Source organism: Alligator sinensis, unplaced genomic scaffold, assembly GCF_000455745.1.
Source record: "Alligator sinensis unplaced genomic scaffold, ASM45574v1 scaffold85_1, whole genome shotgun sequence".
NCBI lineage: Eukaryota > Metazoa > Chordata > Crocodylia > Alligatoridae > Alligator > Alligator sinensis.
The window spans coordinates 3,981,939-4,054,027 of record NW_005841891.1 but is presented as its reverse complement, the minus strand read 5'-3'; the positions used below and the strand labels follow the sequence as shown (position 1 = coordinate 4,054,027).

Here is a 72,089-nt window from a genome sequence, read left to right as displayed (position 1 = left end):
GGAGAAGAAAGCAGAGCAGCAGATCTGGCAGGAAGCACAGGGCAAGTAGGAGAAAGCAGAGCAACAGATTGGTCAGGGGAAGGGGATTAGAATGGCATGCCTAGTTCATGACCTGCCCTGTCCCACTGTCCTATAAGATCAAAGTGTAAGAGGAAAATTTTAATATACTTTAGCAGGGAAAAGTTTGTTTTTTAAAAAAGAAATAAACTTTAAGTAGTTACAGAAATATGGTTGAGTTTTTCAGTTCATTTTTAAAAATCACTTAAAGTCTCTGGATGCTGGATTTTGGACAAGATATGCATGATGTCTGGCCTGTTTTCAAATACGGGTATTTATTCTGGTTAGCTGGGCAGGTCTCTCTATAGAAAATTGTTCTTTTTATGTGTAGCTTAAGGCTCTCTTGCATTCCCTCTGAACATTTAGTCTTTGACTAGTGCTCTTCATAGTTTATAAAATGTCCTATCAGGTAAAAAAGGAGCTAGAAGACTGCTTTATGTGTGAAAACTGAGCTAAAGCATGTTGCCCTAATTAAATATGCTAGCTTGAAATCTTATGAGATTAAAACAGGACAGTATTTAGCCTGTCTAATAAAACACGGGGAGAGAAAAGTTCCACCTTGCACTCAGATCTAACACTGCAAATCTAAAATGCAAGAGTAGCATCCCAAGTGAAATACTGCTGGTGTAACCTTGAGCAAATGCCCCTTCATATTTCAAATATGCATAAATGACTGATCTTGAAAATGGTCCTTTGTTTTTGGAGAGGTTGGGGATCTTAGACTTTTTGGGCATCATAAATGATGACCATGTTTCCTCATTGGAGGTAGTTCAGGAAGGAGTAATTCCCTTGCATCCTCTGAGGTTGATAGATCCTTTGCCATTGACTTCATTGGAACAGGATCATGACTCATTGAAAATGTACGAGGATATTCAGCTTGCTGAATAATTTAGGAGGTGTCCATTGGCAGTCAGGGGCCTGGAGCTACAAAAATGACTATAAACAGAGAATTGGGTGAAGACAGAAAGGAGACTATTACCTAGGTCAGTGAAAAGATTGTCTGGATATGGGGGGCTGCGCACACGCCTATCTTTTGTCAAGGGTACATGATTTGTTTGAGGCTGAGTTGGGAAGACCTGAAGCAAGTAGGCTTTGTAGTTGGTCAGAGTTGCTTGGTTATCTGCACAGCACAGCATTGTGCCATGTAGCCATTCCCAGGGATGCACACATGGTAAGAATTACAGCCTTTGCTAGCTAGCTGTCTAACTGTATAGTGATTGGCCTTACAAAACCATTTCTGTTCTGGTGATATTATCATCTCCAGTGGTACTTCACATTTTTTACTACTTTTAAAACCAGAATTCAGTAGTAAAACATGCCCACTCTATCCAGTTTTAGAGGCTATAACAAACACCATGAAAATAGATAGGAGTCAGGGCAGGACATTACACAAAGCTGTCATGCTCATTCTGGCTCTCTCCACTAAGTGGATGAGTCTTTGCTTTCTACACTAGACCTAAATCAAAGTCCACTGAAGTCAACGGAAAGACTCCTGGTGATGCACCAATATCCTGTGGATTAGCTAGCCTCTTGCTGGGTCTTCTGCTGTGCATTTGAAAAGTCAATCATTTATCTCTCTCTTTTTTATAACTGGCATATTATTTTGGATTTTGGAATTTCCTATATAGAAGCAATAGCACTGTACAACTTGTATGAGTTTAATTTTGATTGTGGGTAAGGTGAAATATGCACAGAATTAAAGGCCTGGGATACCTCACTCCCAAATCTAGGTCTGCCACAGGATCCTTGTGTAGGCTTCGGGCCAGTCACTGCGATTATTTTGCTTTTCCCTGAGTCCTTAGTCTAATATGGAAATAGATCTGTTATTTTTTCTGCTTAACAGGATGTTCTCATGATTAATTGGCTTGCATTTTAAAGATGAAAAGCACCCTGTTCATCTCAAGCATTCATCATTTGTATTTAATTTTCTCATTACCAAACAATAATGCATTTAAGTCGACATGTTAGAGCCTGCTTCTATGGAATGAACGGCAAAACTCTCCTGATTTTTGGTAGAAGCAGGATCTGGGCCTAGGCATAAATGCCCCAAGCTACACAGCTCATTCCTCAACAACATGCCATGCTGAAATACTGCTCCTTGAAGACCCTAAACTGCTAGACAGCATGATGATCTCAGGTTAGACACTGTCCTTGATCCTCGCATGGAAAGCAGGAAGAATATCCTTTGAGTTTTTTTATGAGAAACTGACTTCAGTGGGTGCCACATGGACTCCCACATGGGAGCAAGGGATGCATTTTCTGGGCCAGGCTCTGTGCAGATGCAATATAGATAAGGCCCAGGGCTCCCTATCTTCGCCACCACCCAGAGGAGCCCCAAAAACATTGGTTCCAGGCTTGTTCCTGCTTTTTGCCCATCCTGTTCAAGCATTTTACATTAGCACCCTAGGCAGTCAGATGCAAAGCATATGCTTGATGCCTGCCCTGGGTTCTAAATGACAGAGCAGAGCAGTGTCACAGGGGGTCAAATCCTCAGATGACATGAACTGAGTTATCTCAGTATTCATCTGATCCAGCTTTCCATGCATACTACACATATGGGCAGAGCCCTGTCCTATGATGCCAGCAATGTTAAGTTTAGTTGATTAAAATAATTATAGTTATCAGTAGTATTTTGCTTTATTTTTAGTTTTCTTATCATAGGCAATTTTTGTCCCAATTTTCATTTTAGTTATGAAATAATTTTAGTTCCACTTACTATAATTTGAGCTAATGACATTTATTTTAACAAAGGTGATTTTCATCATTAGAGCTAATGAAAGCTATGCTGTATGAGAGCAATCACACAGCTCCGTATTTACGATTTAGAGTCCTATCTTCCTGTGTTAAAAAAATAAGCAGAAGAGCCTAAGAGGTAAGGATAATGAGAAACAACCTCATAACCCTTAGTTTGTCAATTGTATGAGGTGCTCTTAATTAAATCAGATGTATTTCTAATGGACACTGGTATCTTACATATGTGCCCAGTGCATGCTACTTCAAGAGACTGCTGATGCTGTATTTCAGCTGTTTATGAGTTACATTTTTCTTCCCTTTTATTGCAGCTCTTTCTTTTATGCTTTTCTGAATCTGCTGATCAGCGCCTTTGTGGTTTTTGTCATCTTTATTGCCAGCACTATAGTGAGTGTTGGATTTAACATGTGGTGTGATGCTATTACCGAAAAAGGAAGCATGCCAAATAGGTTAGTATTGAAGATTACAGTTCCTTTTTCATATGTACCCAGATAAACAGAAGTATTACAAAATGTAGTTATTAAATGCGTGGAGAGCAAGCAAGAAAAGGTATTCATGACATGAAGGTCATTTATGGTCTGGTTTCTAGACTGGGATCCAAACAGCAAAAAACTTTCCTTTAATCTCCATGGGGAAACAAAATGATCAGTTATTTCTGTGATTGGACTACTAGGGAGTAGTCACGTGCGAAAATTCAAGAATGCCAAATAGAAGTTAGTATGATTTCAAAAGGAACCATTCATGACTGCTATTTAATGAGGGAGGGGGTGTGGTCCAGTGATCAGAGCTGGGGACTGGGAGTCAGGGCTCCTGAGTTCGTGTCCTATGTCTGCAGCTGACCCACTGTATGCCTGCAGACAAGTTAATTATCCTTTCTGTACCTCCATGGACCCATCTGTAAAATGGGCATAAACATATTCTTTTCATAGTGGTGGTATTAAAATTTCCACCACCTGGAGACCTGTTTGAAGGTACTACATAAAGTGCAAAATACTGCTGATCAGCATTGTCATAAAATGTACAAGCTATTCAGTTAATAAAACAATCTAATGTGTACCATCAGTGGTTGGGTTCAGTATAGGAGGCAGAGGATAGTTCGAGATGAATTATAGTAGCAAACAAATAACAATGAGCTGGTAGGAAAAGGTGACATTTTATGTCATATGATATTGAATAACAGTACTACTGAAGCATACATTTATGTTTTGCATTGTCATATGTTGTAAAATGCCATAGTAAATGTTCTGTTTAGGGCGGCAACGATTAATCGAATTATTCGAATATTCGGTTAAAAATTCTATCTCGATTACAAAAAAAACGCCTAATCGAATATTCGGATAAGAATCCAAGATGGCCGACACCACTGACCAGGACAGAGAAGAGGCTTCAGAAATCAACCAAGAGATAGAAAGACCACCTCAAAATCCTGGGATTTTTTTCACAGCACCAGTAAAAGTCCGAGTTTATTTGTAAAATCAGTAGGCAGCCTCTCTCTTACCATCACAGTATCTTCTCCTTGCTGGAACATCCGAAACAAACACCCACACAATCCCTTCTTCTGACGTTTTCCCTGATGATGTCAAAAGGTAATGGAGGCTCCTGTGCTTTGTTTTGGCTAGGGGTGAAAGGAACAGCTGGGGTAATGCCAAACGTGTGTTGGGGCGGGGATAGGGGGAGAGAAAGGGGTGGGTGTTAGAAGAGGAGGGTTTCAAACTTATTAATGACATTATATTATAACAATTACATTTTTCAGAAGACCACTGCTCACTTAGGGTTAAATGTAGATTTTCTCTACTTTCCAAAAAAAAAAAAAAAAAAGAAAAGAAAACAAACCCCAAACTATTCAATGCTTATTTTACCTTCATTTTAGAGTAAATTGGCAACCAACCCAAGTATTGCAATCATTGATTACTGTATATTGCACTATGAGTTTGAAAGTTGCAGCCTTTATTCTGGTGTTTCTGTTCAGGATAAAGGAAGGTGATTAGAACGGACTTCACAGTTTGCTCTAGGAGTAGTCTTAAGATAAAAAAAAATATATCCTGTATTTATTTCAGTGATAGCAAAGTAATTTCTTTAATGATGATGTCATATTCATGTGTTTTTATAGTGATGAGGTTTTGCTCTTAGAAATCCATTGTGGCTAGGATAATGCTTAAATGTTTGGGTTTTTTTTCATCCTATGCTTAGTCTGATCGTTTGGAATCTCTGAAATAATTTTCTTTTCTTCCCCTAATGCCTGCCTCTGGTAGCTGTGAAGAATTACAGGATATTGATCTTGAACTGAATTTAGAAAACTCTGCCTTCTATGACCAGTTTGCTATTGCACAGGTAGGTCAGAATAGGGTCCCACAATATGCTAGTTAACTTGCTATTTGTGCATCTGTCTAGGGCCATAGGAGCTGATTGAATCGATCCATTGAAACTGATGAGAATTATCCATAGATGTCAGTGAGTGATGAACCAGGAGCAGTGTGTCACATTATTTTTACATTAAAAATAGTTATGGATGTTGAATTTACATCTACTGCTGTTATTATTTGTTACTTCATGTTTCAGTGCCACCAGATGTTGTGGAAGCTGCCAGTTTAGCCAGATTGAAAAAGGGATTGGACAAATTCTTGGAGGAAAGTGGCATCGGTAGTGATTGAACATGGGAGCGAGGGGCACAGCCTCTGAATCAGAACTTCCTAGACCTTAGGGCTAGGAACAGAAATTACACTTAAACTGGTATAAGTGATTGGAAACCGGTTCAAATTTGTAACACAACAGAAGTTCAGGGCACATAAACTGCTTTCAAAATGGCTGAAACCAGTGTAAGATCAACCTGGATGGACGTAGTATCAGACTTACTGTTTTAGGTTAAATTGGTTTATTGAACTTCTGTCCCAGACCCTCTCCAGTTTCAAGTTAAGTCAGTTCCCCCAGTATGCCAAGATGCTTTGCACCTCCCCTTAAACCCTCTGTTACAGTGTGGGTGGACTAGCCTTGGCCCAAGCTGTCTGCTCCAGCCCAGCAGGGAGGCTGCTCTAGCATCCCTGGGCTTCTAGCCCAAGTCACTGCAGGCATGTGGCTGTGTTTCCAGAATCAAAAGTGAATGTCTGTTTACTTGCTTAGCATTTCTATCTACACAGCTTAGAGTAGACTCTAACCTGTGAAGACTGAATCAATTCAGCTTCAGGTTTTTTGACTGTCTTTATTTAGCCTAGATGCGAGGCGTTGCACGTGAGAGAGGAACAGTGGGAGGGAGAAAACAACCCTGTTCATACCCAGTTCACTCTCCCTTGCAGCGTCCACTCTCTGCCACTGTGTGACATAGGAGACAGGGCCAGATGGACCAATGGCCTGACCCAGAAAATGGCAATTCTTATGTTCTTATAGGATCTATCCTGCATAAAATCAAGTACCCGCCTTATCCAGCAAAACTGGTCTATGAACAGTTTCTGATCACTTAAACCAGGTTATGTGTAATGTCGGTCCCTAACCCTGGAGTGAGTTGCTCTTACTTTCTAGAATGGAAAGGTTCTTAATTCACAAAAACTTTAGTGAGACTGGAAGACAGTTTCCTTTCCAGCTCTACACAGGTTGTTTTACAAATTCCTCCCATCCCCTTAAGCAGATAGTCACTGGAACAAACTTCAAATCACATACTATTGCCACCTCTACAGTAAGATAGAGTTCAACATGCTTTTAATAGCACACGTCACAGTTTTGCTTAGACACACACCTGTCATGTTCATTTAGTTCCTTCATTTATGATTTTTTCCCTGAGAGACAAGGATTCATAGATTCACAGATTCATAGACTGTAAGAGGCTGGAAGGGACCTCACAAGATCATTGGGTCCAGCCCCCTTGCATTAGGGATAGAAAGTTAATGCTGTGATTTCTAGTGTATTCTGTTCTTTTTGATTTTGAATAAGAGGTCACAAGCCTAAAGAGGTCAAGAAACACTGGGCTCATTCTCTTTATTTGGTATGAATTGGCCTAGCTCCATTGGAAGTTGTCCATCTGAGGACCTGGCCCTTTACTGTGTGTTGACTTTATCCTTATAAAACATATTAATCTCTCCCCCATCTCTTCTGTCTAGTTTGGTTTCTGGGCTGCTTGGCTGACTTGGCTGGGAATTACCATCCTGGCCTTCCTGAAGGTTTATCATAACTACAGACAGGAGGACCTTCTAGATAGCCTGATCCACGAGAAGGAGCTGTTGCTAGGAAGATCCTCTTCACGAACCTCTTTGCAGGATGAGAAAAGCGGCATGATCTAACATGCTAAGTGCAGGTTGTAAATTTTAAAACTCAGCATTGCAAGTTAAAGTCAAGTAAGAGAATTGAGTGTGTGAGATCATTGCCTTTCTGAACAGAAATTTAATCTGGAATTGCATAGTCCTTTACTAAGAAATCGTTAACAGACCTATTTCTGTTAAGATATAGACAATGAACTGTATGCTGTGCCATTGATTGACTTAGTTTGTTGCGTGTATTGGAATCTGTTGCTATTGGAGATCTTACATGCTTTCCTTGCCCATTGTGAGAAGGGAATTGTACTAGCAAAATTATGTGGGGCCAACCTTTTTGGCAGGTGTGCCACAAGTTAGCCCTGTGCCCTCCCCGAGTGCCATTATAGTTCCCTTCCCTTCCCCATTTTAGCTGCTCTGCTTTCTGTTCCCTGGCCCGAGCTTCTTGCCCTGTCTGCTGCTCTGCGTTCTGCTTCCTGCCCTGTATTTCCTGCCCACCCTGCTACTCTGCTTTCTGCCCTACCTGCCATTGTGCTACCTGCCCCATCCCTGATCTGTGTACCACATGCAGAGGTTGCCTGTGCCACACGTGGCCTGCATGGTGCAAGTTGGCCACTCCTGTTCTAGACTGCCTCTTTAGTGTTTTCTGTACCATGGTTTTAACAGAATTTTAGCTAGCGTTGCTCTGATCCAAGACCAGACAGGGCCTTTGTTACCTCATTTGCTGAATTTGGACACAAGGCTGATGGTTTTGTATTCCTGCTCATTGGATTTGGTTTAGAGCATGTGGAGTGGGGTTCTTAGGTAGATTCTTCATATTTGCTAGTTATGGTGAACTGCATAAAACAGTTGCTACAGTGTCTTGAAAATACTATCTTATGGAAAGATTGTAGAAAATAGTTATGCTCATGTTTTATCCTAGACTTTGGCATGGCTAACATTTATCAGTGCTTTGTAAAATGTATTATTGGCAGTAGCTAAAGCTTGCATAGTAAGAAGATTATCTTAATATACATTATTAATGCTTGCTCATTCACATGCTCCCTGAGACTATATTTTATTCAACTTGAGTATTAGAGTTTCTTCTGCTATTTATCTCCTGTAAGGTATGCACAATTGTTATAAGCAGCTGCATATTAGAGGTATGTATATATCTATCAGCACAGTGAACAGTAAACACAGCTTGGTAATTATATAGCTGGCCCATCTGTCAGCTGGGCTCTTCTGTCTAGCTTGAGCTGAGAATTGTAGGGCTCCTTATTTCTACCTTGAAAAGGGAAAAAACCCATTAAAAATAAAACCTACTTAGCGAATGTCATGAAGTTAATTTTACTTGGAAGGTACCCAGATGACAGGGTGATATCATTGGGAGGTGAGATGATAGGGTGATAGGCAAGAAAACCCAAAACTAGATCAAGCAGTTAAGAATACTGATAAATTGGATGAGTCCAGAATTTTCATGCCAGAGAATTGAGTGCCTTGCTAACATCCACGTAATAATTATCAGGCACAATATGAATCTGTAGCCCAGTTCACTAGAGTGCTTCGGCAAACGCTTACCTTTACGCATGGGAATAGTCCCACTGATTTTTAGCTGGACTGCTCAGTGCTTAAGTGAAGCACTGGTTTAAATGCTCTGCTGGATCAGAGCCTGAAGGCATTGTAGCCATCCAGAGTATATAGTTTTGTTGAATACATCTTGCTGAGTTTCCAAGAATCCAAGAGCCAAATTGTTCCCAGGCAATGGAGAAACCTATTTTGGGTAATGTGGAACTACATTAATTTTGCATTTGGAGGAATGGTCCTTGGGAAATTGCAAATTTCAGAGTTCTAAGTGGTTCCCGGAGTCCAGACCTATCTACACAGAGAAACTGTTCCTTTGCTTTGATTCTTTCCAGAATTGAGCACAGTTCCCTTAGAGCTTTAGTATCATGGTGTTCTGTAGCTGCAACTTCACATCAGGGGAAGGTTTCAAGAAGATGGAGTTGGAGACCAAATATATTAATGCCAGATCGAGGCTTAAAGTGAAAGGGTCATCCATCAAGTCCCTTCAGCACATATCTCATTTTATGAATGTGATAATACTGCTGATTTCCTCAGTACTACTTGTATGCCCAAAGTAAGAGTCATTTTTTAGCAACTTGCTGGATGGAGCTAGAGTTAATATTTTTCCTATGGAGCTTGGGGAACAGTGATGCCATAAGCAGCAAGAGTCTCCCCAACATCTCCCCCTCAAGGCACCAGACTGTCATGCTGGAAGTGTTTCTAAGGGGTCTGAGAGGAGAAAATGCTGCTGTGTTGTTGAGGTTCTCCTCTGTGGCTCCACCCTGTCCCCTGTCCTGCAGTTGCAGGGCCCATTCACTCCAGTCTGTTCTCAAAAGAAGAGTGCAATATTTGACTCATAATTTATAGGAAGCTTAATGTTTGACGATAGAGTAAGCATAGGATTTTCAAAAGAGCACGAGAGAGGCAGGATCCCAAATCTGACTGAAATTCAGTAAGGCCCCCACTTCGGGTTCTCTGAAAATCTCAGCCTTAATCTCTGTAATACAAACAGGTGAGTCAACTCCCCTGTTTATCTAAGCCAAGTTGCTTTCAAAACTTTGTGATGGCTACTTAGGTTATGTATGCTGCTGTGGCGAACTGGCTGTGCCCAGCAGAAACATGCTTACACGCACTGTGCTGCTCTCTGTGGGCTGCCTCCTAAACTGTGAGCCTCAGTGCTGCATCCAGGCTAATGAGCAATGCTGAATGAGCCAGTTAGCGCACCTGCCAGCTAATTAGTCGGCCTGCTGTGCTAGGTATTCTGGGTTACACTGCTTCTGATATTGGAGGCATCCCACCCACAGTGTTGTGTGTCATGGTATCCCTGCAGCTCACAGACATTTTACTGTGCAGAGAAAGCCTTTATGAGCCTTGTCAGACCCTATGCTGTAAGCAGAACAAACATTAATCAGTTTAGTGCTGTTCAGCTTAGTGGAGCAGTCATGTGGTAAGGCAAAAAACCTGCTTTAAACTACCCCTCACGTGCACAGCTGTGACTTGCCACTAGAGGCTGGGTGAGCAGAGGCAGGACCTAGGAGCTGCGGGAGGACAGTCTTGCTGCTCCTGCTCGGCAGAGCAAGTGCTGCAGCTCCAGAGTGCCTGGCAGTTGCGGTGCCTCACTGTCCCTCAGATTGGCTCTGCTCCCAGCTCTAGTGAGCCAGTCTGCGGGGGAGAGAGGGGAGAAGAGCACTGGCTCCCCACTGCTGCTCATACCAGCTCTCCTTCTGGTGTGGGTAGACCAAATCAGTTCAAGAAGGGGGTGGGGGGGAGGCACTGCCTCCCCACTGCTACTCACACTGGTGGAGAGCAGAGCCAGTGTTAATAACAGTGGGGAGGTGGTGCACCGCCCCATGCTTGGACTGGCTCGGAGCTGGGTGCTTGGAGCTGGTCCAAGTGGTGGTGGGAGCCACCATGACCACCAGGTGCTCTGGGACTGTGGTGCTCGCTCCACCAGAGGTGCCTGCGGGTGAGGTGCTATGCCCTGGCCTCCCCATATGCCCACTGCCTCCTGGGATGCTGGAGGACTTTAACTTGTGGCCACTATCCACAGCTTTTCTGCCCAAGTTGATGAAACAAGAGTAAAATTAGATGGATTAAAGAGAATCTTGCCATGGAGAGACGTAACATCAAGCCAAATAATGAGTGCTTTAAGCCATTTAAAAGGTGTTAATGTGCAGCCAGTCCAGCCAGAAGCTGCCTCAAGTTACCATGTAACAAGGCCCTATTGCTTGAGGGTATTATCCTCCCTTTCCATTGCCCTTGAGTTTCAACATGTGGCTCATTGAGCCAAATATTGAATTTTAAGCTAACTTGTCAGGAAAAAAAGATGCTGAAGCTCTGCTCTGGACCCAGCAACAAATTCACTTCTACATCGTTCATTTCCCTTCCTTTGACCACCTTTACATAATGCTTCATACCAAGAAGACAGAGTTTAGAAGCCATCAAATTAACCAAGCTAGTCTAAAGGAAGGGGAAGTTTTCATCCAGATTGTCACAAAGAGTTTAGTTGTAACCTCTCTAGGACCCAGGGGGAGGGGGGCAAATAGTTTTTTTCTTTGCACTTGTGACTAATTGCAGCCGGTGAAAAAACTCCATGCCAGCTCATAATCTAAATCTGAAGTATCCAAACCAAAATAGGTCTGCTGAGGTAAGGGCCAGGACTGTAAACATGTCCCTGTGTCAGAATGGCAACTTGATTTTATGGTATTGGTATCACAACGTTCTACACTCTGTTTTTATTATATAAACTGCCAATCGGTGTTGAGTGGACTTTGATAATAATGCCATATTATACATCAGATGTCTTTGATATTTCAGAGGCATATCTAATTTGCATTCTCCAAAATTATGCTGGAGACGCCAGCTGTTAGACAGGTTATACAGTAAATGTAACAAGAAATGAAGATCTTCTCTTTTCCCTTTTGGAGTGTGGTAAGGGGTTTTTGCCATTGCTTCTTCCCTAGATTTCTACTGTTACTGCCCATAACAGATACCAGAAGTGTGTATATACTAGAATAGACTAGTTAAGAATGCGGATTGCTTTTATATTGCTGATATAGTCATTATAGTTAAAATCAGACTCAAGGGCCATAAGTAGGCCTATGTAAAATGGTTGATAGTAGCATGATAGAGTTTATATGAAACTTTATTTATGAAAATGCAAATAGTCACTATTCTGTTGCATCCCTCCACAATAGCAACAGTGTATTGATGCACAAGAAACCTACCAAATCAGATACATTCCAGATGCTGTAGCTTTCACCCTTGCCCTTTTCCAGTTCACTCTTTGGCACTATTGATTTTCTGTGTTGAGAAATCCTGTCTAGAAAAATCTGACCTAGCTCAAAAATAGCAAAAATATTGTAGTTTCCTTAAAAGAGAACAAAGGGAAAATAATTTGGAACAGTGCACTTTTAAAAGAGCTTCAAGGCTTGTGGATTCTTATCCCTTAAATCTCCAAAGAACCAGCAGTGTTTTGCTTGTGAAGTTCCTGTGGCATCACAGGCATGCTTTGGACATTGAGGGTGCATCATGATTTTGAGGATGCTACATATTAATTCCTTAGAGAAATATGTAAGTAACAAATGGGGAAGGCTTATCTAAGCATGTCTTTATGAAACTCTTTAGTATCAGAGATGTTGTTTATATATGTATATAACCTATACAGACACTGTGTATAAATGTGTGCCGTGCAAAATGGGTTGTTAGGTTAATGCCTGTGGTTATACTATGAGATGGGTGTAAAATATCATTAGATTGCATGTCATATTAGTTGTTGGGTAGCCTTAATTTTCTGTGCTGTCTTTTTTTTCACTTGATATCTCTATGAGTTATCACACAGCTTCAGTGATAGGAACAGTTGTCTGTCTTCACTTGTACAGGGATTTTATGATTTATAAAAGACAGTAATATATAGTGAAAGGGAATTACAAGAAGAACACACTTCACTTTGGTTGTGTTACATCTGTTTTAGGTCAAAACGCAAGAATCCTACATTCCTTTGGAACAAAGTTCCTAATGTAATGTAAAGTTGGTTGGTCTAGGGACATAGGCAGACAAGGTTCTTTGGGTAAATCTGATATCTTTTATTAGATGAACTAAAATAGTTGGTCTAATAAAAGATATCAGATTTACCCAAAGACCCTTATCTATCTAATGTAATGTATTTTGACTCCTAGCTGTCTATTGACTTTTTGATGTAGCTAAGTAACTAATGCTAATACAAAATGGAGACACATTGGAGTCAGCTAATTCAAATATTTTCTTAAAAGCCTAACCCTTCAGTTGCCAAAAATCACTAAAACTGTCTAGCGCAAATCGTAAGATTTCAGCTCAAAACAAGTTGCAGGTTTTTGTAAATAATAGTAAATCAGTTATAGAGAAAAAATAATGTAATTTATTGAAGAAAGATTTATTTTTAATAAGATTGCAGATTGGTAGCAATTGAGAGGAGAGAACCCATTGTAACGCTTATTCGTGTTAGCTGATCTGATGACAGAATCTCAAACCAGATTTTTTCTGATGTAAACTGTTGTAGATTCATTCAGGTCTGCAGACTTATGCTGATTTACATCACCTGAGAATCTGGCCCTTTCTGTTTAAAGTTATACTGAATCCATTTGAATACATGGTCATTTTGCTTGTCACATGCCCTTCACAGTTATATGTTCAGATGTTTGGTTACAAGGTCAGGGGCTCTTGTGCTAATTAACTGCAATTGATGACTAATCTGGACAGTCTCTAAAGACTAATTATGTGGAGCTTTGGCCATCAAGACCTTTTTGAACGTACTTGTTTTCTTCCTGTGGAGACGGCTCATTTATAGCATACTCCAAAACCTGCTGAAGTCAAGCAAAGGTTTTCCACCACCTTCAGTGGGTTTTGGGTCAGGGCCTGATCCTGTATTTTTGTGCACTTGAAGTCCCGTTGATGTAAGTAGGGAAAATAGGGCGCGCAAAGAATCCAGGTCTAGACTTTCAGTTTTATGGAGCCTGTACTGTATTTCAACTCTCAGAAATTCTGGCAGCTTCACACTCCCTTAGTGTGGCTGCTAGCAGTTAGCCTCTGCTGATTTTTGGGATGCAAGACATTAATGACCAACTGCCACCATGCTAAAAATTGATTTTCTGCATCATCTTTAAACCCATATGTCCACATAGCTGTTTTCTAAAAAGTACAATAGAAAAGGAGAGACCTCAAAACCAGAGTGATCTGCCATCTATGCAGTGCAGGAATGAAGATCCTGTACTCTGTGGTGATCTGGTGTGTAAGCAAATGCCTTGTTTATAATTTACCTCCTCCCATGCCAACATCCCAAACTTCCTATATAAATGTTACTGCTGCCTGACTGGGGTCTCCCGTGTCTTAATAGCAGCAAGAGTTTGGCTGATCATACAGAGTGGTCAAAACTATGGTCTTTTATGAAGGTTTGTCTTGGGATTGTGGTGAACTTTTGTTTCTTCTTGCCCTGCGTGCAAATACTGTTGCATTCCTGGGAAAGTTCATAGCTGGATCTTGAGAGTAAATCTGCATCTAGGACCAATCCATAACGTTTGCTGATGCAAATGCTCTGTTTGCTCTAATTAGCATGATTGCTTTTCAAGGAAAGGCTCTGGAGACTGCTGTGCCCTTTTCATACATGTGCTCTGGCCAAGAAGACCAGCTTATAGACATCCAGTTTTTACTCTTGCAGGCAGTGAGAAAATGCTCCTGTAACTAACCAGGTTGGGAATCTGGTATTAAAATTATTTCTGTCCATGATTTTCTACATTTCTTTCCTATTCTTTCTTTGCTAGAAAGAAAGAGCCTTTCTTACATTGTCTTTTAGTCTTGACAGACATGGGTTTGGGTATATCTCAAACATTTGCATTTTTCTTAAAGTGACCAGACCATAATCAATTGTTGTTCTTCCTAACACTGTGTTTCTAGCTGAGAAGGATCAGGCAGCTTTTTAACTCTTTCAAAAACCTTTGTCATGGTGTCTGAGATGTTAAACAACATATCCACATAATTTATTACACAAAGTATTTCATCCAGCTCAACCATGGAGCTGTTTGGCAGACAATACCTAAGGATTTTATTTACTTGGAGAAGTATTTATACAGCAGTGCTTCTTCGCAGAATTCTGTTAAGTGAAGCTTTTAGTTGTATTTGTTAAGGACAAGAATGTAAGTGTATAGAAGGATTCATGTGAATGTATGTACACTGATTTCTGTACTTTTCTACCTCTCATAGTTGTCTAAAGCAACTTGGGTTTTCCATGATTGAAAGCACCTAAGTGACTTAGAAGCCTAGGTCCCATTTTCAAAGGTAACTTGAGTTTCAAAGATGGCAAATTGAGTTTGTTGGTTTAGTATTTGAACAGGAAGGGTACAAACGCACCTTTGTTTTGGCCCAAGCCAAATTTAAAAGTTTTCAGTGTTTCTTTGAAAATGAAAGAACATAATGTTTTATTCACCTGAACCATGGGTAGAACAATGACGTTGAAGACTTAGTTCCAGTGCCTTCCCCGGTATGGGGGGATTCAGACCATATCCATGACCGACCAGAAAATTGCCCTAACCACCTGGCTATAGAGGATCCTGAAGCTGGATCCTCTTCTGTCCCTTTTGTTGAAGCTGTTAGACAGTGTAAAGCACTATTTTTTCTCACCTACCACATGCCCCCAAATAAAGCATGCACTTTGGTTTTGAAAGGCAGAATGTAGAAAAAAAGACTTTTCTAGTCATGGCTTAGAACGATCTTTTTCATGAAAGTGCTACAGGATGGCTACCAGGTTCATCCTGGGACAGCAAGCAAGAGGGATGGAGTGAAGTCTTAACCCTTTCATAGCTGTTTTCAAATTGGCAGTCATTTTTGACTGCTTATTTGGCTGCTCAGCCAACAAACTGTTGCTGATTTTGAGAGTGGCTGTGAAGGAGTTAACACTGGACTCCACCCCTCCTGCTTTGTGCCCAGTAGAGAAGCTGGAAGCCATCTTTCAGCACAGTGTCACCATACTTCTCTTCCTCCATGTTTCTACTTCAGTGAAGAAAAATTAACCTTCCCGCTTAAGACATGTGCCCCAATTTTGGAGGGCTGTTTTTTGGGGAGAGGCATGCCCAGAATGCCCTCTATTAGGAAGATAAGGGCAGTCTTCTGTGCGGTGCTAAATATGGGTTCACAAGCAGCGGAGGTAATTGAACTTAGGTCTCCTATGTCCTACACAAGTGCTCTAATCACTGGGATGTTGGGGTGCCCCCACAACTGGCAGTTTTGTGATTCTAGCTCCCATTTTCCCCCTTTTTTTGGTCAGTTGAGGAAAGGATGTGGCAATTTGACTCGCATTTATGAATAGCTTTTGGATGGCCAGAACTGTATTTTCTGAGCAAGGATTATTATTCATTAAATATTTTTGCCTACCTCTGCTTCTCTGACCCTTAGGCTCTTTTGAAAATGTTATCTCTGTCCTTGTTTCACTTTCGTATAAGTCCACTGAAGTCATGGGTAGAAAAATCTCATGCACAGAAGCTACCACTGGCATTTCTTCAGTAATACCAATTAAGTTAGGTTAGTGGACTATTAGACCCACAGATTTTTAAGGCAAAAGGAATCTCTCTGAATTGTCTGTCATGATCTTTTCTGTAATACCATCCCTAGAACTTCACCCAGTAATTCCTGCCATGGAAGAAATTATTTTTCCCAATCATGTATGTGAACATGAACAAGTCCAATAATTTGTGGTTGAAATGGGGTATATCTTTTACTAGACATCAGGTCTTGATTTAAAGAGTCCAAGTGATGGCATATTAACCATTTCCCTTGTTAAGCTTTTACAGCGGTTTTAACCCTCACTGTTAAAACGTGTTAAATGTTGACTTCAGTGATACATGATCATATCCCCAAAGCCAAGAATCACTCTTCTTGTTATATCAAGATCATAATTTATCAAAATCCTTTTGCAAATGACTTCAAACAGCTCCTGCTGTGCAGTAACTGTGTAAAAATGACTTCAGTAGAGTTCACAACCACTGCAGAAGCATGGCATTGCACAATCAACCCATTGAAGGAGGATAGGAAATCCAGAAGGTTTGGGGTATTGATTCTGAAGGTACCTTGAGGATGTTAAGAAGCAGTGAAGATTTGCCCCCAGCATGCTTTTACTGGTCTTATTCAAATAATATATGAACCAAGCGAATGCTTTGTTTCCCAGCCCAAACTGTGCGCTATAGAAATCAATCTATTGTGATCTACCGCACTGTGATAAAAGGTTTCTGCAGGCTTATTTAAAAAAAACGATAGCACTGACATCTCCTTCCCCTGGCTCATTTCATCTTTAAAAACATTCCCGCAAACCTTACAGCGGGTTTTATTGACATTGAGCCGATTAAGCCTTATTTCTTATATCTCTTTCTATTTGAGACAGGACCTGGTAAGGGGCACTAGAGAGTGCAGCATCCACTAAGTCAGAAGAAAAACTAATAGCAAAGAAAACTGTTAGCCTGTTTCACATGAGGAATCTGAACATTCAGATGAAGTTTCCAATTCTCTGTAGATAAACTGGCATTCACTTCAGACTTAGCTTTGTCCTTGTGGTCACTGCAGATCCAAATCCAATAGCTTTACATATCGAAGGGTGAATGAGCCTTTTGGAAGAGTGCACTCATCTGCACATAGCTTTGATAATTCATTAGCAGGTACGCTGAGCGTGGACATAGTAAAACTCATGGAAATAGCACTTTTTTGAGTGAGCAAACTGAAATCTCTCTCACTGATAGTCTCTGAAAGCTCTGCCTTTAACTTTGGCAATTCAAAGTATACTAAGAAATAATGCCTGGCTGGCCCCTCAACATCATATAGCTGTTGATTTATGGAGTAAAACAGCGAGTTGTGCCAAATCACTGTAAATTTGCCATTATGAACAGGAAAACATTAACAAACTGATTGTAGACTTAAAGGATCAGTCTTTAGTGTGATACTGCCTGCAAAGATTTAAACTATTTTTATTGCTTATGTCTAATGCAGAGCCTGAATGAATTTGAGCCTCTTTTAAATATATTGTCTTGTGATTTATACAGTTGTGAGCTATGGCCTTTCTCTTGTATCAATTTAGAAAGAAAACCCCTTTGAAAATGTACATTAACGTTATTTAATCGTGCTAAAGCCGTCCTGCTAAATTGATGATTTGGGACAAAATATTACCATTTTTATCTCTAAAAACAAAAGAGGTTCAGATCCTTTGCTGGTGTTTATGGATTAGCTCCTCTTTCCTTGGAGCTATACCATTTTATACCAGCTGATGATATATCTCCCAAATTTTTAAATATTAGCATTCATGCTTTGTATTATCTGTTGTGATATTTAATACCTGCTGATCTGGGAGAGAGATTGCATGCACTTCACAGAACCACCAAGTCTGAATAAGCTTTGTTGTTGTTGATTTATACAGTCTTGAAAGGAAGTCATTTTTTACATGTGGAAGATCATGGTTACTATCGTTTAAATATAATGCTTTGTAAACAATTGGTAAAATGATTATAATAGGCCTGATTCTTCTTCTAGTAAAACCAGTAGCAAAACTGGCACTGGTTGTGAGGGGAGCAGAATTGGGCTCAGTATAAGTAAAATATTCTAGTATAATTGATATTGAATTAATGTGTTTTCTATTGAATGCTTTATGCTGGAAAGTGCATTGGGCTTTTATGATTTAGTTCTATATACAAATAAATTCTTTGAAAAATCAACGTTGTTCATGCCTGCCTTTTGGAATTTAATTTTTATATAAAGACCTCATTTTTAACTCCCGAAGTCCTTGAAATCAGTGGAGATATCCTAATATTTGTGTTTTTTCACTGCTTGAATTCCCTGTCTCCTTCAGAAGTGCTCCACTTTGTGTTTATTAAGAGCCTGCAGTGTTGAAAACACATTGGTCACTCACACTAGCCAACCTGGTCTATACAGATATTGTTGCTACTGCTGCATACTTCTTTGAGGCCTTTGCAAAACTCATGATCTGGTCTTCTACCTATACTCACTTCAGCTGAGAAGAAGATACACCTTAGGATGATTGCTGAGACAGATGCACCTTCCAAGCAGTTGAGGGTGAGACTGTGGTTAAAAAGAGCAATATCACATATATCCTGACACTACTGCTCCAGGATTCATCCATTGTCCCCAGCCAACCTGCGGTCCTTGTGTGCCAACTATTACTTGTGGGTCCTATAAATCTACAACCAAAGGAAAAATGGGCATTGCAATTTCAGCACACTGTGAAGCACTAAATAAGTGCTCAATTCAGTAGGCCCAGGGTGTGAAGGAGGTCCAGGGTCTGAACCATAGGGAGCCAATTTTGTGGTAGTCCTTGGAGAATCATCTAGTCACCTGATACTAGCATCCCTCTTTCCAAATGCTAAGTTGCATTGGATGACAGCTAATGCCACTGTAATAGTGACAGCTCCTCCATTAGCTAATCCAGTGGAACGTGAGAGAGTACCTGGGGAACTAGGATTAAAACCAAGTATTCTTTTAAGATGTTTGCCAGTGAAGAGCTAGGGCTCTGGTTGCATTAAGTTCACTGGAGCCATTGACAATGTGCTGTCACCTAATTCCTTTGGACACCCCACAATGTCATAATATTTATATATTTTCCTAGCATTTTTTCCTTGTAATCAGTTGCTGTAATTGTGTTGTGTTTAATATTCATGAAGAAGCGAGCTGAAGTCCATGCAATTACAAACAGTAAGCCAACTACCCATTTTCTCCATAGTGTGAAAATATTAGGAACTGTGAGGTTGTCTCCAGACCCATATTGGTCCATGTTAGTCATATTGGTGATATGTATGACTTGGAGGCCCCATCTGCACATTCCACTGAAGATGTGATTAACCAGTCACCTGGCCACACGGTATTCAATTATTAGCACAATAAAAAGAGGAATAAGGAACAAAGTTATTCCTCAAAATATTTGTAATAACTTTATAGCTATTTTCTATCACACCATTAATTGAATGTGTGGCCAGGGGCCCCTGTGGCTGGGAGCCCCATCAGGTGATTGGAGCTCCCAGCTGCAGGGCCCCATGTGCACCACCCAAGCCTGGGAGCTCCCAGTTGATGCTGGCTCACAGGCCCAGTAACACATGCCCTCATGGCTGGATGTCCCACCAGCTGACAGGGCTCTCAGCCACGAGGATGCTCCATGCAGCCCCAGGGCTGAGAGACCACAACTGATGCGGTGTCCCAGCTCTGGGGATGCCCCGTGGCTGGAACACTGCTTCAGCTGTGGTCTGCCAGGTGTGGAGAACCTGAGGGTGCCCCAACAGCTGGGAGCCTGGGTCAGTTCATGGGGCTCCCAGGCATGGGAACACATGGTGAGCCCCTGCAGCTGGGAGTCCTGTCAGCTGAGGGGGCTCCCAGGAATGGGAGTTTGCTGCTTGATAGCAATAAGGTATGATACACTCATTGGCAGTAAGGCTTGAAGGGATCTGGTTCACAATCCCACAATCATGCTTCTTGCATGCTTCCCACAGCCATGCTTCCATATGTGGCATGGCAGGAGGTGCAATTGTATGGATCATGCATCAAATCCTATCGCGCCTTTACCTGCATGTGGAGGAAGGTCCTAAAACTCAAGGCAGAATGACTTGCAAACCTCCACAGATTTTCACAAAAGGGAGTAAGCTAAACAGATCCCCAGAAGAATTCATGGCCTTACTCACGTCTCTTTCAGAGGTTGGTTTTATTTTTCACAAGACCTTAGCCAAAATGTAAAACAAAAAGCACAGGCAGCAGTGACAACTTTCACCTGATCTGGCTACAGAAAGCAGTTTATAGCTGGGACCCAACACAAGTACATGGCTGCAGACAGCTTCAAAAATGGCTGATCAGGTGAATATCTGAATCGTGAAGACATTTCAAAACAGAGTGTCTTCTGTATCTTGTCTGTGCTGCCTCCCAGCCTCAAGCTGCTTCAAAAATGGCTGATCAGGTGAATATCTGAATCGTGAAGACATTTCAAAACAGAGTGTCTTCTGTATCTTGTCTGTGCTGCCTCCCAGCCTCAAGCTGCTTTTCAGAATGGGAGGGGGGGAAAGGGAGGAGAGGGAATGCAGTCTGGGGGGTTTCATCCCCCACTGGAGGGTGGACCCGGTGCACTGGAGCCCCCTGAGGTGATGGTGGTGGTGTGGGGGTTCCAATTCACCCACCCCACCCTCCAGAGCCAGTTGGGGAACCTGTAGAATGGAGCTCCCATTGCTCTGTTCCCCCCTCCCATTGTGAAACAGGGACCGGCTGGGAGAGAGGAGGGGCTGTGGCTGCAGCCCGCAGCTAGATTCCCTGCCCCTGGGACCAACAAAGAACTTCTGTTTGGTCCGGGGGATCGCTCTAATTCTGACACTTCCTGCAAAGTGTTCTCAGTTACAGCGGGGAGCTGCACTTCTTTCTGCACCCAAAATTGGCATCCCGGGCTACTGATCTCCAAAAAGCCTTTTCATCAACCCCTCTGCTCCAAGATACTCTGCTAGAATCCTGCTCTCATCTAGCTAATCTCTGAGTCTTGTATAGGGAACACCCGACTACTAGCCAGAATAACTGATTGGCCTCAGGTTTTCTGACTTTAAAGGAGCAGGTCACCCTGAATTAAATTAGTATGACAGGTGAGAGTCTTGGCAATTTGTAGCAAATCACGTTTTTCTTTTACAATCCTGACAATTTTACTGGAGAGGAATACAACCCAACATGGCCTTTTTCATGTAACTGCACAGCACCTTCTTAACTTTCCCAAATTGTGCCTACTAAGGTGTTACTCTTCTTTCAAAATAAACTATTTAACATTAGCAAGAAAAATGCTGCTCGGGATGCACATCTAAAGAGGAAGAGAGAAGAGCAAGTGAACAAGTAAGTGAGTGTATATGACATGTTTTCAAAGGAAATGAGCTGGAATGGGGTATATGGGTGTTCAGGGGAAGGAAGAGAAAGATTGAGAGAGCGGGAGAGGATGGATGAGACATAAAACTTCTGTGTGAAGAGAAAGGAGACTGGGTAAGAACAGAAAGCAAGTATGACCTAGGTGGAGATAAAACAGGTTTGGAAATCAGGATTTTTGGTTTCAATTCCTGGCTCTGTCATTGCCTTGTTTGGTGAATTCAGGAAGATCCATATATTCTCTGAGTCTAATTTTCTCATTGGAAAACAGGAAGATATCAATTTTTCACAAGGTTAGGATTAGGCTGGTATCATTTCCAATGCCTGAAATGCCTTTTGAATTCTGTTTGCCTGAGATTGCTCTGGCCTGTTGCATATCACTGATCTAGAACTTTAGACCAGTTTAGGCATGCTATTAAATGTAGAGTTGATATCTGTTTCCTATCTTTCCTTCCCAATCCATGTATGGGAGCTGCCATTTTTACTTAATCTTCTGATTTGTTTTCTGAAATCCTAAATTATGACATTAATGCATTGGGATGACATAAGGTAGCATGTCACATTTCCAAGACTATTGATGTTACTGAATGTATTTTTTTATTTGCCTGCAGTAGGCTGCCTTGGCATACCAACTGTCTGTTTGGAAAGAGCTCCCTATTTTTAATGTGCTGTTTACATATATTATGGCCTAGGTCCAAAAAAAAAAAAAAGCAGGGGAAAGGACACAGGAGGTCAGAAGGATTATGGCTTATGGGTATTTACCCACTTATCTTATTAAAATACAACTCCATAAGTTTTTTTCAGAAAATACCTAAATGTATTAATGAGTCACTGACACAAAAGTTATAAATCTCTTCTCTTTATTGCTTAAAAAAGGAAACATGGGGGAGAGACATTGGTACAGCATATCCTATTAGGCTGTGACACATGAGTAGTTTGTATAAAAAGTCACAGGGCTGAATCCTTCTCCCTGACTCCTGTGCTGGTGGCTTTTCAGAGGCTTTTGCCTCTAGGCCTATGACAGGCTAAGATGAGCAATAGGTTAGCCATTATGTCACTTCTTCCTATTCTTAAATCTTTGTGCAATAATTTGTTTGACCTCATTTTAATTAAGATGCTGTATGCCTTCCTTATGAGGAAAGGTATCTCTCCTTGTTCACATTTAATTCATGGGAAGTCAGTGGGCTGCTCAGAAAATGATTTGGTGTGGCACTGCTGTGCCACACTGACATTTTTGTCAATCCAAAATTAAAAGTAGGCCAATTACAATACCAGAACACTGGTCTGTGGTCTTGTAAATATTTCTGACCATCTTCTTAGGAGGGTGAATGGGTATTTTTTCCCCCTGCTCCTACAGACTCTCAGATCATCTTTATCTTTCTAAATATAAGCATGTACTTTGTCAGACTTGCTCCTTTAACTTTACTTGACACAAAATTAAGGGAAGAAAAAGCTGGCAATGTGGCTATTTATGTTTATAGAAAATAGAAAGCTGTTGTTCATGGACACAACCTTTTTGGTTTTCCTCTCTTGGATGTAACCCTCCTAACGCTGGGGTCTGCTTGGACACGCACAAAAGGGGAGCGCCATATTTATTGCAGCAGCAGCCTTGAAATAATTCCCTTCAGAGGTATATTACATATGGTATGGTAATAGAGGCCACAAAGATACCATCTACCTCCCTAAACTGTCAATAATTGCATGAGGTAAGGCCTTAAACTGCAATTAAACAGGTCTGGACTAAATGCATGATCTCTGACTAGATACAAGCTGGAAATAAATTGAAGATGTTTGGTGATGTCATAACCTCCTAAGCTCGGCTCATGAGGTTTATGGACTGAATCAAACTCACAGGATGAAACTACTGGCTTGATAATTAACCTGGGATTCAATTCTATTATGTATGATATTAGGCAAATCACTATTTACTGTTTAAATGAGTTTCCATGCTCTCTTTCACACCCATGAGTCAAGTGTAACATTTCCGAGAGATGTCTTTTGTCCATGTAGCAGGCAGCATGAAGGGGAATGAGTCATCTGCCAAGGTTTTACTTGCACTGATTCTACATGTGTTTAAATAGATGGGTTTGTTGAGCCTTCAGCCAGAAGAGCGGCACTGGCTGTCATTCAGCTTTGCTTCAACTTCTCCAAAAACCGCATAAAGGTGAGTTGATGGGGGGGAAAAAAAGAGGTGGGTCTTTTGATTAAGGCCCTGACATGCGATTTAGCATAATGTAGGTACCACTCCAGCCCCTGCTGGGCAGTAAGACCCTCGACATATCAATTAAACCCTTTGTGTTTCTGTTTCTTCTCTCTTTAGTTTATATACCAAGTAGGTCAACAGAGACCTGTTTTTGGTTTGGATCCCTGGATGCTACCATAACTCACACAATAAGAATAATAAAAGGAAAGGAAATCATGTGTCTGTGGGAATAGGAAAGTGCACAACAAGGGCAGGTTTATTATTCTTCCAGGGGAAGACTAATGCATTCTCTGATGTCTGGCTGGAGTGGGCTTTGAACCTTTTCACAGCAATATGTGTTTAGATGCTATCCAAAAGGATCTTTGTCTTGGGCCACACCGACAATGGACACAGTTATTGCCTCATAAACCATGTCCAGCATTTCAGAGCAACATGTCTTATCTGAAGAAAGATGATAACGAGCTGAGATTGAAATTCTTCCACGACTTTGAAATTTTGCTTCACGCTGCTGTAGTACAGACTCACAGCCAGGACGAGTGTGATACAGAGCAAAAGCCACAGGAACGTAGGCAAACCAGTGGATGAACTGTCATGGGCTGAAAAGGATTGGGAAGAGAGAAGAGACTAGGATTATTTTAGTGCCATTTTAACCCTCTCCCAAATTTGACCCCCACTGCTGGCTTTGCTCTGGTTTTCTGGGAGCACCAGGTTAATTGGTGCTTTGGTTCTGAGAACTTATTTCTGCGTCGGCTCTGTGGCAGTGACTCGCACCTCCCTGCAGAAGATACTGAATGGCTATAAAAGATGTGCCCTAATGGCACATTAAAAGGATTTAATTATATACAGTAAGAACAGGATTACCAGAGCTAATGCGTGTTCTCAAATTTCCTTGCGGCAATTATTTTTTTTTTGTAGTTTTAAGCAAAACACTCAGTTAAATACTAGAGAATATTAAGCAATCACTGCTAATTATTTAATGCTTGCAGACATTCCATAGAGAGAGAGGCGGGCACCAGATGACTTGCTTTTTCCTTGTAACACTAGCTCATTGTGGGCCCTGCTAATGAGAAGAAGGGCCCTAGCATCTGAGGGGCAAATTTACAGAGCTTTGGTGATTCTCACCTGTTTCTCATAGTTAAATAAATTAACCCCCTTGGAATGTCCTCTGTTTGCTCTTAAAGGGCATATACTGTAAATATTTTCCCTTGCTTTTATAATCCAGGGAATGATGTCCTGCTTTCTGTTTGCTCTGAGCAACTCCACTGCAGTGTTCTCAGAGGGCTGGGTAGAAATAACTGGGCCAAATGGAAAGTTAGCTTTGAAATTGAATCATCCCCCCTTTTAACCCAAGTGATTGATCCGTTTTCAGGGTCCTGCAGGTTGCTTCCATTAGAAGATTGTTAATGGAGCCAGGTATTACTTTGCAGCATTGCAGTTTGCGTACCAAATCCCTTTTCCCTGAATGCAGTGGGAATCAAACAGGGATACTACATCTCTCTTAGAAATACTTGGCTTGTTGCCGTAGTTTTTCTGTCAGGACCCCACACAATCAGAGTCAACTTTTCCTGAAGCCTTTCTTTGAGTCTCTGCTTTGAATGGTGCTTGCTGTTTCAGCTATTAGTGTTCTCAGAGGAGCCTGGTTCTTTAATTCTAACGTAAGTGTGAAGAAAGCAATCATGCAGCTCTTGTTCCTATCAGTTATAAAGGCATTTAGTCAAACCCATGGCATTTCTGTGGTATATCTTAGCACCACATTGATGGCACCACAAATAAGAGAGGCATGGCATTAGAATCATTACGACATCCCTGCTTCACAGGGAGATAGCTCCTTCTTTACCGCCACTGGCTGGTTAAACTGGCACTATAAGAGGTTGGTAGCATTGGACCATTGGCTAGGATCTGGCCTCGGGTGTCTCGGATACTCTGACTTCTGAAGATACCGAGAAGATGGGGACTTTAGGATGTTTCTCATTCTGCAGAAGTTTTTATGGGCTCATATACCTTGTTGCAAGTAGAGAACAGCATAACAGTCTGCAAAGGAAGTGTACATTCTGCCCTCTGCTGCAGAGTGCAAGGTGAGTGCAGGGATGGGCAGATGTGGGGAAAGGGTTTTGGTGGTAAAAGCTAGAAATGAAGGCACGTGCAGTTTGAATGAATTAAAACCAGAGGCCGTATTACTGCTCAGTTTTGTGAGGTGGGATCACAGGGGTTAATATGATGGGCCAGATCCTGCATGCAAAAGTAGGTTGGTGCAGCTATCCTGAATTTAAGGATTATGACTGCTTCATCCCTACGGTGTTCACCAGTGTAGAGCTGTACAGACGGAGACACTCTGCACCCCAGTAAGGCAGAGAAGAGTTAATCTTATTACACAGGCAAGGGAAGAAAGACTCAGTAAGAGATAGGGCTAGACTCTAATTTGACGGTCTCTTCTGAGTCAGGAGTGAAGCACAGTTGTGCTGCCTCAGGGCTCTCCCCCTTGCTCTGGGAAGGGAGGAAGTTATTTTAACCTTTTTCCTGGAGTCTCTTTGCCCAGCCATATATTCTGGTTGTGAAAGTGGTTCTCTACTGCCAACCCTGTCCCCTCTTGTCCCCATTACTAGGGAAAGGCAGGCAAGAAGCCTCTACTCTCCTTACTGCAGCTGGAGTCACAAGCTAAGTATCACAGAGCACGAGAGTAAGGCAGCAGGACTTTAATGCCATTATTTTTGCCTTAAAGCTTGTATTCAGCAACGACATTCTGCCAGGGTTTGCTGCTTACTGGGCATGTCTACACGAGGAGCTACATTGCTGTAGCAATGAGCTACGGGGATGTAGCATTGGCAGCACTAACTGTGATCCCTGTACAACAGAGAAAGGGCTGGGACCATCTACCCTCAGCACTTTGTCTGGAGCTCACACAGGAAGCCTGTGGAACAATTCAACTCTCCCACCCCTTTGTCTTGTGCTCTAGTCACAAACTCATTCTTCCTTTTCCCTTAATGGGTAAATATGGACTATGTCTCCAAGCATAAGGTCCTTGAGCACATGGTCACTGCAGCGTCTGTATTATTTCATAAAGCACTATGAGCATGAAATGTGCTATATAAAAACCCAATTCATGCCTGCATAAAAACACCCCACTACAGAGTGCAACTATTTGCTTGCCATACACACATAATCAATAAGAAGATAAAAATGTGGTGTGTATTGTTATGGGTAAAGGACCAACATTAGCTGTAACATATTTAAATTAGCTTCTATTACCAGCCCTGGAATATGGAACAGTCGATTAAGCTGTCATACAGCTATACACAGAGGAAGGTAAAAGCCATAAAGCCAAGCAACAAACACATAATAATGTATCAAAAAGTGTGCCGGGAGAAGGTGGAGTGCTAATAGCCAGTCATTTTAAAGCTAACCAGAAGCCAAATCAATGTTTTGTAATAGAGCTGGGTGAATTATTTGTGGCAAATAATTTATTCATTTGAATTTAGCCCTTCTTTCTGCTTGCAAATTATCTGTGAACAGACTTTGATTTTTATAAATTTGTTAGTTATTTGGAATTCTTCTACAAATGGTTTATGCGGACACATTTTAGCCTGTGGATCGCTCACCAGTTGTTCCTACCGCAGCTATCTGCTGTTCAGACTCCAATATTTCAACCATACCATTGGTTTCTTGAATCAGATGGCATTGTCTTTGGCTCTTGATTGGGTAACACACTTCAGTAAAAAGGCAGTGCCATTTTTATCATATTAAAACATTTCGGGGAGCGTATTTCTTTGCTGAATTCATCCGTTTTCTTTCACTCTTTTTTGAAATCCCTAACAGCCCTCCCCTTTCCCCTGACCGCCAATTTATAGTCTTATGCCTGAAGAAGACTCCATAAGAACACTGTGCTTGGTGTAGGGAGGCAGGGGGTTACATTTCAGACAAAAATGTGGATATCTGTTATCCCCTGTTCATGTTGAAAGTCCCCACTCCACGATTATAAAGTTTTAATTAACGAGCAGGAAAAATAGCCTGAAACACAGATGAACCACAGTGCCCAGGTATACTGTATTTTCTGGTATATAAATGCACTCCTGAAAAAGGATAAAATAGTAGGAAAATCTGTTTTGCACAAATGCCATTGAATTTTGATCAACTTTTATTACAAAGATTTCAGAGGCGGGGTTGGGGTTTTTTGTTATATAACATCTGTGTATAAGACATGTTACTTTTAGACTTTGTTCTTAGGAAAATATGCAGCTTATCTATTGGAAAAGACAGACAGATCAAAATAATTGAGATTTATTTAAACTATTTTAAGGCTCAGGTATGTTCACATTACTAAAACTCAGCATACCCTTTTATCATCTGGAAACAGAAAAAAAAAGGGAATAAATCACTGGCTAAATGACGTGTTAGAAACAAATGTTGGAATGATGCTGTAGCTGTGATGGTCCAAGAAATATGCAAGAAGCAAAGATTTTTTTTTTAGTGATATCTTGTATTATACCAACTGACTAGTTGAGAAAGATCTTTGACAAGGACCTGAGGCAGGGTACCTGGTCCTTAAAAGCTTGTCTAAGATGTCTTCCAACTATACAATTGGTCCAATAAAAGATATCACTCTTAAAACTCCCTGCCTCTTGTTAGAAATTTTACATTCTGCGTCTAGCCTGGTAGCTTATATTAATATATTTTCGGGCAACAAAGTAGATGCAGGTTTTTCATTAAGATATGAAAGCCAAGTAGCTAAAGCAAATTGGTGGTTCGCTCTGCTGTTGCTTACACATGTTGAATCTGGTGGCTGGCAGAAGGCTGCTCTGTGACCTGGACTCAGGAAATCTAGTCCTGACATGGCTTTCCCGTGTGGGCTATGGGCACACAAGAACAACTGAGAAGATGGAGCTTAACAGCTGTCTGTGGCTCCATACCCTATCTGTAAAACGGTCTGTCTTGTCCACATTGACTGGAAGTTCTTTAGTAAGGGGGTCTTTCTGACTGTGTATGTAAATGGTGGTTGATAAAAGAAGACTCTGAGGCTGGTTGGGACCTTAAGGAGCTATCATAATGTATTCTTATTAATTGCAGTTAGACACAGGGTTGCTTTACAGACAAAATGGAAAAAACAAATGATTTCCACTACTCCCATTTATCAAAAAATTGCAGATTCAACATGTGTGAGCAACAGCAGACTGAACTCCCATTTTGCTTCAGCTACTTGGCTTTCACATCTTAATGAAAAACCTGCGCCTACTTTGTTGCCCTAAAATATATTAATAAAAGCTCGTGGGATTTAATTCTTGTTTCCACTGGTTGTCTAACTTGATGTGTTATTTAAGAACTGAAGCAGGATCCCTCATGCGTCATACACAGGGGGGAAAAACAGCCCTGCTGATGGTGTGTAATAATGCCGATTCATAGAGTGTATCTGTGCAATTAGTCCCAGCAGCAGTAAAGCAATCTCAGGTTAGTGCCATGGATGACTCACAGTTAAAATGCAGAGCTTCAACTTACCAACCATGTACTCGCAGCAGGAAATACCTAGAAAATAGAATGAAAATGTTCTTACATGCTAAGAAAGGCCTCCTCAGGGTAGCAGAATGAAATGGCAAACAAGTTAGGAAGCCTGGCTGTATTTTGAAATTGTCCATTTGCACAGCTGTGTTGCAGAGATTGGACTATATCCTCTGATAGCCCTTCTAACTTTGGAGCTATGCCAGATGAGGCTCTGACCCACTGAGTGAAATGGGCTGCTTAAAAATTGCGTGTGTGGAAACGTAGAAGCATTTCAGGGTGAAATAGAAAACACACAATGATTGCATAGAATCTAAGGTCCTACGGCTGTCTGGTTTGCAATGGGAAAAGGATTTTTGGATTCTGACAGAAAAGAAACTCCTTATTTGAATAATTTCTAGAATGAAAATGAGATAGACCAGCAGGCTGGGGAAAGAATTTAAGTTTAAAAACAAGTATTGTTGTTATATAGATACATCATCTAGCAACGTCCTGGAACAAAGTATGTTTGGCAAACGTACTGCTAGCACAATCCAGGAGGAAAAGTACAGAGAATGGAAAAATGTCAGTGGTGCCAACAAGCTTTCTCTTACCAGCCTCTAACTGAATTATTTTAACAGTGCTGTATGGACAAACAGCGAGGTAACCTTAATCACAGGCTGTTTGTAATAAAGAATATTAATTATAGGCTTGTAAGTGAAAAGCTGGGAATTTTTCACGTGAGCTAAACAAAGTGGGCCCAATTTTCTTCTCACTTGCTCATCACTGAAAATTACTTATAAATGAGAGGAAAAATTGGGCCCCAGTTGGGCCCCTTCTGAGTTTTGCTGGATGCAATCTGCCTTGTGACAGAACTATATCAGATTTAGGCATCTCTACAGACCTGTGTGTGAGACGGGGGAGGAATAAGTTCTCCACAGACTTGTGCTTCTAAACATTTATGGAGCTTTGGGTCACCTTACTGGGCCTTTTCATGTGATGAGTTCTGGGAAGAGAAACCCCCCAAAGACACCAAACACCAGATCCAAAATCCACCTGCAGTCAACAAGAGCCTTTAGTTAAATTCAGTGGATACTGGATCAGGCCTTAACAATGCATTATTAGGCTGCAGCCATGATGTATTGTGAAACCAGTGAAGACTTGTAGGCTGAATTAGAAATAGATCTTAAATGCCTATATTGCAACTAGAGTTGTTGGGTGTAGCCATGTTGTTCTAAGGACATGGGTACACAAGGTTCTTTGGGTAGATGTGATATCTTTTATTAGACCAACTAAACAGTTGGAAAAGTTGTTCTTTGCAAGCTTTCGGACACAAACAACATTCTTCAGGCATGAGACTCTCCTTATGCCTGAAGAAGGGTGTTTGTGCCTGAAAGCATGCAAAGAACAATTTTTTCCAACTGTTTAGTTGGTCTAATAAAAGATATCACATCTACCCAAAGAACCTTGTCTGCCTGTATTGCAACTTTACCTTCTCCATATTTCCAGTTTCTGTACAGACAGGACAGGAATTGATGATTTATACAAATGTTAGTTATTTGTTATACCTTCATCTCACTGAATGCTCAAGTGTCCTGTAGCATACATTAGTAGGGTAGTACATCAAGGTCAGAGACATCTATTGTGGTGTGAGGTACACAGGATAACCAGTGTGCATGCTAGTCTGTAGGGATAAGGAGACAAAGCGACAGCTTGCCAGCTCAGGTTAAGTCTCCTTTGTGCAGAAAGACAAAAAACGCACTTACACCGAGCCTGAAGGAGTTCCCTTCCCTCTCTCCTCCATGTAGTGGGTAAGCTGGAAGACGCTGGGTTAGAAAGAGGTGTCCAGGTTGCACTGTGCTCTGTCAAACCCAGGTCATTCAAATATTCTCTAGAACAGTGGTTCTCAACCTTTTTTGTACCAGGACCCATTTATAAACATTGATGGCTAATAATGCCCCTCACTCCTGACCCGTTGCCCCCTCACCCTCAGGCCCCAGGCCCCCAGTGTCCCAAGCAGCCCCTTCCAGGCTGAAGCTTGGCCAGTCTACAGGGGAAAAGCCACAGTTTCCCACATTTTCTTCTTTAAAGGAGAATCCATTTTTAAAGTGTGTTGATCCATTTATAAAGTTTATTTGTGACCCTTTTGTATATTCTTGCGACTCACTCTTGGGTCACTTTTGGGTTGAGAAGCACTGTTCTAGGAGACTTCAGGGGGTCAGAGTTAGCTGCTCCAATTTGTGCTTGGGTCTGATTTGCACCTCAGGAAAAATGGATTAGCACTATTTCTGCTGAGGACTGAGTGGAGATCTCTGTTCCAAAATATTGTTCTGCTTAACACTGAGAGCCCAAAGCATACTGCTAACAGATCCTGCTGACGATTGATATGGAAAGATGAGAGGAATAGTAAGGTCACATCTGCGCAGCAGCTGCCTTCTAAATTGGAAGGAGTATAGCTACATCCACTTGGTGCTGTAGTCAAGCTAATTAATAGCACTGACAGTGGTGCTAATTAGCTTGCCTGAAGCACCATGTGGATGCATCTACATTGCTTCTAGTTTCAGAAGGAGCTTGCAAAGAATAGCACAGCATGCCTGAGAGTATCACGGCCAGAAACTGCATATTTTCTGGGTGGGCATGGTTTAAGAATTAGAAAGATAATAGATAATACTGCTCTTGGGAGAGTCTGTGCTGTTTTAGTATCTTAAACATACCGTGTTCGTGGATCTCTTCTGGCTCCTGAAACCGAACTCTTCTCTCGGATTTTCGCTTTTCACCCACAGCTTGGTTCACAGGTGGCCTTTTTCTCAGTATTGAAGGAGGACAGTTACTACAATTTGTCTAAGGAATTGATCCAAACAAAAATGCTGTTATTCAAATTGGAGTGATGCATTCTGAATTAAGCCTTGTATTTTTGCTGGCTTTATTCACAGTGCCCTTCAAAGGACATGACTTGAAACACACCTGTTGTGACACTGTTTACAGTCGAATCATTGTAATATTTACAGAAAAAGCAATCCTGCACTTCCTTCTAGAAGTTTGATCTTTAGCTCTTCTGTAACTGTCATCTCCAGAAGAAACAACCAAATGGAACAAGTTGGTTAAAAATAAAAATCCGGGAACTGTAAGTCTTGTAACAATTGTCTGTTTTGTGACAGACAACAGTTCAAATGGGATAATTCTACGTTTTAAAGTGTTATGTAAAAGGTGCTAGTCTTATGAGGCTAGAAAAACCTAAACATGGCATGAAATACATGCATTGCATGCCCGGGATTTTTTCAAAACATTCTTCCAAGTTAAGGAGATCCATTATAGCTGATCATATAGCATTTTAACAACCGATCCAGTATAGTAGTCCCATGTTTGTGTATCATCCAGATGTATATGATATTGTAACTCATTTACACCTTGATATCACATTTATATTGTCTTTTTGACTTGCTTGAAAACAGTATTCAAGTATAGATTATAGGATCAGACTGTTATAGGTTCCTCCAAATACCAGAGATATGAAAATGTCCTCTTAATAGATTTTAACAATATCCTGATACAGTGTATCAGTGAACTGTTGAGAAGTATATATGACACGCAGACCCTGAGAGAGCTTGAAAACAGATGTAATGTTCTATCATTTGAGAAAGTGTAAATATGGTTACATAGGTTTTCCCTGGTACATTTTTGTGTAAAGCCTATGGTGGTGGCAATGACTTTTTCTTACAAGGATCTAATCACCTCTTCAATCCTTTTGGGAATATTAAATTTTACTCTTGGATAATGTTTGGTGTTCTTTCCTCTTTTTCATCTTGTTTCACTCACCTGTACCCCATGCCCTCTTCTCTTCCTTTGAAGAGGGCAGAAGATTTAACTCTTCTGCCCTTTGCTGCTTGTTTCTTCTGCCTAAAGGGATTTAAACCCACCTCTCACATACATGATCTAGTCAATTAAAGTATGGTGGGACTGGAATAGGACTGTCTCATTCTGTCAGACAGAAGTTTTCTCACTTTCCATGGAATAATTAAATATTTTCTACCAGTCTACAGGCTTGGCCTTTCATCTGGGAGGAGAGAGACTTCCACTTCAGTCCTGATCACAGATCCACAGAAGTTTAGGGCTGGAAGGGACCTCATGAAATCATCAGGTCCAGTGAATACTTAATATAAAATGCTTACACATCCACTGGAGTAGGGGCTGGACACTCCCAAAGGAGTGGCCTAACCATGATACTATCGAATCAGTCTTTCACTTTTCCTCTAGCCAAATAAATATTTAGTTATTCCATGCAGAGTGCAACAGCTTCAACAAGAGAGCATAACAAAGCACTATCCCTAAATGCCCCATGGCTTTTAGAGCACTCATACAGAACATGGGAGTGCAAATCCCCCAAGGTAGAAGATGGAAATGAACCCAGGTCTCCCACATCCTGGGTGAGTGATCTAAGTACTGAGCTCAGATAAAAGAGAAGTTATCGCCACCACCTCCCATTCCTCCTCCTCCTCCTCCTCCAACTGTTTGTGTGGGGCCCAAGCTAGCAGGTATGTTTGAGAGCACCAGCTAGTTTAGGCTCTGCCAGTGAGAGGCAGAGAAATGCCTAGTGTGTGGATTCCAGTGGGGCTTCTCTGCACTGTCACGATTTAGGCAGTTTTGAGCATGCCCAGATGCAGACCTTTAGGCACCTGGGGAAGTTTTCTGCTGAAAATTAGGCCCTGAGAGAATTGGGTGCCTCAGCAACTGAGTGAGGTTCTGAGTATGTAAATGTTGGAAGTAGGTGCTTAAAGAGTCAGTTAGGCTGGGCCTAAGTACCTACGACCATTTGTAGATCCAGTTCTAAGTATTTGGGTATAAACGTGGAACATCAGCTTCCCTATCTTAACTGCACAGATGTGTGGGGTCTATGTTGAACTGGGGTACTTCTGGGGTGGAGTACAAAGGACGCAAGTCTAGGAAGCTGTTAAGTCAGCAGAGACCCCCATGTGAAGCTGTCCAGTGAAACCACGTGGTTGGGAAGAGATGAGGATGGCCCAGGAAAAACCTTCAGCATAGCCTTTAGCAGGGAGGGCAGTGCACTTCATCTCAACACTGTAAAGCAGATGACTGAGAAGAAGAGAGGAGAGTTTATGCCCTGTGCGCTGGCCTTGGAGCAAGAAGGATGATACAACATAAGCAGGTACTTGGTGATATTACTGGATATACATTTGAAAAGCAGGGGTTTCCTGTCAACTGGAAAGGGGCTGGATGGTGTAGACTGTAGATAAATATCTACATATATAAATGTAAATGTCTATATACTCATGAGGCTGTTCTTTTCCTGTCATGCTTGTTGCTTTTCCAGGATCATTTGGGTGTCCATTGTAGAAACCATTTGCAATCTCAAACTCTTGCAAATGGCAATGTTCTTAATCCTTCTTCTGTTGATATGTGGGCAGAAGCCATCAGGAAATGATATAGCTGTAGTGGGATCCCATATATCTCTCTCCAATACAGTTATGGCCTCACTTTATATGTTTTACAAATTAGATCCATTATTCTAGTAATAAAGTGGGATTTTAACATTAGACTTTTCTGCAGATATTATAATAAGATTATTGATAGATTTTTTAGTTGGGAAGGGAGGTGATTTATTGTCCAAGAAGCTTTAAAAGCCCCTTGTCAAATGCTGAAGGCCGGTCATCATTAAATATACATTTCCCAGTCAAAAACCCCAGCAGTGATTGCTGAAAGGGGGTGTTTTATTGTCTCTACTGCATAAATAGCACAAAAGGAGCTTATACTTTTGTTTTCCTGGGGCTATTTATACACTGTGACATGGGTAACTGTTCTGTTTTTGCATTCTTCTGTGTGGCTTGATGAAGTCCCCAGGAAGCAGTATCTTGTACCTGCCCCTTACATACGGGGACATTTGAGTACAGACTTCCCTTGGGGGTTCTGCATGTGCAAATTCCTTCTAATATGATGACCCTTTTTATACCAAAATCTCGTTATATGCAAGGTAAATCCACTCTTATGTGATCACTGTGGTGGAAGCTCACAGTCTGATGCTTTGTGCAGTGCATTGTGGGAGTGACACGCACCCAAATACAGTCTCCTGTGTGGATCTGTGCTCCTCACTCGTCTGCAGCACACATTTCTGCAGTTGTCAACCTCATTATGATAGTGCCCTGTGCTTGTGTGTACTGTGGCTGTTGGCGAGTGCCAAAATTGTCTTGTAAAAGTGGTAGAAATGGGACTGGGGGTCAGTACAGTCGAGGTCTTGGAACGTATCTTTATTTGTTACATTGTAAAGTGGGTTTCCTTTATGCAAATTCGAGTTATGCGCCATTTTCCAGGAATCCGGGTACAGCATAAGGCGAGGGAAACCTGTACTGAGTGGGATGAACAGACTTGATATTAATCTTGCTGACACCACTGCACAATCATTAGTGTCCAGGTGGAGCCACTGGTTTTTAATGCATGGAGGGGATTGAGGCATGTAAGTTGTTCCTTGCTACTTGCATCTCTACTGAAGGGATAGGGAGGGAAAAGTAGCCTCGGCAGGGGGTCTATTGTCTATTCTATTCATGTAGTTGGGGAATGGCCAGGCTGGAGCAGAGCATGGGCAGGGTCTTGGCTCACTCCACCCAATGTGCTGGACCCTGCAACTGAACTGAGATATATGGGGAAGTGCCAGAAAGAGGCCTGGTGTTCTCATTTTCCCTTGGAGAGAAAGTTCTCCTGACTTGTACCAGCTGGGGAACTAGCTCAGTGTTTGCTAAATGCTTGTTTCTTTTCTTCTTTTAAAAGTTATAGCTTTAAACCTTTTGCTTTTTCATTCACAGACAAGAAAGCTGTATTGATACGAGGAAAGAAACTTGGTTTTGATGAGCTGGGATTTTTCACTGACAGCAGTATGTGAATAAAGCTGTATGAAGTGCCTTAGGTATTGGCCTTACCATCTCTCTCCTGTGCACTGGGGTGCCTGCAGGTTCTTCCTCATGCTGCAACACGTCAGCAGCTTCAGGGCTTCTAAAATGATCTGACGATCTGCTCCCTGCTGCCTCCTGCAAGGTTTTCACAGAAGTTGTATCTGGACGTCCTGCCTTGCCTGGTCTCAACACATCTTTGTGGAAGGGAAAAAAGAAAGGGTTTTTCTTCAAACTCGGCTCATATTACTATAGCCAGAGAGGTGCCAGAGGTTTTTGCTACCAGGGCTTGTCCAGGAAGTTACCTAGAAGCTCCCAGAGGGCCCTGAGCACCCCTAAGGCACAAGCTTGCAAATAACCTTTCATTTAAAAATGTTTTCATGCTAATTTTGGGGAGTGATAGCAACAGGGGATAGATTCAGACTCTTGAAGCAGCCCTAAAGAACAGCTGATGCAAAGACTGCGCTGCTCCCAGGATCAGTTTGTGCCGGCAGCAATTACTAACCGCACCTCGCTGCGACCTAAGCTGTTCTGACCAGCAAATGGAGGTTGCTGGAGCTGAAGGTTCACCATTCTCCATCTGCTCCAGACAAATTGCCATGCTTACTACTTATACCTCTGTACTCAGAGGCACAACTGGGCAGTTGTGCACCCTGGGCAGCAGCAGTGCAAAGGATAGCAGCTGTTATCAGGTTGCTGCCAATGGCAGCTGCTATTTTGGTGCCCGCTGAAGTCAGCAACTAGGGCTGGTGCCCTGGTATCCCCTACTTAGTTACATTACTGCCCATAGTAGCATAGGCAATATATGTGTGTAAGGGTGTCCTTTATTCCCTCTTTAGTTTTGCATGGTGCATCATCCAAGTCACAGTCCAGCATTAAGTGGGAGAGCTAGCAGGAAAATGGGTGCTTTTCCTGTGAAATGTATCAACGAAAACAGAACTGTTTTCGTGTTTGGTCATTTTTTTCTGGGAACATTTTTGGGAGGTTTTCTGGGGGAGGGAGGTGGGGAAGGGGAGGCAATACCTGAATTAAATATCTTCTGTTTTTCAGGGAAGGAAAACTGACTTTTTTGGTTTAAAAATATGCATTTCAATGCCACCACCCTCCAAATTGAACAGAAACGATTTATTGCACAAAGACATCACATGAATTGAACATTAGTTTCCTATCCTAACAAGTTTTGAAGAACTATCAAGCAGTTTCCATAGGCGAAGGTTTCATGTTGTCGTTCCCATGCTTTTATTGACAGATGTTTGTTTCATTGATAGCAGTAGCTGCAAAGGTTTAAAGAAGTAGAGGTTACCTGGGTACTTGCATTCCAGCATGAAAAGATCCTCTGAATTTAAAAATCTCATAACAGCGTTGGATCCATTCCTTCTAAATGCTTTTGATTTTAGTTTAACCACCTAAAAGTGAATATACATTAGGTATCAAATACAGTCTAATATATGAGACGAATGATTTCATTAAAGTAATGGTGGTGAGCTATATTAGGAATCAGACACAGCTTAATATATGAGATGAACAATTTAATTAAAATACCTGTAGTGAACTTTTAAAGGGAACTTGAGGGAAGAGGGAATGTTAAAATATTGGGACAATACTTCTGTAAAGTCTGGAGTATCTTGGATAACCAGGCCAACCTATTTTAAGTAGTTTTTCTCTCTAAGCTTTGATCTCGTCTCATGCAACATGCATTAGTAATAAAGCTGAACAAATATTTCATAAATGAATAATTTATTTGATGACTGCTTTTTGCTAATTGTCTGCAAATAGTTTTTGATGGTTGAATACTAGCAACAAATTGGTTGCAAGCAGTAGAGAGACAAAGAATTATTCACAGCGATTACCCTCTGTATAACTCTGAATAAGCTTACAAAAATCACAAAATGCTCTGTCAAAACAAAATGAAAACATTCAGCTAGTGATGGTGGATTTGCACAGCACTGATTTCTATAGGAACGCCAACATATACTTCACCATCATTTCCTGTGTTAAGAAGAAAAGAGAACTTTGGCAGCTCAGATCCCACTGTAGCTGACTTCATATGGCCTGCACTGTATATGCAAATAGGTCTTTACAAGAAAACTGGGTCTAAGTGTTTGCTCAGCAGAAAAACAACACAAAACAGAAGCAAAATGTGATTGACTTTGCAGTGAATAACCGTGAACAGTCTACACAAAGGAACTGACTGCACATACAATACTTTCCTGCAATACTCCAATGGAAGACGTCTAGGAAATAAACATAACCCGATAAAACAATTTTACGCTCAGAGGATAGCAGTGTAACCGTATGAACTCTTTTTCCATTTCCTCCTGCAGGAATAAATATTTTAGACAAGCAAAGTACTTTGTAAATGATGCCTTTGTGGGGATTCGTCTGGCCTGGTTCAATTATTTCGAAACCTAGCAATTTTCTCATATCATTGAATCTGGTTTTATTGCAAATAGGGTCATAGAAATAGTCAGTCATTGTGATAATGGACTTAGTTTATCTTAACTATTAACACTTCCAGTAGGTTTACACACACGTATGTATGCAATATTTATGTATATGCACAGTACATATATATTAATAATGAAGTAACTTTATCTTGAACAATCTGAAGACAAAATCACGTAATAGCATACAGTTAAGAGTGCAGTTGTAACTGGAAGCAGCATATCAGTATAACAGAAAAGAAAGGGACTAAATAAATTAGTAGAGAGTCTTCCATATCTCCTTCAACTTCCAGCGTGTCAAATGATCCTTTGTTCAAAATTCCACCTTTCATGGTTCTGTGTACACTTGGTTAATAATTTAGTCACACATCTGTTTGCTGCCAGGTGAGTTTTGTGTTTGTTAATGTGATTTCTTGCCCCCCGCAACCTCCCAGAGCTACGTATGCATCAAGAAAAAAGTGCCCCAGAGTAAAAAAATGACACTGAAAGTGCCCGAACCCTCTTTAGCCTCTGGAGAAACAAATCCAGTGCTGAAAGATGTGGGACACCTTATAAATATATAATAGGGGATAGGTCCCTCCCAGTGACACCTGCCAGAAGGGACACCCTGCCCAGACATCCTAAAGGTGAATTTTTGTGGGTCTGTTATGACCAGAAGAGCAAAGTAAAGCTTTCATGTGGATAGTACAGCTATTTTCATGGAGATATTCTTTTATTTTTAAAGCAAAAACAAAGCATAGTAGAGGCTGATGAAATGTAGAGAGAGTCCACTAAAATTTAAAACTAGGCTACAGTGGTTGCATCTACACGAGACATGGACTGTACGGTAGCTCTGACTACTGCGCTGTAGCGTTGCATGGCAGGAAGCACGATGCAACGCTACTATGCAGTAGTCTCGGGCTACTGTGCAGTCAGAGTCACAAAAAAGACATTCCTTGGCATGACTGCACAGTAACTCTGGTTACTGCGCGGTTATTTAGTACTTGTTTATATGAGTACTAAATGACCGCGCAGTAACGACTGTGCAGTCAGCGTCTCATGTAGATGTGGTCTGTGAGTCCAGCTGGGAGATCAGCTTTCCATCATTTCAAAGTACATATGCCTTAATTCTATAGGTACTTAGAGACTTGTTGTATCAGGAGGCCAGCTGTCCTCCACAAAGGAAAGGAAAATGAAGGAATATGCTTTCCATGAAGAACCTGCCAGGCCATACTTATCCCTGGGAACCTAGATGCCTTTTACCCTATGTACTGCTAATCTGTTGTGAATGTTTTAATTATGGAATAGGTCTATATATTATCCTTCGGTCCATGTGTTAAACTCCCTTCAGTGTCCATGGTATGGACTGAGGATCTACCTGTGGATTGAGGGTGACATGTAAACTGCTCTTTGCAGATGTCAGATGAAACATTTTAACAGCAAATATAGTAGTTCCACATGAATCATTGTCATAAAAGTTTCTAACTGAAGACAGGATGTTGCCTTGAACCTATGCCAAAGCAGTCGAGAAGCAACATTTTCTTTCTTGGTTTATAGTCTTGGCTTTTACTCTACAGGGCAAATCTGTACTTCAGGCTCACAGAAACGTCACTAGCTTGTAGAAGGGATCCACCTGACGCCGATTTTTAATGAATGTGGTCTCTTTCACTGATGTTCCTTTCTGTGTAGTTAGTAAAAATGGTCTTGGAATATTCAAGAGGATAGGCAATGACATATATATATGAATTTTTGTGAATTCATATATATACGAATATATATCAAGCTCATTTCAGTAGCCCAGATAGATTACATGTATAATATTATATATATAATATGAAATAGTGTGCAAACGTTTTGTAACTAAGAAAGCTCATTTCAGTAGCCCAGATACATTATATATGTAATGTCTTTGGGCCACTGAAATGAGCTTTCTTAGTTACAAAATGTTTTGCACATCTATTTCATAACTGAAGTATTGGGAACACCATCATGCTGTTATTTATGATCCAGAGTGCATTTTTAGATTGAAATGTCCCACAAATGACTAGATATATTTCAGCTGATGTTTTCCCTGCCATTCTGTTTATCTTATCCCTGGGCTCTAAAATGTAAAATATGTATTGATCGAATAAGAGTTACCAGGTAACTGAATGCTAATAACTGCTGTTTGCCCATTGTTTCCATATCAGTCAGTCCTACCGATCCAAACGTAGAAGATGAACAGAGCCACATCTAGTGAGGTCATTCAGAGTGACCTTTTATCTCTCAGTTGGCGTACTTTAGGAATTACGTTAGCCGTAACGGGACCTCTTGCTAAAGCATCCTGGAGTGTGGTTAACTGAAATATTACTACCAGCAATAGTGCTAAACAGAACAATCTTAGTGCTAAGGGTGGGGGGAGGAAACAAGAGTGTGAAAAGAGAAATTCTGGAAACAGCAAAATATATTTCCTTTAATGGAGTTCAATTTGGGCAGAAATTGCTTTTTTTTCTTTATTTTTTATACCTAATTTTCCAAAATGAGATTCAGCTTGATGAAGATGCATGCTAATACCAGCTTAGGAAATATTCTGAACCATCAGGGGATAAAGGCCTGATCTAACTCCCAGTGAAATCAAAACCCCTCTTATTGAACTCAGCAGATAGTGGATCTGAACCTAAGTGGGTTTGAGAAGATTGGAACTCCTTAGTGCCTAAATTGATCCTGCATATACTAGAGGGCAGCAAATTAGATTAGTTTTGTGGTTTTAATGTGGAAGGAAAAAGGTCACCGGAATTTGAAGCTTGTACAGAAAGGCATCTCGCTCTGAGATGAGTTAATAGCATTAATGCAACTGGATTTGAACAGTGGAATTCAGTTTTGCATACCACACTGGAGAGAAATTAGATGAGAGGAGCTAGAACATGATTACATGGCTGGATGGGTTGATGACAGAACAGGCTGAGTAAATAAAGTACACATAACTTGGTAAGGGTGGGGGGCTGTGGTAACAGTTTACAGGATGCAAAGGATGTTAAAAACAGGAACCAAATTCTCTTTTCTCTAATGGGGTTATATTAGTGTAAATCTGCAGTGCAAGTCAAGACTTTCTTCTGGATTTGCACTCTGATAACTCACCCCAAACTGTGGAGGAGGATTATCAGCATGACACAGATGGGTATGACTAGGAGTAATGGGTAAATGGTCAAAAGTGCCCAAGTATGTTGGGAACCTAATTTCTATTAACTTTCAATGTTACTCAGTGAAACATTGACGATTTAGGAGGCACATTAGGAAGTATTAGGCATCCATGGAAAATTAATCTGTTTGTACAAAGGTTTTTTGGAGCTTAAAAATTTGCTTTCATTCCTGAACAGAACATAGTTTGGATTTATCAATATATTTTTTGCATATGAATGGAAGGGGGTTTAACTTCCTACAAAACAGTCAAAGCTTTGGTAGTTGGGGCTCTTATTTGTGATATGTCCAACTCTTTGCACTGCGTGATTTGGGGCAGACACCTGGGTATGCCATAGTCCAGGCAATTGACTTCACAATTAGAATATTGGCTCCTGACTTCTTACCAGAAATCTCACCCTGGCCTGAGAAACATTTTAGTCAACATTGATACATTTTCTATAAAACATTTAACTTTCAAGGAAATGACTTTTTGAGGTGGAAAAATGTCAGAAAATATTCAGTTAGCAGTAATGTGTAAGGTTTTCAAGCAGTCTCCTAAAGCAGCGATTCTCAACCTTTTGCACCTTATGTCCCACCAACCATTGGTCCCCAAACCCTGGCCCCACCATGATAAATGATGAGCCGGCGGGGGGAGAGCATCCTCCCCTGGCATGCAGTGTCAGAAGCACTGACAGTGAACCCAGAGGTGCCCGCCGCTTCTCCGTGTCCCACCTAGATGACCTTTGTGTCCTACCAGTGGGATGCGTCCCACTGGTTGAGAAACACTGTCCTAAAGGACATAGTAGAAAACACCCAACTGGTGGCCTGTAAAATTAGACTTGGCTAAACACTAATAATGAATGAATGAATGAGGTCAGAAAGGCAATGTTTTGAGGAACAAAGGGCAGGGCTACACTGGAAGCCCTGCTATTCTGGCCAATAGTCAGCCAACAGAAGAAACCAGGAAAGTTGGTGCACTATAGAGCAGCTCCTTGGTTCCTTTAAGTTTGATCTCTGCTGGCTGAATATGATCTGTTTGAGTGATGGCCAACCTTTTTGGCAGGTGAGCCACAAGTTAAGCTGTGCACCCTCTATGTGTGCCATTCTAATCCCCACCTCCTCAGAGGTGCACCTGATAGGATTTACACCTTGGTGCACTGGCATGAAGGGAGGGGGCTCAAGACTTCAGCGGCAGCTGCACAAAGTAGAGCAGGAGTAGGCCACTGCTGCAAAAGAAAGTGTCATCCCAGAGACACAGGTTGACATTTTATGCTGGCCCTGCAACTGGTGGAGTTTTACATGGCAAGCAAGGCTCCAGAGCCCTGAATTCAGCAGTAGCTATAGGGCCAGGGAAGGGTTATCCTGACTCTTGGTGGTGACACCTCACACCTTTCATAGTAGTGTCCTGCTCCTGCTGTGGTCCATGAAACCTTTGGCCTCCATTCCAGTGCCTCCCTTTACTGTGACTGGGTCTTGCATGCTTCATACAGCAGCTGATGCCCCACGTGTGGCATGCATGCCATGGATTGGCCACCTCCTGGTCTATCTGAGGGAGGAGATGAGCTAATAGGGCTTGGGGGTTTTTTGGGTCAGAAACTCAGATGTACCACTGTGGCTACATGGGAATTTTTAGACAAGGCAGCAGCCTGCAAGTGTGCAGAGCTGCTACGACGGGGATGTCGTCATCATAAGATATTCTCTCTCCCATGTAAGGAGCATTTTTGGAAGAAGGAGCATGAAACTGCATTGCTCTTGTAGCTGCTAGCATGGTTTCTTGGGGCAGAGTGGCAAAAATTAGAATTTCTTTTGGGGTGTTCTAACTTACACCAGGAGCCAGGAGGCCCCAGGCTGTCTCCCACATTAGGCAGTTATGGAGGGGGTGTAAGTCTTTTTATCAAACCTTGCCTTCTGCCAGAACTGTCTCTAGCTTCACATTCTGTGATTCTGCCTAAATGATCACCAACACAGTGAAGCTGAAATGTGTATTCCTTTATGCTGTTATTTTCTTGTGCTGCTTTATCATCTACCGCCTGGATAATGTCAAAGCCAGGAAATAAGACATCACTTTGCTGTGATAAGAAGTTGTGTTAACTTTCCTGATGGACACCCCTGCTGTTCCAACGCAAAGAGCTATTACTGAGGGATGCTGCATGACTGATTTCCAGGAAAGCTGCCTTGTGTTTGAATGAGATAAATTTTTACCCACAAGTCCTTCTGGGTTACGTTTTCAAGAGACTGAATTAACTGAGTACACTGAGCGCCCCATTCCACAGCACTCCCATAGCAGGGCTGTTGTCAATTATAGTGGGAGTTCTGTGTGAGGGACACTGGTAAGACTGAGCCCTATAATTGTAATCAATGTGACTAATTAGATCTGCATCATTAGGCAAAACTTTGTTTGTATGCACATTTTTTGGACCAAACTCTATTCCCACTTACACCCATGTAACACTAGTATAGTCACGGGACATTTGCAAGTGTGTGGGAGCAGAATTTAGCATGCTCTGTGCCAGTGAACTCATTTATACGGATAAAAAACGGATTATTTCCAGAAGTTGAGGGTAACATTTCTTTTTGGACAAGGGGCTGCCACCCTACTCTTGCACTGGCCCTACATTCTTGGGCCAAATGCCAGTTGATTCACCACATTATAAGGCCTCTCCAAATTAGATGTCCTTGTTATGCTCCGATTATATGGTTATCATCACTGATGAACTGCCAGCAGTTTAACAATGTGCTACCTCAAAAGTTTCTTGCCTTGTCTCCATTCCCTGGATAGAAACTTCTCTCCGATAACGCACGTGCAAAGTCTCCCTTGGCTCCACATTCTCCTCTGTTTTCCCTGATGTGAATTCCTCCCCAACCCACTGTGCTCTCTGCAAAGAAATACAGCTTCTACCTTCATGTCCAATCTCTTGACTCATCCTGTTGTCTTCTCAGTTTTACTGAGGGATTTCTCTACCTGGCAGGTGATTCTTACAGGTGCAGGAGTGGAGGCAGGTTCATTTTCTGCAGGTCTAGTTTACATCAGTTATGACTGGCAAATTGTCTGGCTGAGGGTGGCTAGTTGGGTGAAGTGCACTCTGGTAATGTTCAAGTGCTTGGGTGGGGAATATTCACTTCAGTTCTTGAGACGGTCAGTTCTCTCCTGACTGCTAGAAGTTTTCCCTAGCTAGGGTGGGGAAACTGGTGTCCCCAAGCTGATAGGAGACTGAGTTCCTTGAAAGGAGGACAGTGCTTTTAGGTCAAATACTATGCCATCTCTTCAGACTCTGGGCAAGGTCTGTACAGGAGGTGGGTCTGTACAGGTGGCACAGGTGGCGGGTCTGTACAGGTGGTACAGGTGGCGGGTGTCATGGAAAACGTAGTAAGCACTGGGCCAGGGGATCGGATACAGGATGTTTTTCTGCAGTCCTTACTGCAGAACGAACATTTCGTCCCTCCGGCACCTTTCTTTCACTGGAAACCGTGCTGAGCCCTACCCTCAAACTATGTAGTCATACCCTTGAATGCTCACCAAAGGTTAACTAGCCACTTCTAGGTCTCAAGACAGCAGTAGGGACCAGCTTCTGATCTTGATAATCTCCTTTTATGTCACTGAACCAGTGCAAAGGGATCTTAAATGAACCCCCTGGAGGCTGAGGGTTTTTCAAGTGTAGGAGGCACACTGCTGGCTCTACATCACCTTTTCCCAGGAACTGGGTCAGGGCTAGACTGGAAAGGGTGGAGACAGCATGTCTGATATTTTGAGCAATCCTCAGGCGACAGAAGGAACCACAGACACTGGTGTAGATAGAGCAGCCTTTGGTTCCTCTAAGTTACACAAAGAAGCATCTTGAGCGCTGCTTGCTGCAACACTGGAAACACATTTGCCGACTAAGTTTGTCCATCCCTCCAGTTGTGTCCAGTGTATGATCTATTTAGCTGAGCTCTGGTCCTACAAGTCTATCCTACAGCATGACTATTTTGGAAATGGCTACTCATGCATTAAACGTAAGTTGTTAGCCATGTTAGCCTGAAGTGAAGCAGGAGGCAAGGCAGGGTGGCACCTTAGTGGCAAACTGATGAATAGAGGCATAAGCTTCCATAGGTAAAATTATGGATGTATTATGCATAAATTTAAAAACAAACAAACAAAAAAACCTGAGCATGCAAACAAGAACAAATGGCATTGAGAGGTAAGCTGCTCTGCATTTATCATGGGGTAAGAAGGTGCGGATGCGCTGATGACATGCTATATGTTCACCGCCTAGCTCTTCTTACAAGTAATACTAAACAAACCTTCCAAGTCGCATGTTTTATTAACACCCCGGTAGTTTTGAAGTCCTCATTGCCACCTTTTACTCCAAAAAAAGAATATTTGAGTCAGAAATGTGATTGGACAGCTCAGTGCTTTGTAAGAAGCAACTGGAAGATACTTAGAGCACCTGGAAATGGCCCTATGATTATGACATGAAACTTTCCAGCTTTTCCAGCTAAGCTGCTAAGGCTTTTTTCTGTACAAAATGTGACACTCGATATGAAATGTTATTAACCCCATTGGTTGCATCAACTTTGCAGCAAAATGACATTCAGAGAATGAGGTTATCACATTATTTTCATCCGAGATTTGGTTTTAACACTCCCATCATAGCTTACTACAACAACAACAATCACATAATGTTAGTGCCTGCACACCTTGATCAAGAACGTGGCACTAGAGGCTTTATAGCAGTGAGTCTCAGCCAGGGTGATATGGCACCCTGGGATGTCTTGAAGATCATTTTAAGGTGCTGTGAAGTTCTGTCCAGTAGCACTATTAACTATTAAGTGTTTGCACACTTAGGAGTGCTACACATGAAACACAAGATAAACCCAGAGATTTCAACTGGGAATCTATAGTATCCACAACATAATGACCTGTTGTGGGCTTTCCCAGTTCTTTGCAATAAAAAAGAAATTGCTGTTATTTTTTCTATTGTCAAAAAATGACTGAAAACGAAGAGCTGGCACTTTCTGAGGGGCTCCTTGAGTCTAAAGGAGGGGAGGGGGGAGGAGGAGGAGGAGGAGGAGGAGGTGCCTTGTGTCTAAAAAAGGTTGAGAACCACCGCTTTATAAACATAGCTAGAGAGACAGTCCCTGCCTGGGAAAATTTATAAACAAAGGTGCTATGTAGCTATACATCTGGCTGACAGCGAACATACAACACACTGAAGAATCAACTAAAGAGCTGCAATATTTTAGAAATCTGGGTTAAGCCGTTTTATGCCTTAGCTATTCATTGCAGTGGCCTGTTCAGCACAAAAGCTCACAATCTCTTTAGACATACCTGTTGCTCATGATGAAAAGTGTAAGCAGCATCTCAGACTGACATGTCTAGCGTGGAAGGCCTGGTTAGAAAATCCTTCATCAGAGCAGCAGCTGTCTCCTTCTCCTTGGACAAAGTTCTTTAAAGCTTGTCAGAGATGCTGTAATCAGACTAGGTCATCAAACCCAGTCCTCCTGAGGACTGGAAATAGGATCCAGAGATGAGCATTCAACGGCATGGGCAAGGTCTAAAACACTAAAGTTTCCATTGAAATTAAATGAAGGGACTTTAATTGCTGTGAGAGAAAAGCGAGGCAATAATGGAAGAGCCCGAAAGCTTTCAAACTCCCTCTGAAATGACGTTAGCTGCAAGAAAGAAATCTATGTGGCACATAACCCAATCTGATAGCAGCCCAAAACACTTACTGCGACTCCAACTTAGTTAACTACTGGAGCATTTATCTGTGTGATTCCTGGAACTAAAGGCAAATTTTAATCTAGATTTTGCCATACAGTTGAGTAGTTTTATTACTGGGTTAAATAAAAAGGGTAATAAAGTAATAAAAATTGATTCTTTGTCTACTCAGTCTAAAAACATAAAGCTGCAGTCAATATGTTTAACAATTTGTAAATAGATTGGAAATAAAGCACCATAACCTGCTTATTTACCAGTGGGAAGTGACAGATACGGTTTTAGTGCCACATTTGTGTACATGCATGCGTTAGCAATTTTGCCATTTGAATGAATCATTTGATAAAGGAAGAGAAAATGGGCCAAGTTTATCCCCGCTGCAATGTGTTTTGAGCTTAGTAGAGTTACACCTGGGGATGGATTTAGCATGGAGTGAATAAATCCATTTTTAAATAAAATTAAAGAACCAGCATCTGCTCCTATCACCTGAGGATTTCTGACAGGGCTGAATAACCTCTTAGTAACAGTAGTTCACTGAATTGGCCAAAACACATTCTGGTTGCAATCCCATTGATACAGCATATTACACCACTGTCAGCCTTTGATTTCCATCTCTTTCTGCTGTATAGAATTAAAAAAAACAAGCCCTCCTCATCGGGATGCAGTTCCTTGTTCTGCTACAGAAAAATGAAGCCTAAGCACCTCTCTGTGTCATGGGGCAAGCTGGCAAAATCTTTGTCTGATTTCATTTTCCCCCCGCTTCGTATCTTCTCTCTCAGGCCAGCTTTTTTGTGTAGTGGTTGCAGCAAGGTATGGAAAAAAGTATCTCCCTGGCCCTCAGAAATCAGGCATTGTGAAGGCAAAGAGAAGGTACAGTAGGTGACCTAAGGATAAGGCAACCCCATATATTAAACGCTGGGATATGCAGCATGGTTTGGGGGGTGTAGTGGGATTGGGGGGGGGAAGGGGGAGAAGAAAATGCTAAATACTAAATTCACTTCTAAAACAGCCAGGAGGCTGAGAAGAGGCTGCTGAGACTGGTAAGGAAGTGGAGCTATTTGGCCCATGGTGGCGGTGGAATGCATGAAGCAATTAGATTCCAGTGCAGAAAGTCCCAGTGAAAATTGATGTTGTCAAAGAACAGGAGGCATTCCCAGGAAATAGTTTTTTTTCTGCAACTGCCAGAAGCATTAACAATAACTGTTAATAATTAGCACATCCAGCTGCTGCTTGTTCTGTAAGTACTTTACTGGCTGCATCCTATTTCTTCCATTTTACAGAAGGGGAAACTGAGGCACCCAGCTGGCAAGAGTTGTGCCCAAGGCCACAGAACAAATTAGCAGCAGAATGCAGGTCTGACTCCTTCATCTCACATCTTACAACTACATTCAGCTCTCTTCAGTGATGATGACTGATAATACCCCCGGTAAAGGGAGGCTTTCTATGCTGTATAGCCTAGGGAGAGAATTAATTTAGCCTGATCTGAGTTTAAAACAGATGAAAATATTTTAATTGCTCCTCAAATACATATAGGGTATACTACAACACTTTTTCAGACAGGTATAGCAAAGTGTAGAGAAAGTCACACAGAGGAGTAAGTATATATAAAGTCATGTACTTGCCTGAACTCTCCTGAACAGCAACACCCATCAGAGGCACTGTACGTAAATGAGCCCCAGCGCCTTCTCATCTGTTTATACTGCTGAAGGATGTTTAACAGTTCTGTCAATTGTCTGAAGATCAAGTGGAAAACTTCAGTGCCAAAAAGTAAAAAAGACAGACCCAAGGCAATAAACACAGGGGTCTCTGGGCTTGTTAAGTATCTAATTATATACATTCAAAATGGCCAGGCTGTGCTAAAACTTTGCTTTTTCCTTCCTCATAGGCTCCATCCCTCAGTTGATAAAAATATCTTCCTTCTCTAGCTCCTGGACCTCATGCCACAGGAGGATTATTTATTCCTGAATTAAATTTGGCAGCATCCAACCTTTCCAGTACTATAAATAGAGCATTGTGTAGTCATAGAAATAGCAATGACCCTCACCACACAAGTGATTTGCCTGCTTTGCAACACCCCTAACCTGTCCTGCACATCAGCTCCACACAAAAACTGAACAGCTACGCAATGGGGAGAGAATCAAATCAATGCTGTGTGAGCTGGCTGCATTCTCCTGGTCTATAGTGAATGCCTGAGGTATATACCTCCATCCTGTAGTCCTTTTGCTTACCACACACTTTGTGTCGCATTGTATGGTGCTGGCAGGGTTAGAATTGGGCTAGTGGAGTGGGGAGAAAACATTTATTTGCTCTGACATCCCATCATCCAGGCTTCTTCTAGCAGGGACACACAGGGCTCAGCACTGGCAGGATTCTCTATCCGACTGTGAAGGTGGTTGTACAGCTCGAACTGCTGTTCTTCTTTGCAACGGATTATGAACTTCTACTTTTGTGGCAAAGCTTTATTCAGTTTTGACTTATATAAGATTGGAGCCCAGTTGTGAATGAGGATGCAGCTTGTTTGTATGGGGAAGAGTCCAGGCTCCAGCATGAATTAGCACACTTGCAGCGCAGACACAAGTTACAGAAGACGCTGTTTTGAAATGTCTTCATCTGAAGCCTCGTGCAATGAGGGGTCAGATTTTCACCCCATAGGCCATTTTTGAAGCAGCCTGCAGGTGTGCACTTGTGTTTGGTCATGGCTATAGACTGCTTTCTCTGGCCAGATCAGGCAAAGATTGTCACTTCTGTCTGCACCCTCAGGGTTGTTTTAATATACACTGCCTGTCTATACGCCAGTGGACTATTCAAGTTGCTGATGACTGGGAATAAAAGAGCCCTGGCTCTGACCTGTTTTCCCTCCCTGAATCTATGCTAGTTGGGGTGAGAGGAAAGCACAGGACACGAGACAGTGTGTGTCCACCAGCAGAGGTGTAACCAGCAGTTTTTGCGCCCAGGGCAAACCCTCCCCTCTGCCTGAGGGGGACGGGGTGCAGAGCCCCAGAGAGCAGGGGGAAAAGAGTGGCCCATCTGTCTCATCAGCCCTGGGAATCCAAGACCCTGGCTGCTGCTGCATGTGTTGCTGCCTGACCACCCTTGGAGGCTGCTACTCCAGTGTCTGTGTGTTGCTACTGCCCAGCATGGCACAGGCTCCTTGGGGATTTGCTATTCTGGAGCCCTCTCAACATTAGCACCCAGACTTGGTGCCCTGCTTGTCTACCCCTTGATAGGCTTCTGTCCACCACCTAAGGACACCCGTATGCTGTGGGAGCTGTACAGGGGGTGGCAAAACGTGTCTTCACCCTGGTTTGAGCTGGTGGAATCATTCTAAATTGCCCCAAATGTATTTGTGAGTTGTACATAGAGAAACCTGATCCACAAACTGAATCTCAGCTAAAATCTCAACGTGTCACCAAGCTTCTTCCAAATAATTTTAGCTGAACTGTAGCACTCCCCTTAAAGCCATTCTTAATTACCTGAAAAACTGGGGCTGGGAAATGCCATTAGTTAAAACCACAAAAGGCCTTTTTCACTAAAATATTCATGACTTTTTTATTAATGTTCCCCGTCCTCCCTCCCACCCCCCAAGATTCCCCATTGTTTCCCTCTTCTTTGGACAAAATCCAAATGATCCTGATTTTTGGTGGAGTTATTTCTGATTTACTCCACTGCAGCTGTGAACAGGTTTGGGCTCACGGGGAGAAATATTCTTCAGCTTCATTAGAAAATCATTTGTACTAACCACCAATTTTGTTGATACGAATCACTTACGGCAGTCTGCTGCTCACGAAGTGATTGTTAACTCTTTCTTGGAAGGAAGAAATATCAAACCATCTTTACTTCAGTAGGTTGGTGAAAATCTGCAATGAATCCCCAGAAAATATTACGAAAAATATAATAAATGTACATGGAAAGGAAGAGTTCTTTGAGAGAGGAGTATTCTCTTATACAGTGCTGATCCTTCATAGAAATCCCTGGTGTAATTATATAGCAGAACAGAAATGTATAGTATACATCAAATATAATATGCACATATCAGATCAGATGATATATTTATCATATACAAGCTTCAGACTCTGTTCACTTAAACTTGATGTGAGCTGCAACTAATTCTGGATTTTTATCAGCATATTTTTTGCTTTTGTTTCAAAGATTTTGTTTGAAATACAAACAAGAGCCATTTCACCCATGCCTAAGTTTTCTCTTTATTCACCAGAATGTGCTGTAGGTTTTTTTCTGCTTTTATGGAAAGCTTAGCATTTCCCAGGACTACCTTTTATTTAGGCAGTGTAAAGAATAGATTGCAAAGTGGGTAAAGTAGATTTCTGATTTACTGAGGGAGAGTACATTATCAGTGAATTCAAGAGTCTAAATCTGCCATGGAGAGGACTTCTTTTGTTTCCATCATCAAGTCAGACATTATATCCTGTCAAACATCCCAGGGGGTACTTTTGCTCCAGGCACCTGAGGTAATAACTCTGCTCAAAAATTCACCGCATGCTAAAGTCTTCATCTTGAAAAGCTTTCAGCTCATGTTTCAAACTCAGGACATGAGTGAGAGAGAGACGGAGAGAAAATTTGAAATTAAGTCTTTGTCCTTAAAAATCATCTGGGATGCCAGTTCATTTGCCACAGGCAATGATGCGTTACTCCCATTGAAGTCCCATTTGTGGTGTTCTTGCATTGCTAGAAGGGATGGATACTCCAAGTGTCAATGCAGCACAGCACTTTCATACCCTGATACAATCCCCTGCTTACAAAAGTTACATTGCAATGTCAGGTCAGCACAGGTTATTCTGTGGCTCTGACTATCAGTGTAACTCCAATATCTGCTGTCCACAGGGAACTCGAAGGGGTGTTTCTTCTTTTTCAGTCTTCTCTGTTTTTGGATCCTGAGATGGATTTTCTCTATTTCTTTCACCCTGTCTGTCATTGTCACTAGCCCATCTGTTCTCACTGCCTACTCAAATATACTAAGAAGCATCAAGAGTAAACTTCTGATAGATGTTCCTATCTATTTCTTGAAATCGGTGATTCACCAATCCCATCATCTTCTCCAGAGCCAATGCACTACCCTGATGAACTATATATATGACCAGAGCGGCATAGATTAAGCATCGTTGCTTTATACATTTTAAGGACTATAGGCCTGACTCTCAGCTGCCTTATACATAGTCCACTAACATCAGTGGAGTGGTGTCAGTTCATTCCAGCTGTGGATCTGGTCCCTCGTTCTGAAGGGTCTGTTTGTTAATTTTCCTTATTTTATGAACTTGGTGAGAGCTACTGTGGCAGAAAATTAGCTTTAATCAGGAAACTGAATGGAGTGTGATCATTGCTTTTATATGGTTCGTAATTTGTTTCTATGATGTTGACTTGTGATAGGCAGCATCCTGTTCCCAAATGCTCGTTAATCAATGCATTTTTAAACTCAGATATGATGTGCCAAGATTCCTCAGGTTGGAGGTATGTTCAGGGGTAAACCATCAGTATGTTACCTACACTGCCTTTCAAATATTTTTCCAGTCCTTCTATTCATAATAGGGTTCAATGATCAAATACAACAATTAACAATTGCTTCTTATAATATTGCCAAGTTTCATTGATCAATATTGAATCTCTCTTTGTGCCTTTGACTGAGGCTTATCTGAAGCTGTCTGTCTAGAGCAGTGGTTTTCAAAAGTTTTTCATGTGTGGACCCTTAAAAAAAATCATATGGAGATGTGGACCCCTTTGGAAATTTCAAATGGAGGTGCAGACCCCTTTGAATTATAAATGTGGGTATTCATGTATTTTTGATTGATCATAGTCATCTTTCACGGACCTCTTAGACATAATCTGTGAACCTCCAGGGGTGTGTGGACCACAGGTTGAAAACCACTGGTTTAGAGCATATTCAGGGTAAATCAGCTAACAAGATTCCCACAGAGCTCAGAAAGTCACAGAATTGCCAGGAAGTTGTCAATAAGTCCATTGGATGGGAGTAGAAATACTATAAAACAATGGGTTGGCAGTGGATAGCAATTTAAAATGCACAGACTGTTGCTTGCATTTATAACATTACAGACTCCACGCTCAAATGGCACCATCAACCCAAACCAGGGATTGAGGATTTACTGAACTGCCCATGAAGTACATTGCTCTGAAGCTTCCACTGTATCAGTTTTCTTTATTTAGATAAACCGGATAACTTGATGTGTGTTTGGTTTCTTCTAATCAATGCATTTTCCATCCCCATGAAAGACATTTGTAGGCTACACTTCATATTATGTCCTTTGTAAGTGCGCCCTTGATGGGTACATTATGGAGTAATAATGTTAAACGGACCAATACCATGGATGGCAAGCAGCATATTTCATTATTTTGCTCATTTGTTTTTTGCTGTGATGTGCTGATGATTCTTCCCACTGCTGAGTTTGGAACTAAAATATCTTTATTCCCTGTGAATTTATTGTAGCTTCTAATGGTTTGGTGACTTGTTCCCTTCCTTAATTTTGTAAATACCATCTGGTCTTTACAAGGGACACTGCAAAGATGGTTTTGTCTGTATGGGCTGAGGGGTTTCAATAACAGGTAATAGGGAAAATGGAAGCAAGATTTTATGTTTGCATATGTATAGTTTGAGAAAAGGGTGGAGTTTTGCCAGGCAATTCTAGCATTCAGTGTAAAGGCCCAAATTCCCAGGGGATGAACATTTCTGAAGCTCCATTAGAGGCAATGAAATTGTTTTGGTTTACCCCAGCTTGGCATCTGGCCTCCAACATAGGAAGTGATATGATTATTTTGCTGCATGGCATTGATACAATTTAACCTCCAAATGCTAGTGAAAAGCTGAGTTTTCTCACTCTTGGCCATAGAAAACCTCATCTATACAACCTGAGCAATAATTCATTCTTGAGACACTGATACCTTTGATGTGAATTTTTTAATACTAGCCCAAATTCAAAGTCTATAAATAAATAACAGATCTCAGAGAGATTCACTATTTGCATATGCCAGTGTAACACACACGAAGATAATGCGGCTGCCTGTTCTCCACCAGTAGCTATGTTACAGAAGAGGATAACAATCTACCACAGTTGTCAGCTAAGGAAGTTACCTCTAGAGTTCAAAAGGCAGAAGTTTACTTGCACAAAGTCAAGTGTCAGCTCAAATGTGCTTGATTATACAAAGGCAGGAACATTTGCAAGATGGCCGATGGATCACCTTTGCTGGAAACATGGTTCAGGATTTTTCCATGTTATTTAGCATTCCGAACTCAGAAAAGCACAAAGTACCCATTCATCAGCTGCTGTAAATCTGCCTAGCTCTGGTGACATCAATAGTGCTAACTTGCTGAGGATCTTGTACCAACCCCTTCCCTTCTACCATTGCTGACTTTTTCAAAACCATGATATTGGCATCTCTTCTAAACCATGGAGCAAAGTAGCACACAAGGGGAGCATGTACATGTGCACTTTACTGCAGAACTGACTAATTAGCTCTACAGTAAAGCATCACTACACGTGCCCCTACCATACTGCACTGTGTGCATGGCACATGATTATTTTTAGCTTCTGCGTCACCGTAGTAACATGCTATAACAAGGCAGAGCATTGCTACAGTGACATAGCTGCGGCATCATGGTTCTTGCCCACAGATGCTACGTTGCCATAGTGTACATGTGCACTGGTATCAGGGTGCAGTAAATGAATTAACTCTGCCTTAAGATAGTACTGTTGGAGTAAGTAAGTGCACTGAAATGCATGTGTAGATGGTGACAGGTGCTGGCTGGGCATGAGGGTGCTAAAGAGTGGGTGCTGCCTGCCATCCAGCCACATATCTTCACAGGTTCGGCACCCTCATGGCCCAACCAGCCACTCCGCTGTCCAACACTACCACCCAGAGCCTGGGGTTGACCTCCATGCCAGCCTAGGGCTGCTCCACTCTGGCTCAAACTAGTGCAGTCCTGGATGCAGTTGTAGATGGTGCGCCTAGGAGCAGTTAATCCCGGTGCAAACAGCTCCAGAGTTTATTGCATTGAGTTTATTTCATGTGTAGACACAGCCAGGCTGGAGGTGAATAATCCAGGCATAGAGGAGGAGCATCTGGCCTCAAGCTTCTGCTGACCTGCAGCATTTGCTTTTCACCCCAACATCCCCACCCAAATTGCTGCCCGATCAGCTTCCAATACCTTCCCACCTTTCCCCACCATCCCTACCACTCAGTTTTATTCTTGAAGCTGCCTCAGGAACCCTCTCCATTATCCATTCACATACACCCTTCTCAGCTGCATCAGGAGAGCTGTGATAATAATTACTTTTTTTGGTTCATTGGTCAACCAAAAACTTTGGGAAAAAAAATGTTTTGGTTTAACTTGAAATGAAATTTCCAGCAAAATTAAACATCATTTTCTGAGGGAAAAATAATATTTGTTTTTGGTTTTTAACTATTTTTGTAGGAACCCTGGAACATACAACGTAGCACTAGAAGGGGACTGATGAGTTATCAAGTCTAGTTTTCTGCTATTGCAGTCAACTGGGTCATCTCATCTCTTTCGATGACTTATCAAGCTTCATCTTAAAAATAGTGAAATCTATTGGGAACCTATTCAAGAACCTCAGTTCTCATGGCTAGAAGCCTTCTTTTAGCTGCTGATCGACATTCACTCATGGCCAGTTTATATCCATTTGATTTTGTGCCAGCATTGCCCTCTAGGGTAAAAGACCTTCCTGTACTTACCATCTTGCCTTTTATTTTTATATAAAAGCTGTGTGCTGCACTACTGCACAGTAGCACCGATTATGGCGCATTAAAAGTTAGTACCTGTTATTACAGGTACTAAACTGAATGTGCTGTAATTACGGCACATTAATGCACATGTAGAAGTGTCCTCTGATTAGGTTTTAAGATCACTTTAATGGTAGAGGACAGAACCTGTAAAATCCTCTATGTGCCTGTGGTACCCTAGAGATAAGGAATTAATAGCAGTGTGATCCCATACTATAGTATCAAGTTTTGGGTTTCTTGCAGCGGTGTTGCTGGGGGTGGGGAGAAGGGTGCTCAGACAGGATGTTCAATACTCTGATTTACTGAGGTCTGTCACTGAGCCTGCCACTGTGTATAGGCAAAATGGAAGGCATCATCCCAGCCTCAGAAGCTTGTCATCTACATAATGGCTGGTTCCTGTGCACCTAAGGGACCACATGCTTCCTTACATTCCCTCATAATCCCTAAGGTTGGCTGAGAGCAAATTCCTGCAAGAACCACCTGTGCATCAAGGCATGGGAGGTTGTTCTCAGCAGTTGCTTCTCAGCTCTGGAGCTCTCTCCTGCTTGAGGCCTGATAGAGCCCGAGCCTGGACATGTGGAAGCAGGATGAGACCTGCTTATTTGGGCAGACTTTTAGCAGTCAGGGCTAAGTTTTGGGGTATTGTCTGGGGAAGTGTTTTATTGTTTATTTTATCTCTGTTTTTATTGTAAGCCACCCTGGAGCCTTTTTGGGGAAGGGTGGCATACCAATCAAGTAAATAAATAATTCTTAGGACTTGTGACTGCCTGAGAACCTTAAAAAAGCCAAAATGCCCGTAGCAGAGCTTGAAATAATGGCAACTATAGTCCCTCTGGCTTCAACCAATCTTTAACTATTACATGCCTTTTTATAACTATAACATTGACTGTCTGTGTATCGTAGAGGGGGTGCAAATTTTCCCACATGTCTTTTGTGGAGCTCTTACAGCTGTCTCTAAAGCTGATATTGGGCACTATCAAAAGCAGGATACGGGACCAGATGGACCTGGGATCTGATCCAGTATGGCAGTTTTCATATTCTTCTATGATTGATAATCTGCTGTTCCTAGTCAGGAAGGAAAGAGGTGAGCTGGAACAGGAAGAGTGACATTAACAGGAAATCATAATTGAAAGCTCTTTTCCTTCTAGGTCATGAATGCATTGCAGCCATTTCTGAAGGAGAAACTGTAGTAACTATTTCGATAAGCACTTTAATTCAGCAAGATCACAGGTTCAGAATTGCATGCTTCTCAAAACTTCAGCATAGTCATTCAGATGACACTAGCAGAACTCATACCAGGACATCCTATGCTAATGATCACAGCTACTTCATGGCCCTTTCCAAATGCTCAGCCAGAACCTGATGTCAGCGTTAGTTTAAATATCATTGCACTGGGATATGTTAAGTTTAAAGATGTAGTTATCTGTGTTAGTCTAAAATCAAGTAGAAGGCAGGGTAGATTTGCAACTTATAGACTCAGCAAAGTAGTTGCATGTGTCTGCTTTGGTTAGTGTAACATAATGTTGTTCACTGATATATATGTCATATTTTAGGTCTGTTATATATATGTCAATTATATTTAATGTTGAGGAAGCAACTTTTGGTATTTGGAAGAGGCTATGAAGTAGCCCCGATTGACTCCTCTCCATTTTTTATTCCATATCAGGTTACTGTAGTAGAAAATCCTTCAGTTTCACTTTACTCTGTTTAATTAGGAAATATAGTAGCCTGGAGTAATCAGTATGGTTCTGCTTTTTTGCATACTGTTGATACAGATCAGCAGCTGCTGGCTTTGTCAACAGTGTTATAGTCCTGCTGACAATTTGTCCATGAATTTCTCAATTCATAAATATGAAGCAGCAGACAGTTGGTACGTTGCACGTATTATAATGCACATATAAGATGATGACAGCCACCGTACCTATGTTGATAAATCCACACACAAATCAATCACACACCAGCACAAATAGCTATGCTAACGAAGTGCTTGCATTTCATTCATGTTTGATTTTTCATGCCGTTGCCTTTTCAAATTCCCTTCAAATGCTTTTTGGGGCACTGTAAATTACACCAAGTTGGTATTTGTCGGTATGAAATGGTCGATGAATAGTCTGGAACCCATCTAGCAGGCAGGTGGGCAGAGCATCAGGCAGGAGAGTGATGTGGCCATCTCTCAGTAGATAGATGCACAGTGAATATTGAAGTGCAGCTGTTAAAATCAGAAAATACTCTAGAAATCAAAGAGCCAGATCCTGGGCCACTTATCTGGTTGTTTTACAGATGTATGAGAAGGGGAAAGTGGGCAACTCTTAGACCATGGTGTGGGTGGTTTGCTGGGGACATAGGAAAACAAATTGCATTTAAGTTGGTGATGTCTTTTCAGAAGGACTGGGAATTGTGTTATATCAGTTACCTGATATACAGCCGCACTGTGCCTTCCAAAGTCCTGCTGCAACAGAGGATGTACACCTTGATGTTCAACATGAACACTTGCTACGGTAGGTCTCAGGAAGGTTGTCAATAATTTCCCTAATCTTTCTCAATAGTCATTTGTTAAGATGAGTCCTAGCTAATCCAGCTATGGGCCTTTTTTCCAACACTGTGCAACTCCAGAATAGTTAGGCCAGAATACAAGGGAACATTCTCTTGGAAACTTATTGTTAATGCTGAGCTGAACTTCTTCCCAAATGAAGTATCACAAGTGCCTCCAGAGATGCTTGTTTGATTTTAGCAAAGTCAGTTCTCTAATGCTGTCCTGTGGGCAGTTCAGTAGCTAGACACATTAATTCTCCCTGACACCAGTTTCCTTAGGGAATTCACTGCAATGAGACTTGAAAGGTATCTTGGCTCTGTTGGAAATGATCATCCTATACATTGGGAAAGAAATGTGACTGGGAACCTCTCTTTACCTTTACCTAGTGTAGCCACACAAAACAAAAAGCAGGCACAGATTGATATGTGGTATACAGGGTGGTCTGATGGTTGTTCATGCACACATAAAAAGCTTTGCTGCAAGAAAACTAAACCCAGGCAGTAGATTAGATTCATACAGGTCTGTAAGCAGTTTTACAATGAAGAAGAAAAAGCTTTCCGAGCAAAGCAATTGCAGTGACAGTTAACTTACTCCTGAGCCTTACAGAAAGTAAAACTATCTAGTGAAAAGTCATATTGAATTAACTGGCCTAAGAAACATCTGAATATTCCTGATGATACAGATGTTTCAACAAGAGGACATTGTGGAACAAACCAAGAGCAAGGACTTGGTTTTGAGAGTGGGGAAACCATTTAACCATCCTGTTATTTATATTGCAGGCTGCAGCATTTACCTAGTTACTCTATACTGAGCACAGTCACCTGTGTGAGTCTAAAGCACAGCTTTCATGAAGGCATCTGAGCATTATTTGACACAGCATAATTGAAAACCCCGAGATCAGACTCCATCTGCCTGGCAGTCATTGACACCTGTGTAAAGGACTATTGATTTGGTTGACTGTACCACACACACTTTGCACTTGTGTCAAGGATAATGGAACATGTGAAGCAGTGGCAAACCGGTGCCAAATCTTTAAGGGTCAGGCACAATCATAACTGCGTCTGGCTAGACTGATAGACACTCTTGTTATACCAGGGTGAGGTGCTGTCAGAAAGGTAACTAATGGGGAATTACCAGCATTTTGGGAAAAAAGGTTTATCCATGCTTAGGCTAGTAGTTGCTACTATTTGTTCTGTAATAAAATGGCTAAACGTGAAGCTGCCATGAACATGAATGCATGGGCTTATGTCTGAATAGTTAGGCCAGTGCTGGTTACATAACAGAGCTAGTACCAGGGACAAGCTGAGCTTTCTGAGGTGTGACTGGCATGTTCACTGGACCTCCAGCCAGGCAGCAAGGTTCTTGTTGAACTCATAAGCTGTAGCCTACGACACGGGCCAATATACTACATATCGTGTTTTTAAATACTTGCTTTGAGGCATACCTGCTGTTTTGACCAAGTTGTCTCCCTCAGGAAGGTAGAGTCATAACATAGTTCTGCAAACCATTAATTCTCAGGTTATTTATCTAACATTCGTTTACCATGTTCTCAGTCTAATCTGCAGAGCTGAATGGATACTATTCCTAGTGTTGGACTCTGTCCTGTATAAATTTTCCTGTTAAGTCAGGGAAGTTCATCTTATTTCTGATCAGCAATGCTGTGCTGTTCCAGCCCTTGATCTTCCGCAAATAAGGACTGGTGATTATGCTGAAGTATTTTTTCTTTTTTAATGAGATGGACAGACTGCTTCTATTATGGACCGATCAGAATTATTTTAATTTGTGCCCATAGCCATAAAGCAGAATGTTTCATATTTATGTACTGCTCGTTATATATCCAAGTCCTTTCACTCAATAAAAAATAGACCCAACAGTCTAACTGTCTTATGCTTGCCTATGGTCAGCTCTATCCTTCCTGCTATTTTCCCTTCCAATACCTTGACCCTGCTCTTCCACTAGGAAATTCTTTTTGTGGGCCATTACTGCAAACAACAAACACCTGGCAGATGTTTCTGAGTGGAAGAACAGAGTGAATCATCTGTACTGTGCACCTTTTATGGATCCCAATGGTCCCTTCAATCCATGCTCACTTTTAATGAGCCTAATTATGTAGCTCTCTCTAGTGCAGGATTATGAGTATTTCCATTAGTAATGGTTCTAGTGGTGGCCACGGTTACCTCCAACATTAATGAAGATTTATTAAATTAACAGTATGCCATTTTGTAATAATCCAATATTTATAGATACAGGACTGGCTTGACATAAATTCAACATCCTGAGAAGGTTCTGACATCTTGCAGGCTCAGAAGAGATCAACTATTGACCCAGAGTATTTAGCCAGGACTTCACTGTTTGTATCCTCCTGGAAAAATCCGTGTGTTTAATATTGTGGCAGGCTTGCCACTTTTGCCTGGCAAGCAAGGCTTGGAGAAGGACACATTTCCACCAGTAAGGTAACAGCTGGGAGGGGTTTGCCTTGCCCCTGCTCAGAGGGGTTGGGGGAAGAAGCCCCTGGACCTGACTGAAGACTGTGCTTTGCAGGTCCGGCAGACTTTGGGGTGGGGCCACCGGTGTAAATAAAAGCCCAGCATGCTTGGCAGATGCGGCAAGGAGAGAGGAGCTCCAGAGAAGACCGTCTTTGGGATCCTGCCTGAGCCTCGACGGCATGCAGATCGGTGCACGGCACTCAGGCTCTGGGAGCCACTCTAGGCACTTGAACCTGCAAGCCCAGCAAGCGACTGGGTGGCACAGAGTGTGGATCAGTGCACAGAGAGCCAGCCCTGGGAGCAGCTTGAGGCTGCTCGGGCCCCACACAGCGCACAGGGTAGGAGGGGAGGATACCCCAGATATACACTGGGGAGGGTTCTGTGAAACACCCAGAGGGCCTAGGGGGAGAAGAACCTAGCCCATTTGAGGAACCAAGTGGTTGAAACCCTGATAGGTTGTGTCTAAAATCTGGCACAATGATGCTTCCTATTTGGTATTGATTGCTATTATTGGTGTTATAAATAGTTGGGTGTATTCATTCTGTATAATGGGCTCCGTAAGGATGTTTTTATTAGCTAACCCACTTGTGGTATAAACTTGCTGGATTGACTGTCTCGGGATCCATCCCTTTTCTGGGCCTGGGGCACAGGTACTTACCAGAATGCCCTCCCTGGGGCCGACTTCCTCCAGCTACCAGACCTTTATATGTATATTTGTGTCTGTACCTGTATCTATTGTACAGAGTTTTATGTATAAATGTTTGCAACTGAATAAATTGTATATAGTTAAGAACTTTGGGCCTGGGCTAACTCTATAGGGGAAAGAGGAATCTGCCTGAAATTCCAGCATCCCTCTCACAGTAGCCCCTCCTGCCTACCCATCCCATCCAATTGAGAATAGGGCACACCCTTGGGTGTACCCAGGTTACAATACACCTTTTCTAAACTGCCCTGAAGTGCTGACAGTATTTAAACAAGGGACTGTCTGCTACAAAATGTTTTCTTGGATCCTGTTATTAACCCCTGTGAGTGTGGGCATATGCCTATAGAGCAAGGTTTTGGGGACTGACTAGGGAGTTGACTCCATTTTGAGAGAAAAAAAAAGAAAACCTCATTTTTTTCAAGCTAATACAATAAATCAATGCAAAAACAAAATGCACATCAACAAATCTACTCTAACAGAGTCACTTAGGCATCAAGAGAGAAAATATTACTCTAATACTTATGAGAGGAATATTCATAGATCAAATCAACCTATTAATTATATCTTTGCTTCACATTTCATTATCTTAAACAGTGCAGATCAATCAAGTATCCCAAGTCTCTTTATACTATTCAAGACTCGATTCAAGTAAAACACTTTGGTCAGGTACTCAGCAGGTGTCACTGTGAGAACTTGGCTCCATATATCAAGGAAAACCAGTAGCACATAATTCTTTATGTTCCAACATTAGAATCTCTGTTACACAAGCACCCTCAGGGCAAGGCTCTCTTGTTCTGCTGAGCTGTACTTAGCAAAAGATTTATAAGGAGGGCCTGGGAGAAAGATGGAGTCATGTTGCCATTACAGTCTCCAAATCCTGAGGTTGGAACAGGGTTTGAGTCCTTGACATAACTCAGGCTGATGTTCACAGCTGCAAGAAGTGATTCTGCAGGTGAGGATTGCTAGGCTGAAAAGGCAAAGGATTAGTTTGTGTTAGGAATCCTAGCCTGGGAGCTGGACAAGTTGGATTTAGCTTTCTGCTCTTCTGGCAACTTTCTCAATGAGCATGGGACCAAGTCACTAAGGACACATCTACACTGTAGTCCAGTGGTGTGATGGTCACTGGGGTAGGACATGACTGACTCAGCTTGTGTTCAGTGCCGGAGCAAGGGGGGGGAGGGGGGCGGGAGTGGAATGACTGTCCCAGGTGTCAAAGCAAAGGGGTGCCAATAGGCACTGCCCAGCTGGGGCAGGACGTGGGACGGAGCCGGGAGTGGCTCATTTTGGGGGACGCGGGGATGGGGGAAGTGTGGCTCCCACCACTGCAGAGTGCAGACACTCCTGGGCAAGCATGGAGGGCGGGGGGGGGCATGTGCTCCCTTGCAGCTGTGTGTGGGGTGAAGGTGGGCTGCCACTGCGGGCTTTGCCCTGGGAGCCACACTTCATTGCTACAGAACTGCTTGTGTACCAACATCAATATAGGTTCAGCATGAGCTTCAGCATGAGCATATGGGATATGGCAGGTGTACGCTTGCATTAGTCTTAGGTATTTCCCTGGCCTCCATCTCAGCAGTCTCTGAATAGCAGTGCCAATAAAGAAACTTTTACCTACAATAGGCATGCTTATACTTTAGTTTCTTTAATATTATTTTGAGTATATTGGTGCGAAGAAAACTCCCCCTCTCTCTGCCCTTCATTTGGGTCAGCCCAGGTGACCCCTCTCTCTCTTTGCTTTCTTCTTGCTTCAGGCTGGTTAATTAGGTGACCTGGCCAGATAAAATTCCTAGGGGGAGCAGAGAGCTCTCTCTTCCTTCTGGTGGGCATTTTGAAAACTTCAAGCAAGTGCCCCAGGCTGGTGCCTGGTGATTTTCTGTATGTAAAAACCTGGAAACTAGCCTGGAGTTAGGAATTATGTCTAGGACAGTTGCCTCTTAAAAGGAACTATACCCAGACTTCGTAAGACTGAAGTTGGTTTTGTTAGCTCAAAGTATATTCTGACTTCCTTGTTCTAAGCCCTGACTCATCCCCGCTGTGATCAGTAAAGGTGTGGGGTTACAGTCTGCCTTGCTGTGGTACTGTGGAGAGAGGGGGGAAGCCTTCTGCTCCCAGCTTGGCCAGCAAAATTTGTCTTTTTATTTTCTTTTAAGTTTTACCTGATGCTATCTTGGGATGTTTTGAGCTGAAAGAAGCACCCAGAAGTATTATTGTGGGCAAAGCAACCCCAAGATTCGCAGGGTCTGTGCGCCCTTAGGCTGCACAGAGCCCTATCGGAGATCAGTGCCTGGGTGGTGGCAGCGTTACCCCAGGCTTACGGGTGTTCTCCAAGAAGCGGGACAGCTGGCTGCAGGCTCCCCGAGGGAGACTTCCAAAGTGAGGTTTTGGGCCTGGCACAGTGAGGCAGGTGGCTCTGCATAGTAGTGCCCCTACTGTGTCACCAGACATGGTGGCTAGCACCCCTTACTGTGTCATCACAATTGGTAGTATACATTAATTGTTCTGATCTAGCACAGTATTCAGTCATTGTCACTTGAAGGGAACAGGTAGAGAGAGGACTTAGTGGGAGGATCTCCTTTGGGAAATTCTTGGAAAATACTGGATTCACAGTACAACTGGGCTGCTGCCAAGGCAAAAGTCTTCGCTTCTCAGAAGCATTTGTGGTTTGATCATGAAAAGTGCTGAGGGAGCTATGTGCATCACAGGATTGGATCATCTCCAGTAAAGGTAAATGAAAAGTAATCATCTCTGGCAGAGATGATTTAGCAACCTCCTAAGAGGTTGGGAAGCTGGCAGAGACAGGGAGATTATCCAGACCATGGTGGAACTGTAGCAGGTATCTCTGAGAAGCAGGCACAGGACCTGTTGTGCACACACCACTGTCACTTCTGTTGCCACAGTATTGTATCACTTTCCTTCTTAACCCCCACAAGCTCAACTTTGTGTCTTCTAGCCTTATTAGAATATGTCACGCTTCCTCGCGTTAATATATTCCTCAACAGAACTCAACGCTGGATAGAATGATTTTGTGAAGAGCAGGAACTGGCCACGTACCAAAAAAATGATGATCCTGATAACTGGTGATATTCATGTATCTTGTGCATTTCATCTGGGGATGTTAGGAAATAAAAGACTGTATAAGTGGAAAGCTAGATTCAGCCACCCTTGATTCCTATGGAAGTAGGAAGTGTAGTGCAATAAATAAGGAAGTGATCTGGAATTTGGGACTGAATTTACTACCTAGCTGTGCCACAAACTTCCTAGCTGACCTTGGGCAAGACATTTATTCCCAGATCTACCAGGACTCTACTAAGGCACTTCACTTCTACTGAAAAGAATGGGAGTGAGGCCCCTAATGCCTAATTATTAAGTGGGTTGCTTATCCCACTGGCTTTAGTGGGTAAAGTAGCTCCCTGAGGAGCCCCTTTTGCTCTGCCCCCAGAACAGCAGACTGGCTCCTCCTTGAAGCAAGCTGTTCCTTCCACAGCATGCTTCCTCCTCCCTCTTCTGGGAGCTTTTAAAACTTTCAGTGGGACACTCTCTGCCTCCCCAAATGCCCTACAGCTAGACTTTCTTAACAGGGGTGATTGTTCCCTCTTAAAGGGACATTATCTAACTTAACCCTATGGCTCTTTCTTCAATTTCTTACAGTGTTAAAGAGAGGACTTGCTTTTCCTTGGAAATTACATCTCTTTATATGCAGGTCTCTTATGGAGTGTTCTGAAGCTCGAGTCTGTGGGTTCTGCAGGATTCACTGGCACAGAAGAAACCGTTGACAGATATAAATAAACACACCAGATTCTGGAATCACATTCTGTTAAAAGTAGGAGAATCTAGGTTTGAGACTGGATTGGATGTTCAACCAGCTATAGCTTTGAGTTGCTTGTCATTATGGAGCATTTCCTGGTCATGTGGCACTTGTTCCTCCTAGTTTCCAGTAGCTAATTCAATGCAATGAAAAGGAGCTAAAAATACAGCAAGTGTTTTCGTATTGTTATTTTTTCCATGTAAGCAGCTGCTGTAGCTGCCACAAGGATGTTGTTTAGAAATAAGAGAGGTGATGGTCATGACATGCTGGCAACTATTAGATAGTGGTCTTTTCTAAAAAATGGTCATAGATATGGAAGAAGGACCCCATAAGCACAGAGGATAAAGTGTTGAGTGCTCATTAACTATATCTGAGAGGTTGCTCAGAGGCCTAAACTGAAGCCTTTTGTATTTTGTTTTCAGGGAAGTCAGACTGAGTATTGCTGCATTGTTATAAAGCAACTGTAGGAAAGTACTTTGGCGTGGCCTCAACTTCCCCCTACTGGGGATTGACTGATACTGAAGTTCCTGACGTAGTCCCATGGTCAGGAGTTTGGGTCGCATTTCTTTTCAGGTGAATATATCTGAGTAAAACGTAGACCTTGGGAGCTATTTATATATATTTATAAAGTTAAAATTGAAGCCACTTCTGATGAAAGAGGCTTAGCTAACAAGCTGATGCTTTCCTCCCCCTATTCACACCTAACATTAATTGGAACCCTAGTGAAGGGTCAGAGTTATTTTCATTACTTCCAACATAATATGATAGCTGGTTGCAAAAAAGAGAAAGCTTAATAAAAATAGGCACTAAATTAAAGACCTCAGGTTTAAAAAATAATCTCTCTAAATCAGACTCAATACATTGCTAATTTAATTATACTCAAAGGCTCCACTTTTAATCTATGATTAAGCATTACACAATACATCTCAGCAGTGTAGATACAAAGCATGCCTTGGTCCCTTTTTATTTAGGGCTAATGGGGTGCCAGGCTAAATTCCAAGCATATTTAGAGCAACCTGAAGGTCATTTCAAATTGCTCCAGCTGCAACAGTCTCAGGGTGTTGGGATTCTCCAGAGAACAAGTAAACCATGACTGCACTCCCACTGAGGGGTTTCTTACGCTGACTGGCTAAACCAGATTTGTACTCAGAATTCACCAGTCCTGCAAAGCAAAAAAACAGAGAGCGGGGCTCAAAATATATAGGCTAGACATAGCAGTATACCTATTAAACTCTCACTTGCCTGCTATCTATTCTTAACTCGGTGATAATTTATTGAATAATAAATACATGGCACTGGAGTTTTTAGGAAAACATATTCCAGGCAGGCACCTCCCTTTTAAAAGAAACAGTCGATAAGAGAGATTTAATGAGTTGTTAAGGTTTTTGTGGTATTTCTAATGGCTTGAATCTGTTTTTACTCATTATGGTGGTACAGGGTTGGCTCCAGGGCGGGAGTGAGTTTTGTGGAGGACTCTTGGAAGGAGGCAGATTGGTGTTATATGTGCTATGGGAGGGGACTGATTACCCCAGACACTGCAGTCTTCTGTCTATTACTAGGGATGGCTGGGAATTTTTGATGACTCACCTTGTCACTGGAAAATGCTAGATCATTGAAATAACCTTCTCTGCCTATGTCCTTAGACCAATACGGCCACAACCTATACCCCTGAGATCATTGAAATAGGAGTTCATCGATTTTGATAAGAGGGTTTTGCAGACAGAATTCCTGCACAGAGAGAAAGGGATTGAGACCAAAAGTCTAGCCAGTAGCCAGTACCCATAAATTAGGGTAGAAGATGCAGGATCCAAGGCCCTGTTTCAAATGAATCAAAGCATGGTTTTGGATCTGGGTCTTCCACAGCCCAGATTAATAGCTTTACAAACAGGCTATTGGCTATTCTGGGGTGGTGTTTTCTCCCTCTTATTGAAAGGTTCTGGTTTTACTTCTATGCAGACCAGTTGCAGCAGTCAGAACCTCAAATTTCTTTTGCCATATGGCATTTTTGTTTCTTGGCCAGGCCCCACCACACCCACCCCTTCCAAAACATTACGTTTCAGATTCAGGGGAACCCTTAGGCGTGTGCTTAAGACTATTAGGACAACACTTAAACAAACACACAACTTTAAGTATGTGCTTAAAATTAAGCATGAGCTTAGGCACAGTTCTGAACAAAGACACTTTACTGACTCAGGAGCTAGGTTGACTCAGATGAATTAGGAGAGACAGTGCAAACATTTTAGTATTTTACCCAGAAAATAAGACATGCCACAAGCAGCCTGGACACTTTAGTACCTTCTACCACTGTTGTAGGGATAAAATATGTTAAGACAGAAACTGGCACAATGCATTAAACTGGAGGGAGAGAAGAACCCTGTATTTGATCAGCAGTGGGACAAAAGAGTAAGTCTAATGGGTGAAACACAGATAAGATGCAAATAGCTGACTGCCAATATTTTTAGTAAACATCTCACTCCATGTTCTTATAAAACTCAGTAATGAATCAAATAATTGATGCAATTAAAAGGTTTTGTAATCTAATCTTTTAGAGATATCTAGTTCCTGCATTACATGAGCTGATAAAAAGCAATCCCCGTGACTGTTGTCTATCTTCATAAAATGTTACAAGCCAGATCCTCATCTGATGTAAAAGGCTTCATTGGTTTCCATGCAATTACATTCATTTACATTAGGTAGGAGCTGACCCTATATTGTTTTAGTAAACACTTCCTCTTCATTGCAATCATTTCCTGGGGGCAGTAGGTGCAATACAATCATATTCTCTCAAATTCCTGCTTCCTATTAAGGGTAAAGGAAACAATTAATTATATCACACAGATTATTTTGTATTGTATATAGAAAGGGAGGATAATTTTGTGGATAAGGCTCCTGATTACAATTTAGGAAACCTGTCTTCAGTACGCAGTTTTGTCACTGATTCCCTATGGAACCCCGGACTATCACATCATCCATCTGTGCCTCCATTGTACAGCACTGAGGGAGACAGTATCTTCTTCCTCCTACCCTCTGGTCAGTCTTGCATGTTTAGATGGGAAGCTTTAAGGATAAGTGGCTGTTAGTGTTAATATCTCTGTGTTTGTATGGTGTCTGGAACATAGGGCTCCAATACGGGATGGTGTGGATAGGGATAATCCACCTCAGGCAGGAGGCTGGACCAGATGACCTCTGGAGGCCCCTTCCAGCTCTGATTCTTTATGACTCTCTGACTCCTGGTTGGGGCAGTTAGGTTCTACAACAAATTGAATAATAATGGCAAATTATCGAAACCGATAATGGGCACTTCATTTACGATAATTTAATGTGACCCAATAGACAATGCCAGCCTGTTTTCTTCTAACATACAAGAATATTGATGCAGCAGTTTACAAATGGCATCTACTGCCATTGAAGTGGCGCGAAAAAGCTATTTTCTCTTTCTGAGTTTAATAAGTGCCGTCACAATAATTTAACCGGGGCATATTTTTAATAATTTTTTCAGAGTGATTTTGGCATGATTCTGAATTGAAGTGGGGATATGACTGGTGTCTGTAAATAATGAGTATAACTAGGGGTGGGTGAATGGGGCACCAGCCCCAGGTTTTTGATGGGGTACAAGATTGGCAGTGGTTTCTGCTGCGCCAACCATTACTGCTATCTTGGATGCAAAACCCACTTGTTACACCTCTGTTATAAATGCATCACAGGGGTCAACTCCAGGTAGAGAGGATACGTATTTAAGCCAAAAGAACATGTTGGCATAAGCATGAAACTAAGTATAAACTGGCCATGAATAGATTTAGGCTGGAACTTAGGAGAAAGTTTCTGAGCATCAAAGCAGTGAGGTTCTGGAACAGCCTCTTAATAAGAGTAGCAGAGACAAAACCCCTAATGTGTTTTTACGATGTCCATGAAAGAGGCAGCATAACATGGTGTCTTGATACAGTACAAAACTGAAGGGAAAGGTCCCTTTCAGTCCTATATTCTAAAATGGCTGAACAACACCAAGAAGGGTCTTTGCTGAGGGGCAAATTTTTACTATACAACAAAGGTAGCCTAAGAAACAGAGTTCATATAAAATTCAACAGGAATGTCGTTACCCATGAATGCAACCTCTAGACTCTAAGTCTTTTGAGGACTAACTTTGTAGCTTTGCCCTGGCCATCAAAGAAGAGGCAGCATGCTGTTGTGTTGCCCAGAAGCATGCTGAGACAGATACTGTGAGGGGAGGGACCTATGCAGAGTATGACTCATTAGGGCTGTGCAAAGTTTCGGTCCCTGATTTGATTCAGCGGAGATTCAGCCCGATTCGGTGGCCAAATCTCCGAATCTGAATTGAATCAGGAGATCCTTTAATCTCTTTCAATCGAATTGGAACCCTCCAAATTGATTCGGAGAGATTCAGAAAGATTAGGTGATTCGGACATAGACACAGCTTTAAATGTTTTTTTTACATACCTCAAGGTACCAGGCAGTTCGTGAATGCTGCATTGGTGGGGCTGATGGGGTGTCACACAGGAGCATGTGGGGGGTCACCAGCGTTCTCAGCAGCAAACCTAGAAGTGGACCAGAAGCACTTCCAGTCCATTTCTGGGTCTGCCAGGGAGCGTGCTGGGCCCCACCCCCCCCGCCCCCTGGCTCAGCAACTGGTGCCTCCTGGGTCTGGGATGGCACCTGGGGTCCCCCCTGAAGCTGATTGCTGAGCCAGGGAGCATGTGGGGGCCCCCCAGCATACTCCCCAGTGGACCCGGAAGTGGACTGGAAGTATTTCCGGTCCACTTCTGGGTTTGCCACTAAGCACACGGGGGCCCCCCTCTCCGCACTTCCGTGGGATGCTGCACTTGCCCTAGCATCACAGCATTGACAAGCTGCACCTGGTACCTTGAGGTATGTAGAAAAAACATTTAAAGCTGTGTCTATGGCTGAATTGCTGATTCTCTGAATCAGCATTGAATCTGAAGATTTGGATTCAGCCGAATCGAATCAAGGACAGTGATCCGAATCAACAAATCAAATCACTGTCCCCATTTTGGGCAGAACCTGAATCCAAATCAAATGCGACCCATTTCACACAGCCATACTACTCAGGGCACTGTACTTTGTGCTGTTGGTGAAATGAGTGCAACTTTTGCACTGAGAGTGAACATGCTCACTCACTCAGATGCATGTTGGGGGCATCTAACATCCCACAGTGCCATTCTCTCTAGATGGAGTACCATAAAGTGGGGTAAGACTATGCCAAATTAAGAATATGCTTAAGTATTTTGTTGGATCAGAGCCAGAGGACTCTGCACAAAGCAGAACTGCTCCTATAACTGATATATGCAGGCTCCAAAGATAATTGATAGATATTTCTGTAATTAGTTCTGTATATGCTTTGGAACAAATGTACTTTCCCTCCTATTTATCTGTGAATAAGCTTTGGAAACGAATGCCTTTGCCTTTAAATTATTTCTTTGCATAAGATCCATGCTTCTGGCTCTAGTGGTTAAAGAGCCATGGCTGGATTTACTGCCTTGCTTTACCATAACCCGCTATTCAAGGCTACAGTGATTGAACATTGGCTTGTAAACCCAGATCCTATATTTCTTGTACCATTATAACTTTTGTGAGTGGTATTTCCCTAATGGCCTGAGAACATACATCATTTTCCCTGCAAAATAATCACCCACTTATATATTTATATTGAGAAATTGTATTATCTGACATTGCATTTAACCCATAAAAAGATATTCAGTTATTTGTTGTATAGGTACAAGAAGGGGACATATACATGCATCATAATTCATAGGAGAGGGTCATTTACCAGTTAAAGTACTGTTCAGACTGAAAGTACATCAGGATTGAAACAATGGCACTTTCAATTCTCTGCCTTTCTCTCTCTCTCCTTCTGCTCTACCACATGTACCTTTTAGACCACTTATACAAATGAAAATGCCTTTCCTTTCCTAGATCTGCAAATAAACCAAACTTCATCCATAAATGAAGCTTAAATAGCTTTTGAGTCATATCTATAAATAAAAATCATTTCTGTGTGATGTGGGCTTGTGAAGAATAAATGGGGAATGAAAGGGCCATTTAGAGCAGTGTAGGAATGACTGAGACATGCGTAAGCACCCCCACACTAGCTTTCATTTAACTAGTATAGCAGTAAAGATATAGAGGAATGGACTTTAGCATGTACTAACCACCTGACCTGCCATGGACAAGGAAGGAAGTAGCTTACACTGAAGTAGGTGTCACTGTATTTTCACGCAAGCTAGTAAAGGTATGTTGACAACCACTGCTGTCACACCTTCAGCTGCAATGTGGACTTCCCCATAAAAATGCATATCAGGTGCTCAGTTTTGTCAACTCTTATTCTGAGTCCTGAAAGTGTGAGTCAAAGTCCACTGAAATCAATGGAAGACTTGCACACACTGACTGTTTTTTCATGTCCACAGAGAATACAGCGTCAGCTGAAAATGCA

General features: G+C 42.0%; 2 protein-coding genes across 2 annotated transcripts in view; one reads left to right on the top strand and one right to left on the bottom strand.

The window, feature by feature from the left end:
• The window catches only part of TMEM179 (transmembrane protein 179), a 12,264-nt gene extending 4,835 nt beyond the window's left edge, over window positions 1-7,429 (top strand). The window contains 3 exon segments of the mRNA XM_006018057.2: window positions 3,120-3,257; window positions 5,061-5,139; window positions 6,897-7,429. Of these exon segments, the coding sequence (XP_006018119.1) occupies window positions 3,120-3,257; window positions 5,061-5,139; window positions 6,897-7,076 (397 nt within the window). The 3' untranslated portion in view covers window positions 7,077-7,429.
• Window positions 7,430-22,347: 14,918 nt separating this feature from the next.
• On the bottom strand, window positions 22,348-46,967 carry CUNH14orf180 (chromosome unknown C14orf180 homolog). Its single transcript, XM_025197211.1, has 6 exons — window positions 46,944-46,967; window positions 37,357-37,459; window positions 36,084-36,250; window positions 31,872-31,998; window positions 29,179-29,205; window positions 22,348-24,287 (listed from the first exon to the last, which is right to left on the bottom strand). The coding sequence occupies exons 2-6, from the start codon at window positions 37,406-37,408 to the stop codon at window positions 24,085-24,087; spliced, it is 576 nt and encodes a 191-aa protein (XP_025052996.1). The 5' UTR covers window positions 37,409-37,459; window positions 46,944-46,967; the 3' UTR covers window positions 22,348-24,084.
• Between the last annotated feature and the right edge of the window lie 25,122 nt (window positions 46,968-72,089).

Bases quoted from the DNA above. Each gene is read 5' to 3' on its own strand.
- CUNH14orf180 (XM_025197211.1), bottom strand. From the start codon at position 37,408: ATGAGATTTTTAAATTCAGAGGATCTTTTCATGCTGGAATGCAAGTAC. The intron at 36,251-37,356 runs GTAACCTCTACT...CCTTCCACAAAG, and splicing joins GCTGGAATGCAAGTACCCAG to ATGTGTTGAGACCAGGCAAG. The intron at 29,206-31,871 runs GTATGTTTAAGA...TCTATTTTCTAG, and splicing joins AGAAGAGATCCACGAACACG to GTATTTCCTGCTGCGAGTAC.